Here is a 72,089-nt window from a genome sequence, read left to right as displayed (position 1 = left end):
CAATATTAAATGTCATAATTCAATAATAAAAATTAAGAAAACAAAAAAAATAAAAAATACATCAATTTTGCAATAAAAACATTTGGGCGCATCTCTAATATCGTATATTCATCATATTAAACAAACTAAGTGTGATAAATTATAATTATTTTGATACAAATGAAAATATAAAAATGGTCAAAAATGTAATTTGAATTTAGTAACTTTTTTAATTATAAGGGCAAAAAAATGTAATTTGAACTATTATTCTTCATTTCGTTCAAATCCTTCACATTAAGTTATATATTTGATGTGCTAACGTCCGTTCTATCTTATTAAATCCTAAATTTAAGTTATTTTTTCACTAATAAATTCTACTAATTAGGTATGTATCCAATACTTTTAAGAATATAAAACCATAATCCAAGTGATGACTAAGCAATTCAACCATCTAGTTAAAGTTGGTCAACCCATGAAGTCATAGTTGGGTAATAAAATTTGTAAATAGAAATAAATATAAAAAATTATAAAATGTAGAAAAAATAGACACATTTATGATATTTTTATTAATCAAATTAAAAAATAAGAGTAATAAACAATGTTTTTCTTTTATGATGAGAATGAATAGATAATCTAAAACTAGCCAAAAATTAAATTATTTTCCTATTGGATGGAGATCAACGGTTCAACTTTTTGGTCAAATGTGTTGACCTTTAATGTCATAATTAAATAATAAAATATAGAGAAATATAAAAAACATAAAAATAGATAACTTATAAAAAAAATAATATTTGGGCACATATGTAATATCATATATCTATCATATTAAATAAAGTTTGTGTACACACATAGAAATAAAAAAAAAAATTTGAACACATATATAATTCTATATTTATATTACTTCTAAAAACATGAATAAGGAATAAGATTGTAGAACTTTCTTTTAATTAAAACTACACAGTTTTTTGAATTTAATCTCCATTTAATTGTGAGGTTTAAAATGTAATTTCAATTATTAATTTTCACATCATTCAATTTCCTCTCTTTAAATATTACATTTTTTTTGATAAATATATACACTAATAAGATAAAACATTACAAAAAAATAGTACAACCAAGCAATTAGGCATAACAATGATATGTAAAACTTTGCAGCCCAATATGATGTGTTTATATAATTGGATTTGGATTTTGCAATCGGCATTCAATTAATAATGAAAAACAAAAAATACATGATTTTTATACAAACAAATTTGGATACATTATTTATCATTATGATCATCTAGAATTGCCACATGCAAAGCACGTGCATAATTAGTAGTCTTAAATATGTCTCCAATATGGTGGATCCTAGTACTGAATAAACATTCAAACATTGGGGAAAGCATTAAAATGAAGATTTTACCAATAGTTGGCATGCACATAAATCAAAACCAATTTTTGTGAATATCTATACATACGGATGAGCATGATGGGATAAATGCTGATTTAACAAGGACATGACACAATTTATCAAATTAATGGAAATCAACGCCTTTGATGTCTTGCCATGATCCCACAAGTGACGTCTTAATAGGGCCACTTCAACACATGAAAGGCCTTGGTTCTCGGTTTTAGCCATATGCATCATAACAAACTTTTGTATAGCCTTTTGGGGGTGTTTGGAACCAATGCCCTTTCATCAAAGTCATTTTCTCATGATTTGTTGCTATATAGGCATGTTGTTTTATGGGAAAAAACATTTTTCAAGTTTTTTTATGTGAGACCATTATTTTTCCTGCCACATAGGCATTTTTCAATGCCATGTCAACATAATGTTGATAGCAATAGTAGGAAAAAAACGAGAAAATGGTAAAAATGGGCATTTTTTAGACCATACCTTTATTGATTTTCCAAGGTGTGGTCCAAGAAAATGTTTTCCGGAAAAAAAAATGGTGAATCCATTTGAAAAAAAAAAAAAAAAACAGATTTCAGACATGGCATTGATGCCAAACATGAAACACCTACTTGGTTGTTAAAGGAAGTTATAAATTGAGGGTCCATTTGGCTCCATATAATAGTTGTCTATACGAGATTATTTTAATGGGTTGTCTAGTTGGAATGAGATTCTAATTCTTATTCTTGGCGGAATGGGTGTAGGGCTAAGTGTGTAAATGGACCAGTTTTGTGTTGGACCCCATCCAGTCCAAAATCAATATGGACAAATTGGACGAACCAATAAGACATATTGGATTTGACCAATCCGGTCCAAGATATTTATTAGATTGGATTGGACATGGTCCATCTGTAATAAATTTATATTGGAGATTGGGTTGGATTAAGTCAATATCTGGTTCGTTGATATAAGATAAGAATATAGGTGTCAATTGACCGAGTTTGGGTTGGAAACCAAGCTAAACCAAAACGAATTTGAGCAGATTGGATGGTCCAATCATTTAATTAGACCAGTTGAAAAATGGTCCAAAATATTCATTGGATTGGATTGGACCTGGTCCATTTATAATAGATTCACATTTGACTGGATCGGATTTGGCCAAATCCAGTCCAATTGACACCCCTAGTAGGGGAATGGCCATTATGTGCTCCCATTGGGAATGAAATTCCCATTTCATAGTATGTGCAGTAAAGAACTCCTAACAAAAAAAAAAAAAACTGACTTGGAGGTTGAACCATTTTTGTCACCGGTCGTGGGTCATTAGTTCAATCGGTTCAGACCGTGCTTTGTCATCATATATATGTGTGTGTGTGTAAATATATAATTTCGCAATAAATAATGTATAAATATATTTTACACATGTTATATGTATTATTTTATACTTGATTTAGTTTTAATTTCTAAAAAATGCAAAATTTGCAAATTGATGCCAAAAAGAGTTGTTTTCACGAAAATAGTGGGGCAAGGCGCCTATGGCTCATTGGGATGCATAGATTTTGAAAAGTTACCCAAAATAAAAAAAAAGAAAAAAAAAAACCCCAATCGGACATCAAAGTGTAAAATTATGGCATCTGAAAGTTTGCATGTATTGAGTGTGCAACCCATGACCCGGTCATCGGGTCGAGCGGGTCAATGGTTGAATTAGTCGGGTTGGACGGTTATTGACCAATTCAATAGTTTTTGACCATCTGACGGGTTTTTGATTGAATCGGACCTGAAATCCTGGTTGGGTGACAATTCGAACAGTTCGACCGACTGTATCAATGGCGGGTTGAAAACATTGCACCCCCTCCCAAATCGTAGTATTAATAAAACATTGTTTGACCATGATACTGGAAAAGCATACATCCAATTAACCAATGTCATAAAAGAGGTGACCAATCTGGTGGTGTTCATCGCAACTCACAAGGGTGCTTTGATTGGTCAAAGCTCTCTCAATGATATTGTACTTCAAATATCATAGATTTTCCTAATAAAATAGTAGTAAAACAACAATTTTCTAAACTAGTATTAAATTAATAACATATTAGTAATTAAACAATAAATGATTAATAAACTATTAACAAAATATTTGTAAAAAGAATAATAAAATAATAGTATTATAAATTAACAATAACAAATAAATATATTAATTATTAAATATAATAATAATAAGGAATAAGTAAAAGTTTGGTCAATAATAATTAAAGTAATAAAATAATAATAATACAATGGTAATAAACTATTTACGAAATAATAATAAAACATTGATAACTAAATAAAAAATATTATTAAAATGATAATAAGACAACAACAATAATAATAATATAACAAAATAACTATAAAACAAAAAATATTCAATAAAAATTAATATTAAAACAATAAAACAAAATTAATATAAAAAAATAAACTAATAATGAAATAGTAATAATGCCAATAATAAGAAGACTAATAGTAATTTAATAAACTATTAATATATTAATAAAACATTAATGATTTAATAATAAATACTAAGATATTAATCATTTAATACTAATATAATAATAATATACTAAAAATTAATAATAACATATTCATAAAATATTAGTAAAGCAGTGGTAACACAATAAATAAATTAATGCAGACTTGAAAAAATTTTGTTCATTTCGATTACAATCTTAAATGAACCAAACAGCTACAATTGGAACCAGATTCCAATTTTAATCCTAGCCACAAACCAAACAAACCCTGGGCTTTGATCAATATAGGTAAATTACCGATAGAATCCAAAAATTGATAAAAATTACTTGAAAACTCTTCATATTGGTTGACCTAGCAAGAACATTCCAATTAGCTGGTTGAGTATAAGTGTGAGAATAGTGAAATGTATTAAAATTGAAAGGAAAATTAATGGGGTGAAAAAAGGACCGTGAATTGATTGAATATGGCATATGTACGTATTTGCAAATTTGGTTCATTTAAATCAGATATTATCCACCAAATTTATATCAAACTTGAACTGAATTCATTTTGCATTGGGGTATTGAATAGTATCCATTACCATATATCAAAACAAGCCTTGACACGTCATATGTCGTCTCTTTTCTCCCCTTCCCTACCCCTACGTTTCTTTTCTCTCTTCCACCACCAAAACATGCAATTAAAATCAATCAAATCAAATCAGATTATCTCTTTTATTTTGGTTTTGGCAGTTACCTACTTCCACACGAAAATACATGCTTAATCAACTCAAATCAGATTATATCACATCGGCTAGGGTGAATGCTTTTTTGTTGGTGGAATAATTAACAAACTCGAAAAGAAAAAACAAACAAACAAATGAAAAGACACGACAATAAGTGAAGGAACCAGCCAATCAGGGGGACTCGACCAACTTCATTCAAAACCATGGGCTCCTTTGAGTCGATTTGTTAGCACACAAAACTGAAAAAGAAAAAGAAAAAAAAAATCTAACATTAGGGTGAATCATATTTGATCTAATTATAAATGAATCGAATTCAAATCAGGGTGTAAGTCCAGTTGGATTAAGTAAGGTTGAATTCAACCCAAATTCAATTATAATTTACGCTAATTTTTGGGAATTATCAATAATTTTGAATAATTGTCAATTTTTTTCCACTTAACTGCAATTTTCAATGATATTTTATGCAATTTTCAACTAACATCTATTTGCTATGGATTTTGAATAATTATTTTTAGTAATTTTCGACTATCACTAATAATATTCATTTTCAAATAATGACGATTTCAATTATTCTCAATAATCTTGAATTTTAAATAATGGAAATTAGTGATAACATAAATATTAAAGGTGATTAACAATGACAGTAATAAACGACAAAATAAATAACCTATTAAACCAGGGTCGAGTCAGGGTACCGGATCCGGAGCATACTATCCAATACCCGATTCGTTTAAACTATCTTTTTTAACCCGCTTTTAGCTACAATGGTTGCTTGATATAGTGGCCAAAGTAGCAAAACAAGGGGGATTTCTCTTTATTTTTGGGATGCCAAGGCCATGTTTGGTTCGCTGCTTAGGGCATCGTTTTTTTAATTCTTACTCATTCTTACCCAGAATGAACAAGAATGAATAACATTAGAGCGTTTGGTTACAAAATTCTTGCCATCGGCCTCATTCTTTTCAGAATGAAAAATCGGCCCATAGCACAAAAAATGGGGTAGCCTGTAGCATGAAAAATAATCATGCCCCATCTTACCCATTTTCATTCTTTAAAGAAACTCTATGCCAGTGGTTAGAAACCACCAGCATAAAAAAACACTTATGAAAACATTTTCTTGAAAGCACTTTTATAAAAGTAATTTTATGAAAGCAAAGTACTTTTACAAAAGTATTTTTATGGGAGAACTTTTATAAAAGTACTTTTTACATGAAAGTAGTTTTATAAAAGTACTTTTACAAAATCACTTATACATAAGTACTTTTATGAAAACACTTTTACAAAAGTACTTTTATGAAACCACTTTTAAAAAAGTACTTTTATGAAAGCACATTTACAAAAGTACTTTTATGAAAGTATTTTTATAGAAGTACTTTTACAACAACACTTTTATGAAAGTATTTTTTATCAAAGTACTTTTATGAAAGTACTACAAAAGTATTTTTACAATAACACTTTTACAAAAGTACTTTTATTCATTCACTTTGAATTGAATTGGACCCAATTTGGTCCATTTGCATTTTAATTGGATTGGATTGTAATAGGTGTTTGTAGTGTTTTTATATATTTTATGGATTTTTCATGTTATTTTGGTCTTTAATTCAATTTTGATTGGATTGGACCCAATATGGTCCATTTGCATTTTATTTGGACTAGATTTAGACTTGGTTTTTGTGAATTTGGTTCAGTTTATTTGTAAATGGACCAATATTGGATTGGGTCGGATTGGACCAAATCTAGTCCAATTGACAACCCTACTGGTAAACATCTATGCTGATGATTTTAGAGACCTAGGCTGGTGGTTTATGACTACTAACACAATCTTTTTAAGAATGAAAATGAGCAAACGTAAGGCACTTGTTGGTTTAAAAATAATTCATTTTTTTAGGAAAAGAGCGTTTGGTTCATAACAATATTTTATCATTTTACTCATTCTTGTCCGTTTTAAAATTCCATATCGGGCAAGAATAAGAAAAAATGAGAACTAAACCAAACATGGTCTAAATTGACCAAATCACACCGCTAGTCCATATTTGTAATAAAACTGACTCACATGAACTCCTTAGCTCAGTTCCAAGTTACTGCAAATTTATAATGGTTGATTTACATAGCTAACACGGTAAGTCTCTAGGATAAAAAAATTCCCTTGCGAAGTTGCGATGGTATGGATCTGGATCAAATTGTACACAAACGCCAAACTCATGCGGTTTGGGTCGGACACGCAAGTCCCAACGAGTAATACCTTTCTTCTTCACTCACAAATTACTACAGTGGTCACTGCGTTAGTGACCACAATAGCACATACAAGGGGCCAACTTCAATGGATTTTCACCCCTCCACATCGACACATCGTATTCACACCAGAATGACACCAACAAGGGAATAATACCTGAAACAATATTTTTTTAACCAGAAAATCATCGGAAGATGATATAAATATTCCACTGTTTTCATCCCTCTTTTGAGTTTTGGTGCATGGCTAAGACTACTCAAGTCAGAAAGACAACGGAAAATTTGTCGAAAGAGAATGTTGACATACCTGAGAGGCAATGAGGGAGGAAACATTCACGATAACCAAACTGCTGTTAATAGTTCTCGCCCTTGTTCCGGTCTCTAAGTCTCCACGAACTAACCTACGAATCTCTATGACATGCTAGAACTCGATGCTTGAAACTTGATTCATTTGGTAGGGGAAAAAGAAAATTTTTAGGTGAAATTGATCGAGAAAGAGTTCAGTGCATTTCAAATTATCAATGTTTCATCAATGAGTAACTTCCCCACTTCTCATGACTTTGAAGTTATTGGGGGGTGAGACGTGAATGTAACAGTAAGGACCGGAGACTTGGGAACAAGAGAGAGAGATTTTAGGGGGTGAAAAGTGTGAAATTTGATTGGTTTAAGGAGCCCAATTACGTGGTTTTAAAAATACAAAAAATCTGGAAAATTGAGAAAATTGCGTTGTATAGGGATTTTGGGGTGAGTTTTGAAGGAGAGACGGCAGTCCACATGGACTGAGTCGCTTTACATATATGGGAGACCGGATCTACTCATCACACAAGGCATCTCACACCGGCCTCAGAGGCACATCCCACCATGCATTGGAAACATCTCCTGTACTTATTTGTTATTACTAGCGGGGACCCGTGTGATGCACGAGATTTATTAAGCAAAAACTAAATAATAGAAAGAGCCATTTATTAAAATACCCCTTATAGTTTGGTGGATTTACTAACATCTATCATATAATTAGCATTTTACTAAAACACCACTTATAATTTGCAATTGATTTCATCAATCTTCCATTAGATGACAGTGTTGATCCTAATGTTCATTTAAATGAATTTAATCAAAAGAAAATAAAAATAAAAATACCTTTTTTGCCCTTAATAAGACACCAACAATCACTACATTGGTAATATTTGGTCAATTTTGTATTATGTAAAAAAAAAGTGTTAAGGGTATTTTTAAAATAAAAAATCATGGGACAAATGGCAAAACAAGCATTCCTTAACGAAAGGTTGATTAAGTAAATAAGTTGTAAAATGTATGGGATGTTTTAGTAAAATGAAAACTGTAAGGTAAGTTTAAGAATATATGTAAAACTATAAGGTGTTTTAGTGAATGACACTAATAGAAACACATAAGAGTATACAATTGTTTTATATTTTAAACTTTTTAAATAATTAATAATTATTCATATTTTCTATACTACTTTTATTCAATTTTTTTATAATACAAAAATAACAATAATTAATTTAAGTTAGGTTTATTCATCAAACTAATGAAATCGACCAATCCGATCAACTCGACCCGAGTTGGTCAGTTTTCTAGTATTTTAGGTTGGCTTTGGTTCAAAAATTTTCCAATTTGACCAAGTTGGATCAGTTCCACTTTGGCCATTTGTAAACCGACTAAAATCGAAAGACCTAACCATGGATATATATTAATATTTTATATTTTAAATATAAATCTTAATATAGAAAAGTGGGAAATTTCCCATATTTCTTAGTCTAAAATGTTTTATATCATAAATCTAAATTTTTAATTTATTTTTAATAATTATACTATAATTTTTAAGTTTAAATCTTTTGAACTGACTAAACAAACAAAAAATCTGACCCAAACCAATACAACTTGAGTGGATCGGTTTTTACAAAAGGTCAATTGGTTTCAACTAACCAACTCCCCAACCTGACTAGGTCATTTGGTTGGCCAAACAACAAAACCGAATCAACTCATGAACACTTGTAATTTCAACTAAATTGATAGTCTCATCTCTAATAAATAACAATAGTTTAATCTCCAATAATTATTGAAAATTTATAGCAAAAAATACACAATTATTGGAAATATATTGATAATGAATAAATACAAAAAGTACTAAAAATATATTAACTTAGTCAATAAATACTATAATCTGAAATCATAGTTTAATCTCTAATAAACATTAATCAATAAGTTATAACAAAAATACAATAAACATGGTTTTCAAAATTGAACTGGACTAGATGGTTGGGCTGGAAAAACCAAGAACCGATTGACCGGTTCCGTTTTACCCCAAAACCGTTAATTTGCCCAAAGCATTCATTTGGTCAACAAAACACTGACCCAAACGGTCGAACCATTCAACGGTTTTGACCATTTTTTTATTTTTTAATTTTGTATCAAAATGGGCTATCCATTCGGTTTGAATGGTCGGACCGTTTGACCTAAGAACTGAATCTCTAACCGGTTTGGTTTTAAAAACCTTGACAATAAGTACAATAAATTAAAATTACAAATTTCAATAATAGTAGTTTAATCTCCAATAATTATTGAAAGTTTTATATTAAATAACAAAACAAAATAAATTTATACATAATAATTAAAAATACATTTATCACAAAAAATAATAAATAATTACTGAAATACAATAAATATTAATTTTAGCATATATAATTATATAATAAATACAGATTAAGAGTTTAAAATTATTATTAATAAATATTAATTTTTTGAAAGTAATTTTCTCGAGTTATTAATTGATATAAGTGAAATTAGTTATTTAAAATATTATGTAAAAATATTAAATTGCTATTAATTTCAATATTATGTTATAATTATTTTTCTACTTTTCAAAATTTTAAAATTTATTACATAATTTCTTTATTTTAACTATTTAAAACCAATTAAGCAAACCGAAAATCAACCCAAACCAATACAACATGATTTAGTTGGTTTCCACTAATGGTCAGTGGATTGCGGGTAACCAATTCCAACATGACCATGTCGATTTGGTTGGCCAAATAGCATACAACTGAACTAAATCAGGCTATGATCAACACCCCTAATTTCATCGAAATTAATATTTTATAGCAAAATTACACGATTATTGAAAATAAAATAAATAACTAATAAAAATAAAATAATTACAATAACTACAAAAATACTAAAAATTCTAAAAAGTATATTAAGATAGTCAATAAATATTGCAATCTCAAATAATAGTTAATTCTCTAATAAATATCAATTAATAAAGTACAACAAAAATACAATAAATACAATACATATAATAAATTAAATTTAAAAAGTTAAACAATGGTAGTTTAATATCTAATAATTATTAAAAATGTTCTGTTAAATAACAAAACAAATATAGATTTATACGTAATTATTGAAAATATATTTATAATAAAAATATAAATAATTGCTGAAAATACAATAATTATTAATTTTAGTATATAAATATATAGTAAATATATATTAATATTTTAAAATCCTTATTAATGAATATTATTTTTTTGAAAGTTATTTTTCAAGAATTATTAATTTATGTAAGTGAAATTGGTTATTTATAATATTATTTAGTTATTTAAATTCTATAATTTTAATTATTTATTGAATTTAGCAATCTTTAAAAATTCTAATTTATTCTATTATTACATACGTTCATTATTAATTTTGTAAAAATATTAAATTATTTTAATTTAATATATTTAGTTATTAAAATAATTAATTATTTGTCTATATAATTATTTAGCTATTTTTAGTATTTTGTTATTTAAGATATGTAGTTTTTGAAATATTGAAATAGTATTTTGTTTTTTATTGTTAAATTTCTATTATTTGAATAATCTGGAAAATGGTAATTTATATTGTTAGTACATAATTTTGTGATGAATTTTGTACAAATATGAATATTATTAAATCTATTGTAATTATTTTTTGTGTTTTGTATAAATATTTTAAAGTTTATACTACTTCTATTATTATTATTAATTTTAATATTATGTTATGATTTTTTTTAGTTTAGGATTTTTTATTTTATTGCGTAATTTTGTTATTTTAACTAAAATATAGTTAAATTAAATATTTTGTTATTTAAAATATTTAGTTATTTAAATATTTAAATAATATATAAAATACTTGTTATTTGAATTTAAGATATTTAGTTATTGGAATATTTTTATATGTAATTATTCAGCTATTTCTAGTAATTTATTATTTAAGATATTTAGTTATTGGAATATTGATATAATATTTTATTTTTAATGTTAAATTTCTATTATTTGAATAAAATTGAATTTGAATAATCTGGAAAATCATTATTTATATTGTTAGTACATAATTTCGTGATGAATTTTGAAAGAATTTAAAACTATTAATAATATGTTATGATTTTGTAAAAAATATTAAGTATACTATTATTACATAATTTCATTATTAATTTTGTAAAAATATTAATTTATTTTTAATTTGAATATTATGCTATGATTTTATTGAAACTATTAACTATACTATTATTATATAATTTCATTATTAGTTTTGTAAAAATATTAAATTATTATTAATTTGATCATTATGTTATGATATTTTTATCTTATGTTTTTTTATTTTATTGATAATTTCGTTATTTTAACTATTTAAAATATAGTTATGTTAAATATTTTGTTGTTTAAAAATTTAGTATTTTAAATATTTAAATAATATATGAAATATTTAAAATACTCACTATTTTAATTTAAGGTATTTATTTATTAAAATATTAAAATAATTAAATACTTCTCTATATAATTATTTAGCTATTTTTTGTATTTTGTTATTTAAGATATTTAGTTATTGAAATATTGACTTAATCTTTTTATTTTCTAATTTTAATTTTCTATTATTTGAATAACTTTTAATTTGAATCATTTGGAAAATCATAATTATATTTTTAGTACATAATTTTGTGATGAATTTTATAGAAATATAAAACTATTAATAATATGAATATTATTAAATCTATTATAATTATTTTAAAGTTTATTAAAGATAATTTGGGGAGAAATTTTATAATTTAAACTTACTTTAGATAGATATAGATAAAAAGTGGCAAAGAGGATAAATAGGAATTAAAGATTTTTTGGAGATAAATGTTTTAGTAAATTATAGATAATTTAGGAGATAAATAGGAATTGGAGATGATTTAGAAGAAAGTGGGGGATGTAGTTTGGGATAAATTTTAGGAGAGGAGATTGTTGGAAACGTCTGGGTAAGAGAGATATCTTAGATTATTTTGATGAGGAATGAGAGTATCTCATTGGTTGTTTAAAAAATGACATGCAATTAAAAAAGTACAAATTTCAAGAAAATGAGAAAATTTCTTGACCGCTTTGTTTTAATATATATATATAGAGAGAGAGAGAGAGAGAGAGATTTGTGGGAGATGTTCCCAATGCACGGTGGGATGTGCTTGTGAGGTCATTGTGAGGCGCCCTCAGTGATAAGCAAATCCCAATTCCATATGATTGTGTGTGATCTATATGCTCTTAGCTGGAGGGTAGCTTGGACGTTGGTCCGCTTTTGTTGGCCGGTCGAACTACAAGAACAATACACTAAAAGGACATAGGGTGGTTTACCCAGTGTGGGTGCTCCAATGCTTAAGTTAGTTCTCTGGTATGCGAGCTTAAACCTTAAATGCTAGAAGGCTAGTGAGCAAATAATCACACGTACCTTGTGACGTTGGGGTTAGTGCCCTTATATAAGTGAGTTGCCATAGGTCTTACGAAACACCTTTGAGGTCATCAGTCTGTGCTGCTAGGGATCCATTATGCACTCGAAGGTGGACTTCATATGAGCTAATAAGGCTTATTGAGTTCATCCGATCTGGACGGGATAAGTAAGGATAAAGCTTGCATATGTGCAATGTGATCCCAGAGAGGTTGGAGACAGTTGACTAGCTTCTAGAAGTTGGTTACGTGTAACCTCGGCAAGTCGGGCCATCATGAACTACTCATACCTTGGTCTTGGTCGATGTGTTCGATGTACCCGAGCTGACCTGTCTTGCTGAGGTGGCAGGAAATGCGGAGTCATCATCCTGTCAGCAGATTGCTTTCCACGTGTCCGGGTGTCGATAGGTCAGGCCAAATTACCCCTCATCACCATATATAAATAGAACTAGCATAGGGGAAAATAATAGTTTAAGTAAAATCATAAAATAATGAAGTTGTTTTCACTTTAGTGCTACAGGTCTATATATATTTGCAAGGGTACACATATCAAATTACTTGGGTTTGTTTATTCATATTGTCAATCACATATGAAATATAAATAGCTATTCAGAATCATAACACAGTCTTCCAAAAAGGTATATCCCACCCTCTTAATAAATCATTAAGAGGTAAGACACAAAATTCTTTATAGATGATGGCCCAGGGCAGAGATCTTAAGATTACGAGTTTAATTAACTACTCAAACTGCATTTCTCTTCATTAAAATATACACTAGAAAATTCATCGCAATTGTCTCACACCATAGACCCCACAAAACTGATGTGTACACAATGCCACAAAATTCATCATCTCTGTTTTGAACAAATCAACTACTTCAAGAGGTGCTATCAATTATCTTCTAACCAATGAGAAAAAGTGTTACCACACGTGTGAAGCATAGGAGCAATGCAGAAAGAGATGATTAGTATTTTCCTCGTTCTTTAGGCTTGGTCTAAGATTTTGCACTCTTTACATGCAACAATCTTCTTCACTTAGTTTACCTACATGGTTTAAAGCCATAAGACAAACATTTTAGCCATATCATCAGACTCCATATTTTCATGTATTGCTTCATACATAAAAAATGTTCTTGAAACATGCATGGCTTATAATGAAGTATCCTTAGTAATTGACGCATTTGATCATTGCCCCCATGGACTTTTATGTAAAAAGACAAAGAAGAGATATAATTTGACCACCTACCTAGGTATTCACCAAATCCACTCAAGGGATCGTTCACCTAATGAACCTATTGTAGTTGCAGAATAAAGAATCTTAACTATCAAATAAACTTACTTGATAACTTCACAATACATGAACCAAAGCCCAACCTTAGACCTTTTGAATTCAAAATATAAAGAAAAGGAAAAAGGTAAAAATGGTATAAACAAGTATAATCAAGAAAAATCCCAAATTAAAAGAGAAATCCATAACTTTAGTAAGAATCTTGACCCCAAGGCCAACCCTTATATAAAGCCCAAAGCCCAATCTATACACAAAATGTCTTATTTTCGGTATACTTTTATAAACTATTATTATATTTCCTAATAGTAAATTCATATTTATTAATAAATTAACAAGCATATATATATATATATATATATATTTATTTATTATATATAACATAAGCAAGGTTCGAAGTATCGACACATATCGACCGATACGTATCATGCTGATGGCTTCCTGATACGCCCCTACAGGAGTTGTATCGGGTCAGACCATGGTTCAGATGGTAGCCGGGACTTAAACTGACCCGACCCCTTTAAGCCGGTTTTGAAAAAATAAAAAAATAACATAAAAAACACCGATACAACGTCTGTGTCAATACTTTGAACCTTGAACATAAGTATTTTTTTACATATGTAATAGTATTGGGTCGGGCTTATTTGAGAAAGCCTGAGCTCGAGCCAACGAGCCTGAAATTTTGTCAAAGCCTGAAAAATAATGGGTCAGGCTGGGCCGTCGGGTTACCTGGTCCATGAATAGGTCTAATTGAATATACAAAAAATCATATGAAATAAAAATTTAAACATCTTTTTCATTTAAAAAAAAAAAACGGACCACTCATAGCTTGGCCTAATTCGCAGCCTGGCTTGACATAAGGCCAGGGACCAGCCCGACCCATGGCATGGCACGTAACCATGCGGGCTTGGGCCATGTCGAACTGAGCCCCCAAATTATCCTAAGGAAGGGAGGCACGATCTAGGATGCCCTATGGGCCAACACGACATGACCCGCACTTTGTGTGGGCCGCATGGGGGTTGTGTTGTTCCGGCCCAACATGACCCGATTTACACCTCTACTTGAAGCTATGAGTGTCAATGGGCATATTTTACAAGCCGAACTAGTATCACCAGTTTTTGCATTAGTCTGAATCGAAACCGAACTGAACCAAGCAGTTAACCAGCTTTGGTTCGATTTTTTTCATTTTTATTAAAAAATGAATTTTATTTTCATTTTTTCATTTCAGTGGGTTGTAAAGGGATTTCATGGGGACTATGGGGAGGTTGTTTAGTAAATCAACCTTGGCCATTTGATGTTTCAATAAGTCTGTAACATACAGTTTAGTATACCATAAATTAGCCATTTGATGTTTCAAATACCTGGCCATTTACCTGTCCAAAAAAATAAATAAATAAACACCTGACCATTCAACAAATCACTATTTCTCCCCATAGTGAAAGCTATTCGGTTAACTTACAAACTGTTTAGTATACCAGGAACTGAAACATCAATTTCACAAGCAAATTGGAGTAAAATTTGGGCCCTTAAAGTCCCATATAGATGTTTAATCTTAGTCTAGAAATATTACTTAAGGGTTGTGAAAACAAAAACAACAAGTTGGAGTAGAAAGAAAGAAGGTGATCAATTGTACTATGTGCAATAACACACCTGAAACATAAGAACATCTGTTTTTTGAATGCAACTTTTCTAAAGCTGTATGGCTTCAATCTTAGGTGGGGCTGAACCCATTCAAATATTCAATAGGATATCTCATATCTCTACGAAAAGCATTCAATAACAAATGGACAAGCAATTTCTTTCAACAACACTTGGCCATTCTACAAGGTTCACAAATCACATTCAAGTCTTTTGCCATAGTGGATGGCTCATGGCACACAATCAAATATTCAATAAGATATTTAATATCTCTACAAAAAACATTCAATAAGATATTTCTTTCAATACTTGGCCATTCAACAAGGTTTACAAATCACAAGTCCACAATCATAAACATTAAACCAGATCCACAACCATGAAAGTTTAAATACAATGAGGTCCACAAGGCCACAACTATAAACATTCAAAACTACCTCAAAGGTTCACAAATCACAAGTTCACAACCATAAACATTAAACAAAGGTCCACAAACCACAACCATGGAAATTTAAATTGAATGAGCTCCATAAGACTACAACCATAAACATTCAATCATCAATAGCAATAAGAGGATGCTCCTCACTGATACATAATATATCTTCAAAAAAGACTAGGACAAACACAAATTAGAATTAACATAACAAAATCAAAATGAACAAGAAAAAATATAATAGAAAACAAAAAGCTTACCTGATTCCATACTCTAAATTTCTTCTAAACTCTCCTCTAAATGAATGTAGCCATGTTATCTTCGTAGCCAATCTTGTCCACAAATGATAGCTTTCACCATTATTGGAGTTAGAGAACTATGGAATGAATCGAGCACACGGCCTCCGGTGCTAAAAACTGACTCAGATGCAACTGTAGATACATGCATAGCTAATACATATTGAGCCATTATAGAAAGCACTTGATATTTAGACAAATTAACTTTCCACCAAGCCAATATGTCAAATGATTTATTTATTTATTTTTGGATATTCACATTCATCCCCTAAATATTTATCCAATTCTATTTTGGTATCTACACCTCATTGGCCTGCTTTTTGATTTTTATACAGTGCCATTCATAAAATCAACAACATCTTCTACACTATCAACTTCCATCTCATTTGTGTCTTGAATTTGATTGTTTGATTGAACATTATGAAATGACTTAGCTTAACTATAAAACTCAAACATGGAGACCAAAACATGTTTCACCCTCTCTCTCAACACTTGAGCATTATCAACATCATAGGATTTATTAATAACTCAATCCACATACTCCAATTTACACCGAGGGTCAAGAACCACTGCAATGAACAACATAATGTTGATATTCCTCACATTTTCCCAATACTTTTCAAACTTATTTTTCATCTTGGAAGCCATCAAACTAACACTAATATCATCACTGGTACACCTCCTAGAAATAACAAGCCCAATATCATAAATTTCTTTCATGTATTAATTTCCAGTTACATAAAGTGACACAAACAATTTCAATGTAGTTTCATAGAAAATTTTAGGAAAATGAAGTAAACACCAAGCATATTCCCAATCATCATCATTAGACAAACCCTTATTTTTTGAACTAGTAAGCTTTCTACATACTTACTATCAATAGCCTCTAACAAATCAAATGCCTTTTGAAATTTTAAAGTAGATTTCAACATCAAGTAAGTAGAGTTTTACCTAGTATCAACATCTAGGCAAATAAGACTCTTACTCTCTATCTTTCATTTCTCTACACAATCCTTAAACCTTTGCAATCGTGATGGAGAAGACCTTGCATACTTCACTGTAAAACGGATCTTAAAAATAGACTTATCTAAGTCTGACAACCCCTATTTGACAATTAAACTCAAAATATGTGCACCACATCACATATGTAAGAATTCACCATTTAAAACACTCATCTTCCAACTGTTGAGTATCTTTTTCAAGTATTGAATTCCCACATCATTTGATCTTGCATTGTCTACTGTTATATTGAAAATTCTTTCAATGCCCAAATCAAGCAAGCATCTCTCAATTGCCTTGCCAATCACTTATACTCAGTGATTGGAAATTGGATAAAAATTTTAAATTTTCTTATACAATCTTCAGTCATCATCTATGAAGTGAGCAGTGAGACACATATAACTAAGATTTTGACAATATGTCAATGTATCTGTAGTAAGGCAGATTCTCGATGGCAATTTCTTAAAATATTTCTTCAACTTCATATTCTCCTCCATAAAGAGATCATAACAATCTATATTATTGTTTGACGTGAATGAAATATAAATCGTAGTTGCATGGTATCACAAAAGTCACGGAACCCCTCTCGTTACACATGCTTCAAGGGCAATTCATCTACAATAATCATTATAGCAAGTGCCCTTTTACAATCTTATCGGCCAAACTTGTGAGTTACAAGTATTGGTGTGGTGCCCGTCCTCCCACTTTTGCATTTTGATATGAAGACTCCAAAGTTCTTTGTTTCTTGTCTGCATTTAAATGGTACTTTTTGCATCTAGTTAAGTGATTAATCAAGCAACTTGTACCACTTGTACTAGGACAAGCTAAGTCCTTACCACAATAGTTACATGATGCTCTTTGATCACTTTTAACTTGACAATCTATCTTAGTGAATTTCAAGAAAAAATGGGGAAATTTCAAGGCCCAAAAAAATTTAAAGAAAAATAACGAATAAGTATAAATAAACATGAAACATCCATAGTAAGCAGTTGTTTACTTGATTAAATAGGTATCTGTTAAAGTTAACAACTAGTAGGAATTGATCTTTCAACATAAATCATATTATGCAATAGAAGCCATCCATACAGAATCATCATAAATCTATAACTGAAGTTTGATTCATAATAAGAACTTTATCAGGAAAATATTAATTTTGTAGATTTATTTATCCTTTTCTCAAGTATAAGTGAAATCTATTAAAATAATACAAATATCAGGAAAACCACTAGCATAAGTTTGATTCCGTACATAAGTTAAAGGTGCTAACAACAATGCAAAACAAATCATCACAGTTTTCTCATATCTCCTTATGAGTTCATCTTAGTATATTAAGCAGTAGCAAAACCCCTATTCAAAGATTAGTAGATTGTAAAATATAGAAAGTGGTGGGACGACTCTAGTATAGCCTATCTATTCATTATTGTAAAATATATTAAGCAGTAAATTAATTACATAAATTTGAATTGGTCCCATCGGCTCTAGTATAATCTATCTATTCATTATTGTAAAATATATTAAGCAGTAGCAAAACCCTTGTTCATTCTTGAAAATTAATCACATAAATTTGAATTGGTCCCATTGCATTCCAAACATTCGGTATAGCCTATATGAACAAAGATTATTATATATGTATCATTTTCCAAAAGCAAAATATACCTAAATAAGAGTCCAGAACTCAAACCAAAAGAATGAACCTTTTAGTGGTATCATTCGGCACTCAGAGTTTCAGACATGGGACATTCATATTTTAAACAAATTTTATAACAAATATTTAAGTATTTTAACTAAAAATATAATTTATTTGCAAGTCTACCACTATTAAAGCAGAACCGGCGGCGGCGACTAGAGAGGAGAAGTGGGTCGGTATTCTGTGATTTTGTCTGATGAGAAGAAACCACAGATCACAGGCGACGACAACGGGGGAGAAATATAAAGAAAACCGGTGTATCGGATGACAGTGACGGCGACAACGATGTCAAAGGAGAAAGAAGAGGCGAAGGAAGAGGAGTGGCGACCGCGGCTTAGTTGCTAGGGTTTATGGTGACTTGCGAGTGACTTCTCTGTTCAAAGTTCAAACAAGAAGAAAGAAAGAGGGGTTTTGTTGTTTTGGCCTTTTGGGGTTTGAGTGAATGAAAAAAAAATCAGTTTTTTTGTGCTTGAGCCGAGAGAGAGGGTCAAAGGGGCGCCGGGGGCTGGGCTGTTGGGGCAAGGAAATATAAAAAATATATAATATATATAAAACCGGTCGGTTTGGTTAACTGTCGGTTTTTTGATAGGTTAACTAAACACTGAACCGATCCTTCGTTTTTTTTTAAAAACCGAACTGACTAGTTCGGTTAACTGGATTTTTCGGATCGATTTATTCGATTTGGATCGGTTTTTCGTTTTCTTGTGGACACTCCTACTTGAACCCACACAATACTAAACCCATCCCGTTGTCATTCCTATATAATTATTAATTAGCAGTGAAATTAATAAAAACGTTAGTTTTTGTAATTATGTTTATTTATTTAAAGTTAATCAAATTTTGATTTAAAAACAATAAAAATCATAACAGTTATTAAAGTTACTACAAATTATTAATAAAACTAAATTGATTAAAAAATATTTATTCATATTAAATTAACAATAATTATTTTTTGTAAATCAACATTAAATACAATTATTAAAATTTTAGATATTAATAATAACTTTGAATACTTTTAATTTATTAACAACAAATTTTGGTTATTAATTTAATATTAATTAATAATAAATAAAATTATTAAATCTTTCATATTTTTCCGTATATCACAGGGTCCCGCTAGTATATAGATATTGATAGATGCCACATCATCATCACGGTTCGACCGGGGTCGAACCTCTGACCCCTGAACCTTTCCTTTTCCGTTCTATGCCCAGTAGTTCTATGAACATTGTATTAGGCTTGTGTTCTGAGCGCAAATTCCGGTCTGTGCTGATATCACTGACGATGAGCATCACGCACTCGCTGCAGTCGTTATTTGCCTTCTACCCCAACTATCGTAACTCTCTCGAGGCGTCCAGGCGTCGCATACCGGAAGCCCCGCAGTTCAAAGCATCACGCACTCGTCGCATACCATTAGCCAATGATGATGGCGTGGAACGATCGAAGGAGAGCATCAATGCATTAGTGCTGTCAGATTCACTTTGTGCTTCCAGATTCTGTTGTTGTGGGAGAAGACGTTTCATCGGAGCATCTGGAGCGGCTCTGCTCCCGATTTTACCTTCAAACGCATCCGAATTAGAGCGTGATACGACTGTATATATGCTCCCTTTTCCCTTAAAACTCTTAAGTTTCACTTTTTGTTTTGTTTTGTTCACATGTCCTTTGCTGTGCTATGTATTATTTATAGAAAATCGAGTCGGCAGATGTGCCCAAAGGTTTGTTCCACTAGTTTAAATTCCCGACTTTGGTATTTGGTTAACCTGGTTATTGATTATTGAAGTTTTGAACCATTGAGAAAAACCACTGATAAAGAACTCAGTTAAATCGATTCCATTTCAATTATCTGCAGACACGAGATTAGAATAGAAGCTTTAGGTAATTTATAAATTATCTTTCTTTCCATCTCTCTCAAGCCAGGTTATCTCTAGGTTGTACAGTCAAGATATCTAATTGGAGCCAAGCTGTGAGAAATATTTGAATTTAAGGCTGCATTGGTTGCATCTGAATTCTGAAGCGAAGGAAAACAAGTTTTCCTATGCTCAGTTTGGAAGGAGTAGAAATACAAATACGTAGATTGCAAAATCCTGTGTTTTGTATGTATTTGCACTGTACATATTTGTATCTGTACTTTTTCCAAACTGAGCCTATAGGAAAAATAATCGTTTCCCATGTCTTCCTGCTCTTTGGCTTAACTTGAGAAAGAAACCTGAATGGTCAAGGCGCATACATGGGTATTGGGAAAATAGGTTCAGGTCCTTCAGGAGGATCAACCCTCCATTCAGAAAGGACTAAGAATGCCATTTTCTTAAAACTGCCACTTTTGTTTTTTTAGAAAACGTATGTTTTCTGTAGCCAAATATATGCAGCCAAACATTGTTAAATAATATATTCTGTGAAAATTGTTCATATTACATCATTAACAAAATGGCAGAATTCTCATTTTCCCGTACAAATTCATATTTCATATCCAAGCATGATTGGGCATGGGATTTATAGAAAAGTTCTACTATTCTGGATTACTAGATCTAACCAAACACAGAGCATCTGTTGGATCAAATTTAAGCATTTGCTTCAAAATTGTACTATTGTCTTGTAAGAAATTAGAACTTACAATCATGCTTCAAGTACCCAGACAATGTTATCAGGATTAATCATTGTTTAATGCATAATCTTAGTGGACGTGGCGTAACAGTAAAACCTCATTGCAGGCTGTGCTGAACAAATTTCACCCTCCCAGACCAGATTGGTATGAGGAATTATATGCATCTATCATGGACAAGAGCATAGCAGCTTATGAGGAAGAGGTTAGTCCATTATGATCTGTGAAACCATTTTGATCGTAGGTCTAGGGGTACTTTCTTTCCTTATGATTACATGAATATGGGGTTTACGTGCCAACTTGTTTATTGCACTTACAGGATCATATACTAAATGCATGCATTTTGAGTTTTGACACCATACAATCACCTTTTCATATGGAAGGTTGCAGGTTATAAAGCAGATTTATTTAAAAAATTGAGAGGAAAGAATAAGAAGGTGATGGAGCTTGGCATTGGGACTGGCCCTAACCTCAAATATTATGCTGATGAAGCCGGTGTCAGTGTTGTCAGTGTAGACCCAAACAAGAAAATGGAAAAATATGCCAAGGAAGCTGCAGTAGCTGCAGGTCTACCATTGTCATGCTTTAATTTTATCCAAACTGTATGGTTCCTTCCCTAACATATTTAACTACAATATTAATTGGAATATTGATCTTTTTTTTTTTTTGCATTGGTGAATCCTTAATTTTTTTGAGAAAAAGAGTAACTTTATAAAATAGAGAAGAGAGAGTACATGAAATGATGTACAAAAGGCTAGTCACACACATGTTACAAAGGCATTATACTATTACTATACAAGTTTTCCCTGTGAGCACCAGAGTTTTGTAATTTATCTGCCACCGAGTTTAAATTCCTAGGAATCTAGATTAAAGATGCATTCAAGGAGCATATCAGATCTCTAGCCTTGTCTAGGTAGTGAACCAGTGTCTAAGATCATCCTTCCATCTCCCCAAGCCACTTTATTTTTGCTTTAAACTTGGTTAATGATACAGAACTAGAGGTGTAAAATGGGCCATGCCACCCTTGGGTCGGCATGGTTTGGGCTGGGCATGGCATGGCCTGCCAACTAAAGTGACGGGCCGGGCTGGGCCAAGGGTTTATGGCCCGTGGGTCGTGCTGGCCCGCGGCCTATCTCAATTTTATTGTATTTTTTTTTTCAATTTCATTTTATTATTTCATATATAAATAATTGTGTATATCAACGTTCATATGGAATAAAATTTTAAGTTTTTTTTTTTCAATTTGTCAGTTTATTTTAATCTTTCATTTTTTTCCAATTTTTCTTAAAAAATTGTATTGGGCCTTGGGTGTGCCAGACTTCCCTCTTGGAGAATTCGTGTGAGGTAGGCATGGATTGCGTGCGGGCTGGCCCGACATGGCAAAAGTGGGCATTGTTGGCCCGACTAGACCCACATTACTTCTATACGGAACAATGTTATTGTATTGCATGGAAATTATCTAATCATATGTTAAGAGTTGAGCTTTTCTTATTTCGAACTCAGTAACCTCTTCCCCTCCCTTCTCCCTCTCTTTCCTCCCTCTTCTTTTAGAAACAATTTGGTTTATCTATGTAAGTGCATTTCATTTTTCAATGAGGTCCAAGACTTTGATACAAAATGGGCACATAGTATCTGGAAAGGAAGGGGAATAGGATGGAGTCAATCTCCTTCCTTGGGAGAATTTGGGGGGATAGTTACTCTATGGAGTGAAGAATCAGTGGAGTGTATAGAGGAATTGAATTGCAAATTCTTAGTTTCTATTAAGTTGAGAAGCGTAACTGATAATTTCGTGTGGGTGATAACAAATGTTTACAAACCAACTTCATACAGGGAGAGGAGTGAATTGTGGGAAGAATTGGCGGACATAAGAGGTCTCTGGCAAGGCCCATGGTGTTTGGGAGGGGACTTTAATGTCATTAGATATACTGGGGAATCTAACAACCCAAGACAACAAATCACTACAAGCATGAGGAATTTAATGATTTCATTGAAACATTTGATCTTAAAGAGGTTGGATTGGGGCAAATTAGATTTACCTGGTTGAATTTCCAAGAGAATTCCATTTGTTCAAGGTTGGATAGATTTCTAGTCACATCAGATTGGGAGGACCATTGGGAGGGGGTGAGGGGCAGAGTATTGCCTAGACTCACCTCAGATCACTGGCTAATTAGTATATGGAAGGGATAAATGGAAGGAGGTCCGACACCCTTTAGATTTGAGAATATGTGGCTAACATCTCCAGAGCAGTGTTTTACAAGGCGTGGGAGGTGTATGCCTGGAGGCGCTCCCAAAACGCCCTGAGGCGTATGCTAGAGGTGCTGACACCTCTAAGGCGTACGCCTCTTGTGCTTTTTTCATGAGGCGTGCTAGAGGCATACGCCTCATGCACATCTGATATAAAAAGATAGAAAAAAAAGAAAAAAGAAAAAAAAAGGAAAGGAAAGTGTTGAGTTGGTCCGGTTTGTTTTATTTAGTTAGGAAGTTGTTGGGCTTTAGGCCCATTAGTTTATGTTTTTTAAGTTGTGACTGTTCAGCTTTAGTAGCCGCCCTACTAAGGGCATCATTGTAATATCTCATCTTTTTATGTTAAGTATAAATATAATGAGAGGGGGGCGGCTAGGGTTGATTTTCACAATCCTGGTTGACTTCCTACTCTCTTCTTCTTCTTCTTTCTTCTCTACTGCTGAAATCTTCATCTTCCCCTTCTTTCCTTCACAAGAAACTCGACTAAATCTGCAATTAGTGATCTCTACTTGGTATCAGAGCAGGCCGAAGGTTCCTTGAAGTTGTTCTCTCATGCAGCCCTAGATCGGCCGACTGCATGGTGATTTAAGAGGCTGATCAAAGCTCTCAGGTAAGCCAAGTTTTTGGTGGATCTGTGTGCCCTGTAGCTGGTCTAGGGTTTCTCATCAAAATCAGGAAAAACTGGAGAAAGGGGAAAAGTCCTGTTTTTGTTGGACTCTTCAATTTTGACCTAGAAAGTGGTGCCCTAATTTTTTAGGGTTCCTTGGTGTTTTTTGTATGGGGCGATTTAAGTCCTACCTGATTTGGAGGCTTCTAGAGAGGGCGGCTGCCTCTTCTCTCTCTTCTCCCGTCCCACAGAAAAGGAATCTTTTATGAAAAGAAAGTCTAGGACACCAGAAAGGTGTTGTTGGTTCCAAAAGGTGTTTTGTTTGATCTTACTGCAAATTTCAGTTATTTTCTTTACATTTTTTGAGAAGCATGGAGGGCCACGGAGTTGAAAATAAGCTCGGGAGTGAAATGGTACCAATGGGAGGAGGTGCTGGAGACCCTTTCGGGGCTGGGACCATTACTACAGTTAGGTTGGATGGTGCAAATTACTTAGAATGGTCACAATCTGCAAAGATGGCCATTGGTGCTCGTGGGAAATTAGAGTATATCACTGGTGAAGAGGTGAAACCCGAAACTAGCAATTCCCGGTGGGTATAGGAGAATTATATGGTAATGACTTGGTTGTGTAATTCTATGTTGCCACATATAAGTAAAAATTTTTTATGGGCAAATACAACTAAGGAAATATGGGATGGGGTTGCATAAACCTATTCATAGAGGGAGAATGTTGCTAGGGCTTATCAATTGAGAAATCAGATTATTGTTACAAGGCAGGGAGATAGATCTGTTGCAGCCTATTTTTCAGTCCTTAAAACCCTGTGGCAGGAGATTGACCATTTAGAGACTTTTGCTTGGGAAACCACTAAGGATGCATCTACCTATCAGAAACATCTAGAGAAGTATAGGGTGTTTGAATTCCTTGCTGGCCTTAATCCTGAGTATGATATTCCACGACAACACCTTCTTTCTAGGGACAGTGTTACTCTCTCCCAAGCATATGCCTTTGTGTCAGGGGAGGAGTGCAGGAAAGTGGCAGTGACATCAAGAAGGAAGATAAAAGAGATCTGATCTGTGACTACTGTAAGAAGCCTAAACATACAAGAGATACTTGCTGGAAGCTTCACCCACATCTTGTGCCGACTAGATTGAAAAATAAGAAGGGAAATGCGCACATGGCAGTTACTGGTGACATTTCGGCCCCTCCTACTACAACTGCTGCAGTAAGGGCCGAACTTGAGAGGTATGGGCTACTTCTGAACTAGCGGGATACAACCAGTTCCAGTTCAGCCGCAAGCGGACAACAAGGTACAGGTGGCACTGGTGGAGTCCACCCTACTTCCTTTGCTCACACAGGTAGTTCACACGTCACTGCAAATTATGTTTCCACTTCAGGTAAGGAGGGACCTCCTTGGATTATAGATTCTGGAGCCTCAGAGCACATGACCTAAAGCTCTATTATTTTTTCAACTTACCAGCTCTGTTCTAGCAGAGATAGGGTCTCCACAGCTGATGGATCCCATGTTCCTATTGCTGGGAAGGGATCTGTTAAGATTAGTGATTCTATTTCTCTACCCTCTGTCCTTCATGTTCATAGATTGAACACTAATTTGTTATCTGTTAGTAGTTTGACTAAGAACCTGAACTTTCCAGTAATTTTTTTTCCTGGTTGTTGTATTTTGCAGGATCTGGATTCAAAGAGGATGATTGGGAGTGGTCGTGAAGTGAATGGAATCTACCTCCTAGATGTACTTCCTTCTCATTAGAGTCATCATGTCAGCAGGGATAGTGAGTCAGGGTCTGTGAGTCAAATTATGCTTTGGCATAATCGTTTGGGTCATTTACTGTTTTTTTCTTTGAGTTTTTTGTTTCCAAAACTTTTTGAGTCTGTTAGTTTGTCAAGTCTGGAGTGTGAAGGTTGTCAACTTGGAAAGCATTGTAGACATTCATTTAAACCTAGTAATAAAATATGTTATTCTTCTTTTGATGTTATTCATTCGGATGTGTGGGGCCCTTACCATGTTCCTTCTATGGGAGGCTATCGCTATTTTCTCTTATTTGTGGATGATTTCTTACGATACTCTTGGATTTACTTGATGAGATCCCGCGATGAGGTACCATCCTTGGTGAGGCAATTTCATCAGATGGTACTAACACAGTTTGGAACAAGAATAAAGGTGTTCAGATCTAACAATGCCAGAGAATATTTTGAAAGACATCTTGCCTCATATCTGTTAGAATATGGTGTTGTCCATCAGAGCAGTTGCTCCTACAGTCCACAGCAGAATGGTGTTGCAGAAAGGAAGAACAGATACATTGTTGAGATTGCAAGAAGCATGATGATCACATCTATAGTTCCAGTTCAGTTTTGGGGTGATGCAGTTCTCACAACAGTATATCTGATTAACAGGGTGCCCTCTCGTATACTTGGATTCAGCACCCCATTCAGTCTTCTTTTTCCTCAGAGGGAGATGCTTCATATTCCTCTCAAGGTGTTTGGGTGTGTCTGCTTTGCACATATCCTTGGTCCTCACCGCTTGAAGCTTGATCCCAAGGCAAAGAAGTGTGTATTCCTTGGATATGTAGAGAATCAAAAAGGGTACTGCTGCTGTGATCCAGTCTCTGGGAGCTAGTATGTTACCATGGATGTCACCTTTTTTGAATCCACGTACTTCTTCTCAAAGAGTCCTTCTCAGGGGGAGTGTTTTGGGGAAGTGAGTCAGCAATCTATTCCTCTCCCAGTTCCAGTTCCTGTGTGTACTCCTGTGCTTGACCACCACCCTGTGGCACCTACCTTGCCACCTCCTTTGCGTTATGCTTCTCAGCATTACTTACGATAGAGACTTCACAAGGAGGTTAATTCCACTACAACAGAACTCACATCACTTCCTGTCGATTCTTTGGAGACTCCAGATTCGGCTGCCATGGACTCAGGTATTCCTCTTGGTCCCGCTACTGTTTCAGTTCCCATTTATCCTACTAACTCTGTTACAGATAACCTTGATCTCCCTATTGCTCTTAGAAAAGGGAAGAGAAAGTGTACTGCTCATTGTATTTCACAGTACTTATCCTACAGTGGACTTTCTCCTTCCTACCGTGCTTTTCTCTCCTCTCTTGATTCAGTGTCTATACCCAAGGGTGTTAGTGAGACTCTCTCCAAACCTGAGTGGAAGACAACTATGCAGGAAGAGATGGCAGTTTTGATTAAGAATCAGACATGAGACATTGTGGATCTACCAGAAGGCAAGGAGACAGTTGGATGTAGATGGGTTTACACAATAAAATATAAGGCAAATGGAAGTATAGAAAGGTACAAGGCAAGACTTGTTGCAAAATGGTACACATAGACCTATGGCATTGATTACTTAGAGACCTTTGCGCCAGTTGCAAAGATGACCTCCGTTCGGATACTTCTTTCTCTTGCTGCTTCATACTCTTGGCCCTTGTTTCAACTTGATGTGAAGAATGCTTTCTTAAATGGGGATCTGCAAGAAGAAGTGTATATAGATCTTCTTGCTGGCTTTTACAATGATACTGAAAAGGAAAAGGTATGCAGGCTTAAGAAGTCACTTTATGGCTTGAAACAATCTCCCAGAGCATGGTTTGACAGATTCAGACAAGCCTTGATTACTTTTGGCTACACTCAGTTTCAATCCGATCACACCTTGTTTGTGAAGCGAAGGGGATCTTTGGTGTCAGTCCTAATTGTTTATGTGGATGATATTGTTGTCACCGTGAATGATCTGAGTGGGATTGATGGTCTGAAAAAGAACCTACATAAAGAATTTGAAATTAAGGATCTTGGAGAACTGAGATACTTCTTAGGCATTGAAGTTGCAAGATCAAAAATGGAATTTTTATCTCACAAAGGAAGTATGTCTTGGATCTTCTTCAAGAGACAGGGAAGCTTGGAACAAAGGCAATCAACACCCCTATTGATCAGAACCATAAAATCAATGCATCAGAAGGTGAACCAGTAAAGGACATTGGGAGATATCAGAGATTTGTGGGTCGGCTGCTATACTTGTGTATGACAAGACCAGACATCTCCTATGCAGTAAGTGTAGTAAGTTAATACATGCATGCACCACGAGTCCAGCATTGGGAGGCAGTTGACAGGATTCTTGCTTATCTGAAGGGACACCCGAGCAGAGGCATATTGTTTATTGATCATGGACAGTTGAAACTAGAGGCTTATACAGATGCTGATTGGGCAGGATGCCTTGATGACAGGAGATCAACTTCAGGAGTGTGCACCCTAGTTGGGGGTAACCTTGTCTCATGGAAGAGTAAGAAACAAACAGTGGTGGCAAGATCAAGTGCTGAAGCCGAATACAGGGCCATGGCACATGGAGTTTCAGAACTTCTATGGATCCGTTCCCTGTTAGAAGAAATTGGTGTACAGGCAGAAGAACCTATGATGCTATACTGTGATAACTAGGCATCAATTAACATTGCCCATAACCCAGTCCAGCATGACCGAACTAAGCACATTGAAGTGGATAAACATTTTATCAGAGAAATGGTAACTTCTGGAGAAGTTTGTCTTCCATACATTGCTTCTGATCTGCAACTCGCTGATGTTCTCACAAAAGGTGTTGCAAGGAACAAGCTGGAGCATGATCTACCCAAGTTGGGAATGTGTGACATTTACTCCCAACTTGAGGGGGAGTGTTGAGTTGGTCCGGTTTGTTTTATTTAGTTAGGAAGTTGTTGGGCTTTAGGCCCATTAATTTATGTTTTTTAAGTTGTGACTGTTCAGCTTTAGTAGCTGCCCTACTAAGGGCATCCTTGTAATATCTCATCTTTTTAAGTTAAGTATAAATATAATGAGAGGGGGGCGGCTAGGGTTGATTTTCACAATCCTGGTTGACTTCCTTCTCTCTTCTTCTTCTCCTTTCTTCTCTACTACTGAAATCTTCATCTTCCCCCTCTTTCCTTCACAAGAAACTCGACTAAATCTACAATTAGTGATCTCTACTGAAGGGAAAGGAAAAGAAAGGGAAGGAAAAGAAAAAGAAAGAGGAGAAAAAAGAGAAAAGGATAGGAAAGAGAAGGGAAGAAAAGATAAGGGGAAAGAAAGTGGTTTCCCCTTGCCCCTTCGACAAGACCCCCCCTTTCAACTAATGTTATGCATCTTTATTCTTCTTAATATAAAATCTTTTTATTAAAAATAAAGAAAAAAATGAGATCCCCCCTTCCTCTTCATCCTCCTCCTAACCCCCTCCTCTTAAGGAGGCTTACGCCTCCTTGTGTTCGGGAGGCTTATGCCTCTTGCGTTCTGAACTACGCCTTATGCCTCTAGGTAGTGGAATGCCTCGTGTCACGCCTCCGGTTTTAAAACATTGCTCCAGAGTTTCTGCAAAAAGCAAAAGAGTGGTGGGAAAGGGACAATCTAGATGATATTTGGGAAGGGTTAAAATTCCACAGAAACCTAAAAAATCTGAAAGCGAAGATCAAAGACTAGAGTCTCAGGCATTTTGGAAGAATTGAAGAGAAGAAGTTGAATTTGATAAGCCAAATTGAGGAGATTGATGAAAAGGAGGGGTTAGGCATTTTGGAAGAGAGGGATAAGGAGAATAGGTTTAAACTGAAAAAAAGAATTGGAGATTGTTGACAGTTGTTTGTGTATTCAGGTTTAGTACCATAAGGGTACTGTTGTAATTTCTCTTCTGTTTATATTGTTCGACTGGACTAGTATAAATAATAAATTCATTCATTCGCCCCCTAAGTTCTAGAGGGCTTTCAGTCACTCGACTCACCTCTCCTCTCCTCCTCTCCTCTCTTCACTTGCTCTTGCTCAACATGGTATCAGAGCAAGTCGTCCAGGCCTGAAGGGTGATGTCAAGCTAACTACTGTTGCATCCAGTGCTGTCTCCAATCGAACTCCTAATCTGGTGAAATCAGTTCGACCCAGAAGTTACAGAGTCTTTTCGTCTTCCAGCCCAGAAGTTGCTCCTCTTGTCTGCTCGACTGTAGAGAGACTATTGTTTGAGGTTTGTAGAGGGTGTTCTGTCTTCAGAAAGACTATCATCTGAAACTAAAAGAAGTATTAGTCATCTTCTGTTCGGCTGCCTATTGTTTGAGGATTCGTAGGAGTTCTGGTTTACAGGGAAACTATCATCTGAAACTAAAAGAGGTACTATCATCCCTGTCTGTTTGGCTGCCTATTGTTTGATGAACTGTTCGGCTACCCTACTGTTGTCTGCTCGACTGCCTATTGTTTGATGAACTGTTCGGCTGCCCTACTGTTAAGTAACTGTATTCTTTAACACAGTAACCGTATTCAAAATTTTTTTTGTTGGTATTGTGGACTGTTGATTGTCTGTTCAACTGGTTGATTGTCTGCTCAATATTAATGTTATTGATTGACTGTTCGGCTACCCTGTTGATCTCCTTGATTGGTTAGCTATCAGGCCTACTAATTAGGTCATTCAGACCTGTTCTTGTACTGCAACAGTAGTGTGCAGACTTGTTTTAGTGAAACCGTAGGTCAGAAGGACCTGTTTCAGTACTGCAACAGCAGTGTTCAGTTTGTTGTTTGTTCTCAGTGAAACTGTAGGTCAGAAGGACCTATTTCAGTACTGCAACAGCAGTGTTCAGTTTGTTGTTTTGTTCTCAGTGAAACTGTAGGTCAGAAGGACCTGTTTCAGTACTGCAACAGCAATGTTCAGTTTGTTGTTTTCTTCTCAGTGAAACTGTAGGTCAGAAGGACCTGTTCTTGTACTGCAACAACAGTGTTCTTTTTTTGCTCTCAGTGAAACCGGTGGTCAGAAGGATCTATCTCTGAAATAGCCTTGTACGGCTGTACTCTTTTGGTTGCTGTTTCAATTTTTTATTCTGATATCATGGGCAGTGAAGATTCAGCCACATCTGGAGTTTCCTCAATGCTGAATGGAATGGGTGGGGGTGACCTATCCTTTCCTATGGCTGTTGTCCCTCTTGATGGTTTAAATTTCCTGGAGTGGTCAAGAGGGATCAAATTATACATCACTGCAAGGGGGAAGATAGGCTATATTAATGGGAGGATAAAAGAACCATCATCTGGGAGTGCTGAATATGATAGATGGCATCAGGAGAACAATATTGTTATGTCCTGGCTCTTGGTTTCCATGCAACCTCAAATCAAGAAGAATTTCATGTGGGCTGAAACTGCAAATGAAATTTGGGAACAAACAAAGTCTACATATTCAGAATTGCGACACTATGCCAAAATTTATCAACTGCAGGCAGCATCTTCTACTTGTAGACAGGGGGAGAGGTGTTTATCAGTTTATTACTTTGACTTAACATCTGTCTGGAAGGAGTTGGATCACCACCAGAGTGTGGATTGGAAGTGTGATGATGATGCTAAGAAGTACAAGCAGCTTGTCTCCCAGCAAAGGGTGTTTGCATTCTTACATGGTCTGAATCTATCAGGGTTCAGATTCTCAGCTCTAAGGATCTCCCATCTGTTCAGGAAGTCTATGCTCTTGTACAGTCTGAAGAAAGCAGGAGAAATTTGATGAACAACCCTGGTGGGGATGCTGTTGTGTTGGTTGCAAAAGGGGGTGTCTCTACTGGTCTGGGATCTTCTTCCCGGAAAGGAGATCTCAAAAAAAAAACAGAAAATAACGAAACATTGTGGTGCACTCATTGCCAGAAACCCCGACACACCAAAGATACCTGTTGGGATCTTCATGGGAAACCAAAATGGGCCCAAGATCTGACTAAGAAGCAAGGTTCACAGGTGAATAAGAAGTACGGACAGCAAAATACAAAGAAACATCACATGGCCAACATGGCTACTCGGGAGAATCAACCCCCCATTTCTACTGTGACTCAGACACATCTCACTGGACCTGACCCGAGGGAGGACATTATGAATTCCTTCCGTGACCATTTAGAGCTCTATGGTAGAGCAATTCGTCAGATGGATGCTCCTCCCTCAACCTCATTTGCATCCACGTCAGGTAACCCTGCCACTGCTTTCCATGTTGCTTCTCACACCTCTGACTCTCCATGGATCATTGATTCTGGAGCATCAAAATATATGACTGGTACGTCTTCTTACTTTCAAACCTATCACCCTATTTTTGGAAGAGACAAGGTGAGACTAGTCGATGGATCATAATCTTCCATAGCTGGTCAAGGAACTCTCTCTCTTCCTCTTGGTCTTACCCTTACTGATGTCCTTCATGTTCCAAATTTTCCCATTAATTTGTTCTCTGTTAGTAGTGTTACTAATTCCTTGAATTGCTCAGTGACTTTTTTCCCTTTTCATTGTGTGATTCAGGATCTGGCTGATGGACGATTGGTAGGGGTCGTATGGCTGATGGACTTTACATGCTGGAGAATAAGGCTGGTCTTCATGTTACAGAGTCTATGAGTCAGTCCTGTAAGAAAAAAGTTTATTTATGGCATTGTCGTCTTGGTCATTTGTCTTTTGAGTCTTTGAAAGTTGTATTCCCAGAACTGTTTAAGCCAGTGTCTGTTTCTGATTTTTCTTATCAAACGTGTCAGTTGAGTAAGCATTGTAGAACTCATTTTCTTCAAAGAAATAGTAAATCTGAATCTCCGTTTCACATTGTTCATTCTGATGTGTGGGGCCCTGTTACTTTACCATCTGAGAGTGGCTACAAGTATTTCATTACTCTCATTGATGATTATTCTAGATATACTTGGGTATACCCGATGCGAACCAGGGAAGAAGTACCAAAAATCATTCAAGATTTCCAGCGGATGGTCTTCACTCAATTTCAAACTGAAATCCAAATTTTTCAATCAGACAATGCAAAAGAATTTTTTCATAGCGACCTCACGGAATTTTTTGCTTCGCATGGTTCCCTTCACCGTAGCTCTTGTGCCCGCACACCACAACAAAATGGTGTGGCCGAACGGAAGAACCGACAACTCCTTGAAGTGGCTCGGGGTTTACTACTTCATATGAATGTTCCCAAACGGTTTTGGCTTGAAGCTGTTCTTTGTTCCACTTACCTTATAAACCGTATGCCCTCTCGTCGGTTAGAGTACAAAGCCCCACATCAACTTCTCTTTCCTAAGTCTCCTCTTCTTTCTATTCCTCCTCGTGTCTTTGGTTGCCGGTGTTTTGTCCAAAATCTGTCTCCCACTCGTGGGAAATTGGATTCTCGTGCTATTCCTTGCATATTTCTTGGTTACTCCTTCACTCAAAAGGGATACCGTTGTTTTGATCATGTTTCTCGTAAAGTCTATGTCTCCATGGATGTTTCTTTCTTTGAAGATGAGCCTTTCTATCCTGTTTCTCCTCAGGGGGAGTGTAGGCATGAGGAGAAACTGGTTCAACTTCCCTCTCTCCTTGACCCTCCGCCTTTTCGTGTTTTTTCTCGGCGTTGCAAAGGCCAACCAAATTCAAGAGCTGTAGAGAATCCGGAAGCTGTACCTCCAGTGCCATCAGACTCCTCGGGGGAGGATCATACTCACTCAGGTATTTTGGCTCCCAATGATATTCTTGAATCTATTGAAAATGATTCCTCTACTGCTAATGATCTTGACCGTCCTATTGCTCACAAGAAGGGTGTTAGATTGTGCACCACTAAACATCTCATTTCCAACTTTGTCTCCTATGAGAACATTTCACCCTCATTCCGTGCTTTCCTTACCTCTATTGATAATGTCCCTATCCCTAAGAATGTGGCAGAAGCTCATTCAGTTCCTGAATGGACAAATGCCATGAGGGAAGAAATTAATGCCCTTCACAAAAATGGCACATGGGAACTTGTTGATCTTCCTAAGGGAAAGGTTCCAGTTGGATGTAAATGGGTGTTCACAGTCAAGCATAAGGCTGATGGAACAGTGGAAAGGTATAAAGCTCGTTTAGTGGCAAAGGGATTTACTCAAGTGTATGGAGTTGATTATGCAGAAACTTTTGCCCTCGTTGCCAAGATGAATTCCATTAGAGTCCTTTTCTCTCTTGCGGCTAATCTGGATTGGGTTTTACACCAGCTTGACATCAAGAATGCATTTTTGAATGGTGACCTTGAAGAGGAGGTGTACATGATTCAACCTCCTGGTTTTCTAGCTCAAGGCAATAAATAGAAAGTGTGCAAGTTGAAGAAGTCCTTATACGGGCTGAAACAATCACCACGAGCTTGGTTCAGCAGATTCCATGTGGCAGTTCAGCAGAAAGGATACAGGCAATGTCAATCAGATCACACACTGTTTGTGAAAAAAGGAGAAGGTAAGATTGCTGCTCTAATTGTATATGTGGATGACATAATTGTTACTGGTGACTGGGAGGATGAAATTCAGAAATTGAAACTTTTTCTTGCCACTCAGTTTGAAGTGAAGGATCTAGGACCTGCCAGATACTTCCTTGGAATTGAAGTCGCCCGATCAAAGAAGGGTATCTTCATTTTTCAAAGGAAATATGTCCTAGATTTACTTCAGGACACTGGGAAGATGGGGGTGAAGCCAGTTGACTCTCCTATTGACCCCAACCATAAATTAGGTGATAGCTGTGGTGAATCTCTCAAGGATGTGAAACAGTTTCAGAGGCTTGTAGGGAGATTGTTATACCTTTCTATGACTCGCCCAGACATTGCATATGTTGTTGGTGTCCTCAGTCAGTTCATGCATGCTCCTAGGTCTTTTCATCTTGAAGCAGCAGAGAGAATCCTCTGATATCTAAAGAAGTATCCGGGTACTGGTTTGTTATTTCAAAAGCACGAACATTGGAAAGTTGAAGTTTATACAGATGCAAATTGGGCTGGATCCCAAAGTGACAGAAAGTCTACCAGTGGCTACTGTACCTTTATAGGAGGGAACCTTGTTACATGGAGGAGTAAAAAGCAAAATGTGGTGGCTAGATCCAGTGCTGAAGCTGAATATCGTGCTATGGCCCACGGGGTTGCTGAAGGCATGTGGATAAAGAATTTGTTGGGGGAGTTGGGTTTCCTAGTGGCCAAACCTATAACTCTTTTTTGTGCTGTTATGGACACACCACCCGGCAGCACGCTGCGGCGCAATCATAGGCAGCAGCACACACAGCGGGCCGCCCAGCAGCACGCACCGCCCGGCAGCGCCGCACAGCAGGCGGGCAGCGCGTGGCACATACCGCCCGGCAGAGCGCTGCACGCACATGCTCGATACCGCACGGCAGCGGCACCATGGCGCGCAGCATGCACCGTCAGGCAGCAGCGCGCACTGCATGGCAACACGCACCGAGCACACCGCACGGCAGCGGCACCATGAGCCGCGCGCACGCACCGCGCGGCAGCTGCACCATGAGCCACGCGCACGCACCCGGCAGCGGCAGCAGAGTGGGGCCCACACGACAACTCATAGGGGTGGGCCCACCCTTATCTGGACACATCAACTCGTCGCCAGCTTAATCCTATCCCTTATCCCTTATCCCATATCCCTTATCCCTTATCTTATCCTTATCTTATTTTATCTTCTTAAGTAAGAGTTATGAGTTTTAGTTTAAGTAGGAAATTATGAGTTTTAGTTTGAGTTGGATTACCCTAGCCTAGCTGAATCCAACAAGGAATTCCCTTCTGTAATCTCCTATTTAAGGAGCTACGAATTGAAATAAAGTATTCAGTTTTCCAGTCAAGAAACGAGTGAGGAGAGTTTGGGTGGTCTCTTGGACAAATCACCCCAAGGGAGAGTTCGGGTGGTCTCTTGAACAAATCACCCACTAGATAGGCAAAATAGGGTCTGTGCGCAAGGCCAAAGGCAAGGGAAGATCAGGGGTTCCTGCCGTGGAATGACCCGTGACGCGATTCTACGCTCGGGCCCATAACATTTTGGTATCAGAGCCTACCGTCATGGGGGAACAGGAGCCGCTGTCTTCCAGGGTCCACGAGCTAGAGCATAGGCTTGCCGAAACCTGCTTGGAAGTTCGTGAGGTCAAGGATGATGTCCGGGAGCTACGACGCCTTCTGGAAGCGTTTCTCTCCAACAACGAAAGAAGCTCGGAGGGAACCGCCACCACCAACAGCCGTCGTCTAGACATGGCGGAGACGTCCAGCGAACAGCAGACCGCTGCCCCAACAGCCGCTGTTATTCCCAAGTACAGCCGGCTGGAATTTCCATCCTACAACGGCGCTAGAGACCCACTAGGATGGTTACACCGCTGTGAACAGTTCTTCCGCAACCAGCGCACCGATGACAAGGACAAGGTCAGCTTGGCCGCGTTCCACCTGGCCGAAGAAGCGCAGCTCTGGTTCTACCGAGTGGAGCAGGAGGAACCAGGTCTTAGTTGGGGGTAGTTCAAGTCGTACTGCCTCCTTCGGTTCGGACCCCCACTAACAAACAACCCTTTGGGGGAACTCATTAATCTCAAGCAGACCGGTACCGTAGCAGAGTATCAGCGGCAGTTCCAGACCCTTCTCGCCAGGGCCTCTTCAGTACGCCCAGACCAGCAGGTTGATATGTTCACAGCTAGTCTAGCTGAACCCCTGAGAGTTGATGTAGAGATGCAAAGCCCGCCTAATCTGGTCACGACAATGAATTTAGCCCGAGCCTTCGAATGCAAACTGCAGATTAGCCGAGGGCCGTTCAGCATGGGATGCCCAGCAGCGGCTTGGACAAACCCGAAGCCTACTGGAGGAGGGTCTTCTCTGAAAGACAACAGGGAACCACTTGGAATGGCTCCATATCCAGCAGCCAGCCCAGAACGGAAGCCACAAACGAGCACCAATTCCAGATCAACATCCATTGTGGGGAGCAACGACGGTACACCCCCTATCAAGCACTTGTCAAGGGCTGAGATGGCAGAACGCAGGGCGAGGGGGCAATGTTTTAATTGCGATGAACTCTACTCGGCAGGGCACAGGTGCAAGGGACTTTTTTGCCTCCTGGTGAAACAAGCGGGAGATGAGGATGAGCCCCCTCCATGGGAACCCGATCCAGGAGGGCAAAGCCACCCAGGATTCCCTTGAGGGTGTTTCGACACCCAATTCGAGCTTGGGGACAAGCTCGTAGTTCGGGAGGGGTGTGATGTTATGGACACACCACCTGGCAGCACGCTGCGGCGCAATCATAGGCAGCAGCACACACAGCGGGCCGCCCAGCAGCACGCACCGCCCGGCAGCGCCGCACAGCAGGCGGGCAGCGCGCGGCACATATCGCCCGACAGAGCGTTGCACGCACACGCCCGACACCATGGCGCGCAGCATGCATCGCCAGGCAGCAGCGCGCACTGCACGACAGCACGCACCGCGCACACTGCACGACAGCACGCACCGCGCACACTGCACGGCAGCGACACCATGAGCCGCGTGCACGCACTGCGCGGCAGCGGCACTATGAGCCGCGTGCACGCACCCGACAGCGGCAGCAGAGCGGGGCCCACACGATAACTCATAGGGGTGGGCCCACCCTTATCTGGACACGTCAACTCGCCGCCAGCTTAATCCTATCCCTTATCCCTTATCCCTTATCTTATCCTTATCTTATTTTATCTTCTTAAGTAAGAGTTATGAGTTTTATTTTAAGTAGGAAATTTGGAGTTTTAGTTTGAGTTGGATTACCCTAGCCTAGCCGAATCCAACAAGGAATTCCCTTCTGTAATCTCCTATTTAAGGAGCTACGAATTGAAATAAAGTATAAAGTTTTCCAGTCAAGAAACGAGTGAGGAGAGTTTGGGTGGTCTCTTGGACAAATCACCCCAAGGGAGAGTTCAGGTGGTCTCTTGAACAAATCACCCACTAGATAGGCAAAATAGGGTCTGTGCGCAAGGCCAAAGGCAAGGGAAGATCAGGGGTTCCTGCCGTGGAACGACCCGTGACGTGATCCTACGCTCGGGCCCATAACAAAGCAGCTATAAGCATTGCTGCCAATCCGGTGCTACATGATAGAACAAAGCACATCGAAGTTGACAAGCATTTTATCAGAGAGAAAGTTATCACAGGTGAAGTGTGTACCCCCTATGTCACTTCTGAGAACCAGCTTGTAGACATCTTTACAAAGGGTTTAAATCTTTCCAGACATCATGATCTTTGTGACAAGTTGGGCATGATTGATATCTATGCTCCAACTTGAGGGGGAGCGTTGACAGTTGTTTGTGTATTCAGGTTTAGTACCATAAGGGTACTGTTGTAATTTCTCTTCTGTTTATATTGTTCGACTGGACTAGTATAAATAATAAATTCATTCATTCGCTCCCTAAGTTCTGGAGGGCTTTCAGTCACTCGACTCACCTCTCTTCTCTCTTCTCCTCTCCTCTCTTCACTTGCTCTTGCTCAACATAGACTACTTTGTTAAGGGAGGAGATTTCTTGGAGGCAAAAATCTAGAGTGAAATGGATTAAGGAAGGTGATTGGAACACAAGCTATTTCCATAATGTAGCAAATGGAAGGAAGAAGAAGAACCTCATCTCAATGTTGGAACTGGAGGGTGAAAGAATCACTAACCAAGAAAATATTGCAAAGGCCTTTGTGGACTATTTTAAATCAATCTATAGGAGGCCAGACTCGAGGAATTGGAGATTAGATGGCCTAAATTGGCCTTTGGTGGGGAATGAATTATGCAGGGAATTAGAGAGAAAGTTTGAAGTGGAAGAAATTAAGGAAGATATATTCTCTATGGACTGTTCTAAGGCTCTAGACCTAGATGTTTTTACTATGGCCTTCTACCAAGATTGTTGGGAGTGGTTTAAAAAAGACCTCTTACAAGTTTTTTAGGAATTCTTCATTAGAGGGGAGATCGGTAGGGGAGTAAATGCAACTTTCATTGCTTTGATTCCGAAGAAATCAATGTCATCCTAGGGATTCCAGGCCAATTAGTTTGGTGACGAGCCAATATAAGATTTTAGCCAAGGTCCTGCCCCTCCGTTTGGAAAAGGCCCTTCCATCGATCATTTCCCAATTCCAATGCGCTTTCATTCAAGAAAGACAATTTTCGGATCATATACTAATTGCTAATGAATGTGTGGAGGATTTTAAAAAGTCTAGAAAAAAGGGATTGTGTGCAAATTGGACTTGGAAAAAGCCTATGGTTTCGTGGAGTGGGAGACATTGATTGAAGTGATGAAGAAATGTGGATTTGGATCAAGGTGGTGCAAGTGGATAAAAAGATGCCTGCCATCATGTCACTTCTCCGTTTTGGTTAATGGGGTGGTTAGAGATTTCTTTGGGGCTTTTAGGGGTATAAGGTAGGGAGATCCTTTGTCACCTTTTCTGCTTACCTTTCTAGTGGAAGTTCTTTGCAAGTTGATTTCAAAAGTTGATGAGATGGGAGCAATCAAAGGATGGAGGATAGGAAGAGAGGAAGTGGTAGTAACCCACTTATAGTTTGTAGATGACATCATCATTTTTTGTGAAACTGAGGGAGTACAGAGTGCCGGAGACCTAAAGCTATTAGTGAGGCTTTTTGAGAAGGTAACAGGGCTAAGGGTGAATTTAAGCAAAAGTGTGGTGGCAGGGATTGACATGAATCAAGAGGAGATAGACATTTGGGCTAGGGAATTGAGGTGTTTTCAAGTGATTGGCCTTTGAAATATTTAGGACTTCCTCTAGGTGCCAACCCTAGGTTGTTGAACTTTTGGGATTCGGTAGTGGAAAGATTTGAGAAGAAACAATCTACTTGGAAGAGAAAATACATCTCTTTAGGGGGTAGGATAACTCTTATCAAATCCACTTTAGCAAATCTCCCGCTTTACTTGCTTTCAGTCTTCAATATGCATAGTCATTATTAAAAGATTAGAGAAGATTATGAGGGATTTTTTGTGGGAACCAGGGGAGGAGAAGACAGATCACCTAATTAGATGGTATATTGTGTGTAGAGGAAAGAAGGATAGGGGCTTGGGATTGGGAAGGATAAAAATGTGGCTTTATTAGGAAAATGGCTTTGGAGATTCTCGCGGGAAACAAAAAAGTTATGGTCCAAAGTGGTGGCTAGCATTCATGGGCTCTCTAAGAATGGTTGGGATGCTGGGGTCTCTAGCAGGGCTTCCAGAGCTTCTCCATGGAAAGCAATTCACAAAGTCCTCCCACTTTTACTTAATTACATCAGGTATAATCTCAATGCAGGGAATAAAGTGAGGTTTTGGGAAGATCTCTGGGTGGGTGAAAATCCTTCGAAGATTTCTTGTGCCACATTGTTTGCCTTGTCTTCCTTCAAAGGTAAACCTGTTTTTGATTTCTTACTTCCTTCTCCTTCATTCTCGGGATTTGGGTGGAATCTGGGTTTCCAGAGAAATGTTAGAGATACTGATTTGGATCAGGTCTCCAGTCTCTTTCACTTGCTGGATGGGGTGAACCTTGATTCTAATAGAGGAGACAATCGGGTTTGGACTGGTCATTCATCAGGGGTATTCAATGTTTCCTCTTTTTTCAATGCTTTGTTTGCCTCCTCACATCCCCCTTTAGTCTATTTCCCAGTTAAAGAAGTTTGGAGCCATCATATCCCCCCCCCGAAGTGGGTGCCTTTTGTTGGGAAGTTTTCCATGGTGCGATTAATACATGCAATATGTTGCAAAGCAAGCGACTTGGCTGGTGCTTCTCTCCAAACAGGTGCCTTTTGTTGGGAAGTTTTCCATGGTATGATTAAGACATGCGATATGCTGCAAAGGAAGCGACCTGGCTGGTGCTTCTCTCCAAACAGGTTCCTTTTGTGGGTGCCTTTTGTTGGGAAGTTTTCCATGGTGCGATTAATACATGTGATATACTGATAAAAAAATTAGTACATGTGATATGCTGCAAAAGAAGTGACCTGGCTGGTGCCTCTCCAAACAGGTGTATCATGCGCAATTCAAATTGGTGAAACTGCTCATCATCTTTTCATTTCTTGTCCCTTTGCAGGCTAAATTTGGGATAGGATCTTTGTACTTTTTGGTTGCAAGTGGACTATCCTGAGCAGTTTGGATAGGCTTTTTGAATCATCTACTTTTAGGTGGCCAAGAAAAAGGGCGGGGGGGTTGCTTTGGACATGCACAAGGGTTGCAGTGATATGGATGATATGGGAGGAAAGAAATCTAAGAATATTCAAGGAAAAGAAAAGAATGGTGGTAAATTTTTTTGAAGGCATTGTGGTTAAAGTAGTGCATTGGGCAAAAACAATGAAGCTGTTCTCTGAATTTCTTTGATTGGGTTGCTGAACTAGAAGAATATTTTGATTAGCATGATATGTTTGATAAACAAAGGATTAGATTTGTGTGCATGAAGCTGATGGGTCATGCTAAATTATGGTGGAGAACTCTTAAGCAATGACTAGAAAAGAGGCGATGATCCAATTAGTACATGGGCAGAGATGAAGAGGTGTTTGCAAGAAAAGTACATCCCACTAGACTTCCATGATGATCTATATATGGAGTTGACTAATTTCGAGCAAAAGAAGAAGCAACAGGTTACAACAAAGAACTTGAAGTCAATGGGAAGAAGGTACAAAGTTGAAATGAAAGTAGATGACTCCTTGCAAGTTGATGCCTATCCTAGAGCTGAAGTTGAGGATGAATCTAAAGAAGAAGAATTTCAAGCTATATAAGTTGTAGATATTAAAAATCAAGAGGGTGCAAGCCAAGAAAAAATAGAAATTGTTGGAGTTTCCAACACTTACGATCAAATTGAGGTTAATGATCAAGAAGAAATAGAAATGGAGCAAGTTAAATAAATTCAGGTGCAAGATAAAAATGTGCTGATTGTGGTAGATCCTAGTAAGGAAATAAATGACTTTACCTTACAATTTCAATTAGAACTAATTCAAGAACTACAACCTGGCATAGCACAAGTTCCACCAACGCCAACAATGGAAGGAGTCCTAGGTTTGTTGAAGAACCAAGGATAGCAGAGCACATGGAGATGGTGATTCCTAAGCTAGAGGTTGAAGGAAAAGTTCCAAATGTTGCAGTTGGTGGATAAGCGAGGGGAAGAGTTTTTTTTTTTGTAATTAGGGCATATCAACTTTTCATCCTCAAATTCTTTAAAACTCGAGGACGAGGTTTTTTGAACCGGGGGAGTATGATGCAGGAGCTGAAGAGTCAAAATTGGAATTTTATGAAAATTTATGTATTTCTATATTTTTGGACAGTAGGGGTATTTTTATCATTTTGCATTTTTCTGTGGGGTCCAATGATAGGGTTTAATTTGTCTTGTTATAGTTGGTTCATGTTTAAAATTTCAGAGTCATTGCATAAGTAGGACTAGAGTTATTGAGTCTTCTTTGACTTGAAATAGGATATGACAGTTTAGTTTGAGTCCTACTAGGATTATGGTGTCTAACAGTTTGACTCCTAGGATTATTATGAGTTTAGTGTCTATAAATATGTATGGACGTTTTACACAAAGGCAATGAATTATATTGAATTTTCTTCTGCTTATGCTAGCTATGGTGAGTGATTCCCATGCCCTAGAGTGATTCTAGGCACCCTGTGAGTGATTCCAGGTATTTTCTCTCCTTTATATCCCTATTTTCTCTATCTTCCTTCAAGAAGCCATTACAGCCATTAACAGCCATAAAATTCTGATCAAAGAAGACCATTCAACATTCTCTAAGGACTAGAATTCAGCTGGTCCTACATGATTAAGACATTGTGACTCAACTCCATCATGTACTGGGTCTTTTCTTACACAAGAACATCCCTGCTGTTTTTAGGTAAGTTTTCACTATTCTTGCTTTATCAGCAAATACTTTAGGGTTTGCTTGGCTGGATGACACATTAGTGAAATCTCCCAACATAGGTGTCATGTGCACTTAACTTTCATCGGAAGACTGACCATCAGGTCTAATAGCAAGTAATACAAGACTTTCTCTTGAAAAGTCATCTTCCTTCCTAGATGTTATTGAAAAACTATTTTCATATAAATATGATGAAATTCTATAGAAAAAGAAAGTTTGGAGAACACCAAATATTACAATTAAATTCATTAAGTATCAAAGTTATCAATTATTTAGTAAAAACCACACAACTGTCTAGGGTATTGGTGTTATTCTCTCTTATATTTCAATTTCACTTAATTACATGTTTAATTAGGGAATAGTAGTAAAATTGCAAAATCTGTTCCAAAATGCTAACAACCTTCAAACAATGTAAGACAGGATGAATCACAATATTAACTCCAGCTCAAACAAATCCATGGCATACTGAGATTGTTCTTGTAGGGGAAAAGCAGAAGTCTAGCTGGTGGAATATGTTGAAATGATTCATTTAGAAGTAGATGGTTGTGGGGTCACTGTTCTTCATTATCATTTAGTGATGTCATGATCAGTTGTCAGTGTGTCCATAGCTCAGTCTTAACATTTGATTTGTAAAACTACTTGATTGCAGAAACTTTGGCATCTTTAGTGTAAAAAAAAGTCTTTACAGCGCATCTATATGTGCTTTATGTCCATTCTTCATGTGTGTATTTGTTTCCTTGTATACTTTACAGTCTGGAGTTTCAGGTCTTGTGGTACTGTGGAGGTACATTTGTGCCTGTGTTATGAGAGTTGTTTGGGATTCCCACTACAGTCCTTCCAAAGTTAAAGAGCTTATTGTTGGAGAGGTTCAAGTATTATCTCTACTTATGTCTGATGGCAGCTATTTGTTGATCAGATTGAACAAAAATACAAAATATCTTAGATTTGAATGATTGCAACTACTCCATACACCACTGGAGAAATAATTCATGCTTCAATAACTGCTGAAATAGGAGATAGAAGCTGATGCTGGAACTATTCTAAAATTAAAAACGTGCAATTCAACATTGCAGCAACTTAATGCCTACTTAATTGCTTAATGATGAAAAATATACATTTGGAGTGATTATTTCACTTTCACACCTAAAAATTTTATCATTGTTAAAAGTTGGTTATTCTTTAAGTATAGTACTGCAGGGGTACTATTCTACTTTCCTTCTTTTATTTTTTTATGTCTTGTCGCCCTAGTATAAATACTAAAAGCTGGCGCCGCCAGCATAATCTTTTGACTCTCAAATCTCTCTTCTCTCTTCTTTCCTCTCTCTTCTCTCTTCTCTCTTGTATAACATGGTATCAGAGCGGGACTATCAGATCTGAAAGGAGAGATTGAGTGAACCTTTTTCGCATCAGACTATCAGATCTTCCTTCGCCAACTACTGTTTGGGTTATTGAAGATCCAGTTTTTTTTTTTTTTTACAACGCACTGAAGTAACTTCTCTCCCTTCCTCTTTTTTTTTTTTCTGGTGATCAACACCTCTTTCTTTCCTTATTTATGGGATCGGCTGATCCCTGTGTAGGCTGTAGGTCTGTGATGACCTTTGTATGCTGCGACAGCAGCCTTTATGATGAACTTGTAGGTCAGGGAATGACCTGTACATGCTATGGCAACAACTATGTTTGATGTGTAGGTCAAGAGATGACCTGTATGTGCTGTGACATCAGCCATATTTGATTCTGTAGGTCAAGAGATTACCTGTTAGTGCTATACAGCAGCTATATGTGATTCTGTAGTTCAAGGGATGACCTGTTAGTGCTGTAACAACACCTTTTGACTAAAAAGTTGAGTTTCAGAAGGAAAAAGGAGGTGTTTTTTCTTCCTTGGTGTTAGACTGCCTTTTTTTTTTTTTTAAGGTTTTGTGCCCACATTAAGAGTGATTTGAAATTGTAATCATGAGTGGTGAAGATTCTGCCACATCTGGTTTTTCCTCAATGCAGAGTGGAATGAGTGGGGGTGTGGACCTATCCTTTCCCATGGCTGTTATCTCCCTGGATGGCTTAAATTATTTAGAATGGTCGAGAGGGATCAAGTTATACATTATTGCAAGGGGAAAGATATGATGTATAAATGGGAGAATTAAAGAACCTAATTCTGGGAGTGTTGAGTATGACAGATGGAACCAGGAAAACAACATGGTCATGTCCTGGCTTTTAGTGTCTATGCAATCTCAAGTGAGAAGGAACTATATGTGGGCTGAAACGGCTTATGAGATTTGGGAACATGCAAAATCAACCTATTTCGAGCTGCGTCACTATGCAAAAATCTACCAGTTATAGGCAGAATCATCCACTTGTAAACAGGGGAAGAGGAGTCTTTTTGTGTACTATTCAAACTTGACCTCCACTTGGAAGGAGTTGGATCATTATCAGAATGTGGACTGGAAGTGTGATGAAGATGCAAAAGCGTACAAGAAACTTGTTTCCCAGCAAAGAGTGTTTGCTTTTCTCCATGGCTTGAATCCCGCATATGAATCTATAAGAGTCCAGATCCTAGGCTGCAAGGGTCTTCCATCTGTCCAGGAAGTTTATGCATTAGTACAGTCAAAGGAAAGTAGAAGGAATTTGAGGGGATGCAGTTGTGTTGGCAGCAAAAGGGAATGTTACTACAAGTGGGGGAAATATCTTTAAGAAGGGGGACTTTGATAAAAGGATGGCTGACAAAGACAAACTGTGGTGCACTCATTGCCAGAAACCCCGACACACCCATGATACATGCTGGGATCTTCATGGGAAGCCAAAATGGGCTCAGGATTTGAGTAAGAAGCAATGTTCAGATTTGAATAAGAAGTTAGGACAGCAAGGTACAAGAAAACACACTATGGCAAATATGGCTACTCAAGAGAATCAGCCCCCCTATTACTACTGTGACTCAGACACACACTTTGGTTCTGACCCAAGGGAGGATATTATTAATTCCTTCCGTGACCATTTAGAGCTTTATGGTAGGGCAATTCGTCAGATGGGTTCTCCTCCTTCCTCAACTTCATTTGCGTCTACATCAAGTAACTTTACCACAACTTTCCATGTATTGTCTCATTCCCCTGACTATCCTTGGATAATTGATTCTAGAGCGTCTAGACATATGACTGGTAAGTCCTCTTATTTTCAGACCTATCACCTCCTCTTTGGAAGAGATAAGGTGAGACTAGCTGATGGATTATACTCTACCATAGCTGGCCAAGGAACCATTTCTCTTCCCTTTGTCTTCACCTTGTCTAACGTTTTACATGTTCCGAAATTTCCTATTAATTTGTTCTCTGTTAGTAGTATCACTAATTCTTTAAACTGCTTAGTGACCTTTTTCCCTTCTTACTGTGTGATCCAGGATCTGGCCTCGGGGAAGACAATTGGTAGAGGACGTATGGTGGATGGGCTCTACATGTTGGAGAATAAGGCTGGTCTTATTGTCACAGAGTCTAAGAGTTAGTCTAGTAAGAGTCGAGTCTATTTATGGCACAGTCGTCTTGGTCATTTATCTTTTAAGTCTTTAAAAATGGTGTTTCCAGAGTTGTTTAAGTCAGTGTCGGTGTCAAAACTTACTTGTCAAACTTGTCAATTGAGTAAGCATTGTAGAACTCATTTTTCTTCAAGGAATAATAAATCTGAATTTCCTTTCCATATTGTTCATTCTGATGTTTGGGGCCCTCTTACTTTACCTTTGAGAGTGGCTACAAGTATTTTATTACCTTTATTGATGATTACTCCAGATATACATGGGTGTATCCCATGCGAATCAGGGATGAAGTACAAAAAATTATCCAAGATTTTCAGCGAACGATCTTCACCCAATTTCAAATTGAAATCCAAGTTTTTCAATCCGATAATGCCAAAGAATATTTTCATAATGATCTCATAGAGTTCTTTGCTTTGCGTGGATCACTTCACCGTAGCTCTTGTGCCCGAACACCACAACAAAATGGTGTTGTTGAAAGAAAGAACCGACACTTTCTTGAACTGGCCTAGGGGTTACTAATTCATATGAATGTCTCGAAACGTTTTTGTCTTGAGGCTGTCCTTTGTGCTACCTATCTCATTAATCATATGCCCTCTTGCTGGTTAGAGTGCAAAGCCCCACATCAACTTCTTTTTCCTAAAGCTCCTATTTTTTCTATTCCTCCTCGTGTGTTTGGTTGTCGTTTTTGTTCAAATCTGTCACCCACCCGTGGAAAATTGGATCCTCGTGCTATTCCTTGCATCTTCTTGGGGTACTCTCTCACTCAGAAGGGATACCAATGCTTTGATCTCGTCTCTCAGAGGTATTATGTTTCTATGAATGTCTCTTTCTTTAAGAGTGAGTCTTTCTTCCCTATTTCTCCTCAGGGGGAGTGTAGGAATGAGGAGAAACTGGTTCAACTCCCTCTTCTTCCTGGTCCTCCTCCCTTTCGTGTTTTCTTTTTTTGTCACAAAGGCCAACCATGTTTAAGAGCTATAGAGCACCTAGAAGCTGTACCACCAATGCCATCAAACTCTTCGGGGGCGGATCCTACCCAACCAGGTACCTTGGTTCCCATTGATGTTCCTGACCCTATTGCTATTGATACTTCTATTGCTAATGACATTAACCTTCCTATTGCTCACTGGAAGGGTGTTAGGTCTTGCACCACTAAACACCCCATTTCCTACTTTGTTTCCTATGAGAACATTTCACCTTCCTTTTGGGCCTTCCTCTCTTCCATTGACAATGTTCCTATTCCTAGGAATGTGGCAGAAGCTCTTTTGGTGCCTGAATGGACAGACGCTATGAAGGAAGAGATTAATGCTTTACATAAAAATGGCCCATGGGAACTAGTAGATCTTCCTGAGGTGAAGGAATCAGTTGGATGTAAATGGGTTTTTACAGTAAAATATAGGGTTGATGGCATGGTGGAGCGGTATAAAGCTCGTTTAGTGGCAAAGGGGTTTGCACAAGTGTATGGAGTGGATTATGCAGAAACTTTTGCACCTATTGCTAAGATGAACTCCATTAGAGTCATTTTCTCCTTAGTTGCTAATCTTGATTGAGACCTTCATCAACTAGATATCAAGAATGCCTTTCTGAATGGTGACCTTGAAGAGGAAGTATACATGGTACAACCCCCTGGTTTTCAGGCTCAAGGTAATGAACAGAAAGTGTGATAAGATTGGGAGGGGATTTTAATGTGATAAGATTTTCTGAAGAAACTAATAACTCCCAACAAACCATCACAACTAGCATGAGAAAGTTTAATAGCTTTATTGCTGATTGTGAGTTAAAGGAGATCCCACTAGTGCAAGCTCGATTTACTTGGTCTAACTTACAAGAAGTGCCCTTGTGGTCGAAGTTGGATAGATTTATCTTTAATGTTGACTGGGAGAACTATTGGGGAAATTTGGTGTCTAGAGCTTTGCCTAGGGTGACCTCGGATCATTGTCCTATAAGAATAGGTGTGGAAGATTTTATCAGTGGACCTAGACCCTTTAGGTTTGAAAACATGTGGCTTACCCACCCGGATTTTGTGAATAAAGTAAAATTTTGGTGGAATGAGGAATTGAGGGGGACAAAATGGAAAGGGGTAAAATTTCACAAGAAACTACAGAGGATAAGAGCCAAAATAAAAGTTTGGAATAAGGAACATTTTGGAAGACTTAAGGAGCAAAAAGTGAATCTAATCTCTAGGATAGAAGAGTTGGATGAAAGAGAGGCTCAATCTAGAATGGAGGAGGGGGGGAGAGTTTTGAGGGGACAGTTGAAGAAGGACCTAGAAGAGGTCCTATTGAGGGAAGAAATAAGCTGGAGGCAGAAATCGAGGCATAGATGGATTAAGGAAGGTGATGGGAATACTATGTTTTTTCATGATGTAGCAAATGGGAGGAGGAAAAATTTTGTGTCTAAGTTAGAAGTAGGGGGGAGGAATTCACTAACCAGGATGATATTGCTAGGAAGTTTGTGGAACATTTCAAATCGATTTACAGAAGACCCTTGGAAGAGAGGAGGGAAATCAAAGGGATTGATTGGTCAAGCTTGGAGGAAGATCAGGTTAGGTGATTGGAAAGAAACTTTGAGGAAGAAGAGATTAGGAAGGCGGTGTTTTTGATGGACAGGTCCAAAGCTCCAGGACCAGATGGTTTTACAATTGCTTTTTACCAGGATTGTTGGGAGGTGATAAAATATGATCTTTGTGAGGTTTTTAATGAGTTTGTAGAGAAGCATATAGTCAGTCGAGGCATTAATTCCACATTAGTTTGGTGACTAGTATTTATAAAATTCTGGCCAAGGTCTTGTCTTTAAGGATTAAAGAAATCCTCCCCTCCATTATTAGTCAGGCTTAAGGGGCTTTCATCCAAGGGCATCAGATAATTGATCAGATTCTGATTGCCAATGAATGTGTGGAAGAGATGAAGAGGTCCAAGCAGAGAGGCTTTGTTTGTAAGCTTGATCTGGAGAAAGCCTATGATTTGGTGGACTGGCAGTTCCTACTAGAGGTTTTGAGGAAGTGCGAGTTTGGGGAAAGATGGTGTAGTTGGATGACTGGTTATGTTAGCTCTTGTCACTATTCCATCCTAGTAAACGGGGTGGTGAGGGATTTTTTTCCAGCTAGTAGGGGAATCAGACAAGGGGACCCACTTTCACCCTTCCTCTTTACCTTGGTAGCTGATGTGTTTAGTCGAATTATCACTAGGGCGGATAGGGAAAATGTGATAAGGGGTTGGAGAGTAGGCACAAACCGAATTCCAGTCACTCACCTTCAGTTTGCAGATGACTTGATGATCTTCTATGAGGGAGGTTTCGGTGAGAAGGTGGAAAATTTGAAAGAATTGATTACAATTTTTGAAGGAGTCTCTAATTTGAAAATTGTAGAGAAGATGGGCCGAATGGCCCATAGGCTGTTTATCTTTTATGTTCTTTGCTGTAATGGGCCTTAATCTGGGCCTATATCTTTTATCTTTTATGTTCTGCTCAACCAAGGGCTTCTCTGTAAATTACCAAAGTTTAACTTAATAAAATAGAACTAAGGGTGTAAGAGAAGTGATTATGTTCGAAAATCTCTCTTTGAACCCTAGTTGCCGTCATCTTCTTCTTCATCTTCTCCCTTCTAGAATTCTGATTTCTGCTATTTTCTTTTGACTTTTTGCATCTTTCTAAACAGTCCTTTTCTCTCAAAGGCTGTTTTTCTTCTTGGTATCAGAGCAGGCTCGTTTTTCTTTCTTTTTCACCTTTTTTTTCCCATACACAGTGTGTATGGAGAACTGAATCGTATGAATAGTTAAAGACACCTTTTTCAGCCCAGTTATTAGTGGTTTCTGGAGAGAAGAGGACTGACTTTGTCGCCCCTTTGACAGATTTAGGGGTGTTGCCCGAAACCCTAATTTTCTGGAGAAATCTGATTGCAGGCCCCTCAGGGAGTTTGACCTGGGTGCTTAGTGACTGAAGGCTTTATTATTCTCCTTCTTGAAGATCGAATCAAGTGGTTTGGTGTTCTGTGAAGTCTACAAGGAGCGGCTGAATTTTCTCTGTTTCTCCCAGCTTCTGGGTGTGACACAGATTTCTGGTACGACTGCATAGAGGTTGGCTCATAACACAGTTTTTGTTCTGTCTTCATTTGGTGTTTTTCGAAGTTATTTGAAATCTTTTTTGAGGTGTTTAAAAGATGAACCCATCAGACATTGAAAACAAACATGTTGCTGAATCCAGACAGGTTCCGGGAGCCTCAGTAGACTCTCTACTGGTTGTGACCACAGGCAAGCTGGATGGAACTAATTATCTGGCTTGGTCACAATCAGTAAAAATTCATATTTGTAGTAGAGGCAAATGGGGTTTTATCTCCGAGAGCAAAAAGGCTCCTTCGGAAGATGATCCATCATATGAAAAGTGGATGCAAGAAAATTATATTGTTATTGGATGGATTGTGAACTGAATGCAACAACAGATTAGTCAGCACTATTTGTGAATAAATTCAGCAAAGGAAATTTGGGATAGTGTTGCTGAAACATATTCCCAAAAATTAAATGTGGCTAGGGTTTACAAGTTGAGAAGTGATGTGAAGAATTTGAGACAGGGGGAAGAAATAGATTTGATAGAAGCTGTAGCCTGGGACACTACTAAGGATGCTGAGACATACAGAAAACTGGTTGAGAGAAACAGGGTGTTTGAGTTCTTGACGGGGCTAAATCCAGAGTACGACATTACAAAGCAAAATATTTTATCCAAGGATAGTGTCTCACTGTCTCAAGCATATGCTTTGGTAAGTAGTGAAGAAAGCAGAAGACTTGTCCAGGTCCAAGGGGCTGGTCCAAATGATCACTTTGCTAATATGGGAGTGAAACTCAAGGGGGTTGCAGGGACTCCAAGTAGCTCAGGGAAGATAGAGATTATCTGTGAGTACTGTAAAAAGCCAAAACACACTAAAGACAAGTGTTGGAAATTGCATCCTGAGCTCCTACCACCTTGGTTTCAGAAGAAGTCTGATAATATAAAGGCAGGGAGTGCCAATGTTGTTGTTGGTCCAGATAGTGACAGAAACCAAACTGAAGAGATGTCGGCTAGTGTGCAGTTAGCTGCTATGAAGGCTGAATGTGAGAAGTTTGGGAGGATGATTAGTCACCTAGAGGGTGTGACCTCTTCTTCCAACCCTTCAGAGAACTCAACCTCTTCTGCATTTGCTCATTCAGGTATACGGGCTTCTGCCAATCATGCAACCATTTCAGGTAATCGTAGGATCCCTTAGATTATTGATTTTGGTGTTTCTGATCATATGACCAGCCTTTCTACTTTGTTTGTTTCATATGATTTACTTCCTGGACGTGACAAAATCACCCTAGCCGATGGCTCTCTTGCCCCTATCTCCAACAAGGGAACCATCAAGGTTACAGACTCGGTTCTTCCTTCTGCTCTTCATGTACGTAGACTAAATACAAATCTGTTATCTGTAAGTAGCCTAACTAAGTCATTAAACTGTTGTGTAACCTTCTTTCCTTCCTATTGTGTTTTTCAGGATCTGGAGTCTCAAAAGGTGATTGGGAGTGGATGTGAGGTGAATGGAATATACCTGCTAGATACTCCTGGACAGTGCCATGAACAACCCGGAAAAGCTGCTTTTGGGTCTACATCTACGGAGTCTATTAGTCGAGTCATGTGATATCATTTTCGTTGGGGTCATCTTTCTTTTTCTGCGTTGAGTCATTTATTCCCAGAACTGTTTAAGGGAATTAGTTTGTCCAGTCTTCATTGTGAGTCTTGTGAACTATCAAAACATTGTAGAAACAATTATCCTTTGAGTAATAAAAGATCTTCTTCTCCTTTTAATATTGTGCACTCTGATGTGTGGGGGCCTTACCATTTACCCTCTATGGGTGGATACAAATATTTTATCTTGTTCATTGATGATTTTTCCCAGTTCACTTGGATATTTTTTATGAAATCCCGTGATGAAGTTCTCAGACTTGTGAGACAATTCCATGAATTTGTCCTAACCCAGTTTGATACCAGGATTAAAATTTTCAGATCCGACAATGCAAAAGAATATTTTGAGAAAAACTTGTCCTACTATCTCACTGATTTAGGGGTTATTCATCAAAGCTCCTGTGTTGGGACCGCAGAACAGAATGGAGTTGCTGAAAGGAAAAATAAACATCGTGTTGAAGTTGCAAGCAGTATCCTATTTGCCTCACATGTCCCTACAAAGTTTTGGGGTGATGTTGTTCTCACTGTTACCTACCTTATAAACTGTATGCCATCCAGGGTTTTAGGTTTTAAGTCTCCCTTCAGCCTCCTTCATCCGGACAAGGATCTTTTCCCTATTCCTCTTCGTGTCTTTGGCTGCACCTGTTATGTATAAATTCCAAGTGTCCAAAGACATAAATTTGAACCAAAAGCCCACATGTGTGTCTTCCTTGGTTATTCCCCCACACAGAAGGGTTACTGTTATTTTGATCCGAAAACTAGCACTCGGTATGTCTCAATGGATGTCACCTTTTATGAGCTTTCTTCCTTTTATGGTTCCTCTCTAGAGAGACATTGTCCAGAGGGGGAGGATTTGTCACAGGTGTTTGCTCTTCCTCTTCCTGTCCCAGTTGAGTCTTTTGATGAGTCTATTCCTCCTTCAAATGAATCAAGGGAGGATCAGTCACTTCACTTTGATTCCAGTGTTCCTATTCCTCCCCCTTTACCTCCTTGCCCTTTTTTTAATCCTAGGATGTATCAAAGGCAAAGAACTAGAAATGAGCAGGTTGTTTCCCCTACCACACATGAGCCTCATGCACTTCCAATCACAGATGAGACAATAGGTACTGTTACAGCTCCTTTGGTGCCATCCTTCCCAGACCTTGATATCCCCATTGCTATTAGGAAAGGAAAAATGAAGTGTACTGCACATTGCATTTCCAAACACCTTTCTTATAGTTTGCTCTCTCCTTCATATTTTGCCTACCTTTCTTCTATTGCCTCTAACCCAATTCCCAGATCTGTGTCAGAAGCTCTTAATATTCCGGAATGGAGGGATGCTATGAGAACAGAAGTTGATGCCTTGTACAAGAATGACACTTGGGAAGTGGTTGATTTGCCTAAAGGGAAGGATCCAGTAGGATGTAAGTGGGTTTTTACTATAAAATATCATGCTGATGGTGAAGTGTGATGTTATACTGTGATAATCAGGCCGCCATCAACATTGCTCACAACCTAGTGCAACATGACAGAACTAAGCATATTGAAGTTGACAGACACTTCATCCAAGAAAGAGTGGCTTCTGGTGAAGTGTGTCTACCTTTCATCACCTCTGAAGGACAGTTAGCAGATTTTCTCACCAAGGGCATTCCCAAGGCTAAACTTCAGCATGATACTGGCAAGCTTGGCATGATTGACATCTATGCTTAGCTTGAGGGGGAGTGTAGAGAAGATGGGCCGAATGGCCCATAGGCTGTTTATCTTTTATGTTCTTTGCTGTAATGGGCCTTAATCTGGGCCTATCCTTTCTTATGTTATGTCTTTTTAATTTTCTGCCCAACTAAGGGCTTCTCTGTAAATTACCAAAGTTTAACTTAATAAAATAGAATTAAGGGTGTAAGAGAAGTGATTATGTTCGAAAATCTCTCTCTCTAAACCCTAGTTGCCGCCATCTTCTTCTTCATCTTCTCCCTTCTAGGAAAAAGCTGCATAACCGGAGTAAATTTAGTTTTTGAGGAGGTTGAGGCGATTGTAGGCTGTCTTGAGTGCTCCATTTCCTCCTGGCCTTTGTCTTACTTAGGGCTTCCATTGGGAGCAAACCCTAGGGAGAGTAGGTTCTGAACCCAAGTCTTGGAGAAGTTAGAAAAGAGACTAGCTGTTTGGAAGAAAAATTATATCTCTTTGGGTGGGAGGATTACTTTGATAAAAGCTACCCTCATGAATCTACCTACCTATTATCTCTCTGTCTTTAGGATACCGTCTAGGGAAGCGAAGAAGTTGGAAAAATTGATGAGAGATTTTCTGTGGGAACCGGGAGAAGGTAAAAAAGACCATTTAATTAAGTGGGGGGTTGTGGGTAGAAGCAAAGAGGAGGGAGGATTAGGGCTCGGGAATGTGCTTAAAAAGAACTCAACTTTATTAGGGAAGTGGTTGTGGAGATGGCCTTTGGAGCGGGATAGACTCTGGCACGAAGTAGTGAAGAGTATTCATGGATGTTCAGAGAGTGGTTGGGATGCTGGTGCATCAAGGAGGGCTAACCTAGCCACACCTTGGAAAGCAATTCACAAAATTCTTCCGTAGTTCCTTAGCTGTGTTAGGTATGATGCTTGTTCAGGTAATTCTATTCAGTTTTGGGAGGACATTTGGGTTGGAGATCTCCCTTTGAAAGACTTTTTTCCTTCATTGTACTCAGTTTCCTTGTATAAAAATGAGGTGATCTCAAAATTCTTTCCGTCGAATTTATCCTTACCAACTTTGTCTTGGGATTTTGGTTTCCGTAGAGGATTAAGGGATGAGGAAATTGAGTGTTTATCTACTCTTCTATGTCTCCTTTATAAGGTTTGGTTGGATCCCTCGAAACTTGATAAAAGGATTTGGGCCATTCACCCCAAATGGTCTTTTTCTTGTGGTTCCTTTTTCAAGTTCCTCTGCCAATCTCCTTTTCATCAGAGTTTCCCTTTCAAAGAAGGCTGGTGTAGGCCGGTCCCCCCAAAGGTTATGGCTTTGTGTTGGGAAGTGTGGCATGGTAAAGTAAACACGATGGACAACCTACAAAAGAGAAGGCCCATCCTTTGTATTTCACCAAACTGGTGCATTCTTTGCAGATCTCATGGTGAGGATTGTAATCATCTATTTTTATCTTGTAGTATCACTGCAGAGCTCTGGGCTTGGCTTCTATCTTTGTTTGGGTCTAGTTGGGATATGCCAGCAGAAGTAAGCACAATCTTTAACCCTTCTTTCTTCTCTTGGCCCCATAAAAGAGGAAGGAAAATGTGGAGATGCTCACGAGCAGCATTGTTATGGACAGTATGGGAAGAAAGGAAAGCCAAAATTTTCCAAGAAAAAGGAAGAAGCAATCAAACCTTAAAGGACTGCATTTTGTCCAAGTCTTTACATTGGTTAAAGACTCTAGAATTATTTAACCATTTTACTTTTGCTGATTGTTGGAAGGATTGGAGGTTGGTAGCAAGCTGTTCCTCCTACAAGGGAAGGGCAGTGACTAGCTGGGTCCCCCCTCCTCTTGGTTCTTTGAAGCTGAATTTTGATGGGACTAGGCAGGGTAACCTAGGTCCCTCTGGGATGGGAGGTGTACTGAGGAATGAGGCTGGAGAGGTTGTCTTAATCTACTCTGGCCCTTTAGGAGTTGGAACTCTATCCAGGCAGAACTGCTAGCTGCAATACAATGAATACTTCTTGCAAAAGAAGTGGGCATGGAGCAGCCTCTGATTGAAGGAGACTCTAAGACAGTGGTGGACTGGTTAAATAATCCGGAGGGTGTCACTTGGGGCTACAAAAATGAGTTAAAGAAATTCAAATGGCTGACAAGAAATATGTCTATAACAGTACAATGGGTTGGGAGATCAGCTAATGCTTTTGCTGATGTCTTGGCAAAACAAGGGATAAATAGGGAAACATTGTTCTGGGCACAATTGTAACTATTGTTTTAATTTCAACATTCATGTTTTCTCTGTTGTAGTTTGTGTATTTGCTGTTTGGAGAGGCTGCTCCTCACTTCTAAGGGGATCTTCTTGTATCTATTCATTATTTTAATGGAATTGATGTTATTTATCAAAAAAAAACAATCACCGAAAGGGCTTGGTTCAGCAGGTTTCATGTAGCAGTTCAGCAAAGAGGATACAAGCAGTATCAATCTTGGGATTGAAGTGGCCCGCTCACAAAAGGGTATCTTCATTTCCCAAAGAAAGTATGTCCTAGATCTACTCCAGGATACAGGAAAATTGGGAGTGAATCCTATTGATCATAATCACAAATTAGGTGACTGCCAAGGTGAACCCATCGAGAATGTGAAACAGTTTTAGAGACTTGTAGGAAGATTATTATATCTTTCTATGACTCAACCAGACATTGTTTATGTAGTGGGTGTTCTTAGCCAATTCATGCATGCCCCTAAGACTACCGACCTTGAAGCAGCAAAAAGAGTTCTCATATATCTTAAGAAGTTTCCAGGTGCAGGCTTATTATTTCAAAAGTACAGGCATTTGAAAGTTGAAGTGTATACCAATGTAGATTGGGTAGGATCCCTGAATGATAGGAAGTCGACCAACGACTACTGTACCTTTGTGGGAGGGAACCTAGTTACCCGGAGAAGGAAAAAGCAGAATGTGGTAACTAGGTCTAGTGCTGAAGCCGGATATAGAGCAATGTCTCATGGAGTGGCTGAAATTATGTGGCTAAAAAAATTGTTGAGTGAGTTGGGTTTTTCAGTTGATGGACCTATGATTCTATTTTGTGATAACAAAGCAGCCATAAACATTGCTGCTACTCCAGTGCTGCATGATAGAACTAAATACATCGAAGTCGACAAACATTTTATCAGAGAAAAGGTCGTCACAAGGGAAGTGTGTAACCCTTATGTGAGCTCTAAAGACCAACTTGCAGACATCTTTACAAAAGGGTTACATCACTCACGACATCATGATTTATGTGACAAGTTGGGCATGATTGACATCTATGTTCCAAGTCCCAACTTGAGGGGGAGCCAGGGAGTGTTAAAAGTTGGTTATTCTTTAAGTATAGTACTGTAGGGGTACTATTGTACTTTCCTTTTTTTTATGTCTTGTCGCCCTAGTATAAATACTAAAAGCTGGCGCCGCCAGCATAATCTTTTGACTCTCAAATCTCTCTTCTCTCTTCTCTCTTCTTTCCTCTCTCTTCTCTCTTCCTCTCTTCTTTTCTCCTGTATAACAATCATATACTAATGATGCCCCTGGATTTAAGCCATTCTTAAGTTAGGAATCTTCTCAGCATTCCACTTTCAGCGTCTATTTCAGAAGTTATCAAATGACCCCTTAGAATGACAATGGGAATGGTTAAACTAAAAGGATTCTTTCCTGTCAACACATCATCAGCATCTGAAGCTCAGTTGAGAAGATGGACATGATCTATTATTTTGAATTTGGATAGGCCTTGACATATCTCTCTCTATGTTTTTTACTTGTGTGTTTAAACTTAAAACAATCATAAGATCCAACACTCATACTGAATCGTTGAAATTGATGTTTCTGTTTTGATGACTAAACTGGTGAATTTGGCTTTTGCAATTTCTAATACAGACCTTAGCCTGTAACATTTGATTTTCTACTTAGAAAAGCAAATGTACCTAGTCTTCAAAAATAATTATATAAGGATTTTCTTATAAAGAAGAAAAAATGATTTACTTGGTTATGTCTTTTAGGCAATAGAATGCAACATTTTTGGAGTTAATTTGTTATTTTCCACTGTGAAAGTGAGACCTGGAATAATTGGATAATGGACTATCATACATTTGATTTTTGAGAGCCAAATCCTTTTTCCTCTTGGATGTAAATTGGATTTTATTGTATTTTCTGGTGATTATATATTTATGTTACCTTGTTTTTGTTTTGAGAATTGTTTACAGATTTCAAAAATTATAAAATATGATCCATAAAGCTGCTGATCCAGAAGAAAAAAAAGTGAGCCATTAAGCTGGTTTCTTGGGGGACTAGCATACTGATAATATTTACTGCAGGTTGGAGAGGCGTTGCCAGTAAGTGATGCTTCCATGGATGCAGTTGTTGGGACACTTGTATTATGTTCTGTCAAAGATGTTAAACTAACGCTTGAAGGTATTTAAGTTTCTGTTCTGTCATTGGGGCATTTGTATTAGTTTCTGTTCTGTCGAATGATAATGTTGTGTTTCTTACAGCCCTACCCCCCCTCCCCTCTCCAAAAAGAAACAAAAAATCACTTTTGAAGGTATTTAAGTTTGTTGGATCTCTATTAATCCTTTTTTTTCCTCCTTGTGGTCGGTTTACCAGCTTGAAACATATCTTGGAAACTTTCATTTAGTTAGGGCCTTTTTATCTCACTGGACTTGCACTTCATTATCAAATACAAGTTTTAGGTTTTGAAAATTTTGCAGACAAACTTATACTCTTATTCTACCACTTGGTGTTGTCAAATTTTTGGTCAGATTTTTGCTGAGTCATTAAGTTGGCTTCTCTCGTTATAAAGGAACCCTAGTTAGTTCTTTATCGCAAAGAGTGCCATGATCAAGACTATAATGTATTTTGATCGCTGTATGTATCAATGCAACTTAATATTTATGGAAGTGCCTAATTTACAGAAAGGAATCTTATGCAACCAAGGACTCAGATAAAACATACTGCTGCAATATACCTGAAGTGAACTCATTTGCAAGATGAATTCTTTTCATTAAGAATGTAGAGGCTTTAAGATTCAAAGCTCAATAATGCTTTCTTGTATTATTGCAACTAGAGATTAAAAGGGTACTGAAACCGGGTGGTCTCTATGTATTTATGGAGCACGTGGCTGCACAAGGTATTATTTAAACTGATACAGATTTCTTTCTTTCTTTCTCTTTTTTTTTAAATTTTGCAGTAGGATGATGTAGTTGATCTTGGTATATATGGGTTTGTTTTGGTTGTGCAGATGGAACATTGCTAAGATTCGCACAAGGTCTTCTGGATCCTTTGCAACAGATAGTAGCTGATGGGTGTCATCTCACGAGGGACACAGGAAAACTTATTTCTGAAGCTGGGTTTTCAGATGTTAACATTAACACGACACTATTATCTACCTTCTCCATCATACGCCCACACATATATGGAATAGCAAGTAAATAACATCAAATAATGATTGTGATGCCTCGTGCAATTCATTTCTGTACCCTTTTTTGTTGAAGATTGATTTGCCAATTAATAGTTCCAGACTTCCAGTGAAATCTGTAATTAAAGGGAAAATCTATGATGCGGAAAAGATATGGTATGGAAAGAGTTTTTGACCAATTAAAATTCACCCGTGAATTTTGATAAATAACACCTTATTTGTTACCACACTTATGATTCCAATTTATTGGTCAGTTGTTTTTCGGATATCATATCTTTTCCATATCATAATTGAACCTGTAATTAAAATTTTCATTCTTGATAAATAACAATCTTTCTCTTCTACAATTGGGCTTTGCTTATTTTAGAGCTCGTTCTGAGGAAGTATATGCTGGACTCGTATTTCTGGAATATGATGTGATGCATCTTGGTCTTTTTTTTTGGCCTCATGGGGCTAAGCAACTCTGCCAACCCTGGTGGAAGCGGGATTTGATCCCAGGCCTATGCCATAAGGAAGCAGAGATCCTACCAATTAAGCCACCATCTTGGTCTTTAAACTTAGATTTTCAAGATTCCTTGCTTGGAAGAACGTTTTGCTTTTTTATTTGGAAGGGTGCAAATCGGGTGGGTTGGATCGAGTTTAAGCTCAATTGAGGCCCAACCCCTAACTGTTCAATTCGAGCCCAGTCCACATAAATTTGATGCATTCGAATTGGGCTCAGGTTAGTCGATCAGCCTACACTTAGAACCCATTTGTGAGGGCTTCTGAGTTAGAGGTGAGATGCTGGTTGAGCACCTGTGCTTCGAAGAAGCTATCTGGAATAGCTTCCTATTTTAGACGAGTTTTTAGTGTCCAAAACACAGTGATCAGTTTCTCGGATTTTCACCAAACATAGCATTCCCGTGTGGGACTCTAGCTTGGAATGCCAGAAGTCGCATCCCTTGAGCCCTCTCAAACGGGCACATAAATGTGTTTATATATATATATATATATATATATATATACATGTATGTTTATCAAAAATATGCAAATATGAATGTATGCATTGCAAATATGTGTCTATATATGTATACATGCATGTGCATGCATATAGTTGGGCCAAGTTTAAATTGGGATAATGTTGGACTAGGTTGTTATGAGGTTGAACCGTGTTTTGCTAGTTTGAGGATACACAATCCAAATCCATCCTATGTAAAATTACAGCTTGGGGTTGGATCCATGCAAGTTGCACCCCTAGTATTTGCAATTGTTGGTGGAATGCGTTGAGAACAATGGTTTTTCTCAATTCTATTTGATTAAAGTATTTTTTGTTCTCGGGTTCGTTGCAATGTAGTTATTTATTTTGATGCATATTATCATGATATCCAGACCCGTCCGGATCTCCTTCCTACAATCCTTACTTACAAAACATTACAACTGCACATGGGGAACATTTCCCATGAATGACAGAGTTGAGATCTTCTACCAAGGAAACTACCAACTTCATCTAACACCACACATCTCATTATGTAACGGAGACCCACCATAAAAGTGGGACCTGCCACGTATGAGATCTGCGGTGTGAGATTATGTTAGTAGAGGGTTGGAACTATGGTAGTAGTTTTTATTGGGATGAGATCCAAATTCAAGAATTTGTGCTCTAGATCTGCTTCTCACAAAATGTTCCCACATCCTTACCCACATAACACGACATCACATCAGCGCCCTACATGCACATCTTGGCATGCATTAGAAACATCTCCTGTACTTGTCATTGGGAGATGTTCCCAAGACAAGGTGGAGATGTGCATACTTCTACTTTTTCATAGTGGATGTTTAAGCCACCTCATTTAACACTCGAAGAATTTCAACAAAACAAGAGGTGTGGTTGAATCATCCATCATGAAAAAAACAGAAGTATCTTGGACAGAGCAATTTTTTCCCATTGTGAACTCACACAAAAGAGATATTCCCAATGCACTATTGTAATGTCCTATGTCTTGTGGAAAGACATGTGGGAATGGGGTGATGCAAGCCCAAGAGTTTGTGAGTTTGGGGATAGGAGATTTGTGCATCCAAAAATATACACCGAAACCTAATGGTGCGCGATCTGGATGCTCCTAGCTGTAGGGCAGCTCGAACGTCTGTTGACAAATAGATCGCTCGAATTGCAAAGAGAAAAGGGGATCAGAGAACTCGGGGTGGCTAACCCGGCGAGGTTGCTTCGATGCTTAAGTCAGTAACTGTGAGCTGAGAGCTAGAATGCACTTAATCGCGCGTCCTATTGTGTCATTGGGGCTGGTGCCTTTATATAGGCATTGTTTGGTGTGGGCTTCACGCACCGCATCCGAGATTTCCGGGAGATCGCCTAACCGGTCCGAGATCCGTGGAGGTAACCACCATGCATGTTGACCACTCTCCGGAACGTTTGATACCTAGGCCAACTTCCGAGAAACGTGGGAGTGTTGGGATATGCATGCCGAATTTGTCGACGAGCACGTCTCGCAGGTCGCCACCGGGACCTAAGTCAAGCCGACACGCCCTCGAGGGAGGTTGCTCCGTGCGTCGAGGTCACTTCGGCTAGTGACGAGGTGCTTCTAGCCGACCTGAGTTGTGGTCGAGGTCGCCAGGTTGGCAATGAAGGCAGGTCGCTAGGTCGGGGCGAAGAGAAACCGCGATCTAGGACTCCAAGTCATCGATCAGGTGGTGTCCATTTGTCATCTAGTTGTTCCAAGATGCCATGTGTCACAATGTCATTAGAGGGCCAAATCCACCCTCATCAACTGCCCCCACTCCCGAGCTAAAAGTAGCTCGGCAAAGGGAGTAGATCGCTCCTTTTGGCCTGGAATGACTGATTCGATAAGCTCATAGTCGTAAGCGACGGTCCAATTTGCTTCTTAGGTTGGAAGAGTCCAAGTGTTTGCAACCTTATGCAGGACCTCGCCATCTTGATTATCAGGGCACGGGAGCGAATTCATCTGCTCGACGAGAGGTGAAGCAAGCATCCCAAGGAGATCTACCTTATTAGGGATGTGACCATCAAGGGGTTCTGCAATCCGGCTAAGTACCTCAAGAGCGAAGCTCATCATACCGTCCTCAAGAAGTGGTTCTAACTGCGTGATTGCTTTATTAGGTCACTACACCTAGGTAGACTTCGACGCAGTGTCACTCGAGTTGGTTCTCAAAAGAGTAGCCAGTGAGTTCGACGCGGAGCCTGAAACCGAAGTGAAGAAATCGAGCAAGTTTGCATCCGTCATGGTGTTGAGAGCGAGCTAGTCTTTCCTTTGTTCTCTTTCTTGTGCTGAATGCGAATTACTTTTTATTTCACCCATGCAAAAGAGGCGACTAGGTCTTATGTGGTGCCGAGGTCTTTTATCAGCTCGACACCCTAGCCCTCAGGCTCTGGGAGTGACTAGCGGTCCACTCTACTTATCCTTGATTTTGCCAATGCCGAAAAGGTGACTGGGTCTCATGTGGTGCCAAGGTCTTTTACCAGCTCGACACCTTAGCCCTTAGGCTCTAGGAGCGATTCATAGTCCACTCCCCATAATATTATTTAGCCGACGTGCGGCCTGACCTCTCCGCCTAAGCGGGTGGTCATTCTGTAGTAACTTCTCATATGGCAGATTCTACGTCATCCCGTGGGATTATTTTCTTGGGTGAGTGGTTCCGAGACCACAACGTACATGTTTTGCCCCCCTTGTGAGGGTTGTTGATACATAAAGTTGTTATCAGTGTGAGTCGGCAGTTCGGGGCCACGGATGCACTGCATCAGCCTCGTAGTGATGCCAGTCATCCACTCCTACAAGAAGTCACTGGGAGCTTGACTTGCGGGGGTAGAACTATTGACTTTAGGTCACCATTTTTCACGGGAGCCTTGGAAGGCTTGACCTACAAGGGCGTCCATGCAGCCCGTTGGTCGCCGGCTCCCGTGGGAGCTACGAAGAGCTCAACTTGTAGAGGCAACCTCGTGAAATGGGGCTGTGAGACCTCGTCCTAGTTGACTGCTGTTGAGGATGAGTTGAGATCGTTCTGTTGCTGTCTACATCGGGCTCCTCCCATGCTCGGATCTAGAAATTCATGCTTCATCTCATAGAACTGCCATGCTTCAATCCTGGCGAGAACCGCTGATGGCTCTACCGTGGGGAGAGGGGCGTTCATGCATGGTGCGGTGTATTTATTTGGGGCACTGGGAATGCTGGGTTCGGCCTGAACTTGTCTGATTGTGACATGAGAGTTCTCGAGGTTCATCACAGATGTTCTTGCCCCCTAGTAATTGATATTCGCTCTAGACGTTGGTGTTGCTCAAAAATGCTTTTTAGTTCATAAAAAAATTGAAATTAGAGAGTGAGAACTTAAATTTTTAAAAGGCGAGATCTTAGCTTTCTGGAAGATGAGGACTTAGCTTTTTAGAAGGTGAGAACTTAACTTCTTGTAGCGTTTCCCACGGACGACGCCAATTGATGGTGCATGATTTGGATGCTCCTAGCAGTAAGGTAGCTCGGATGTCTGTTGAGAAATAGATTGCTCGAACTACAAAGAAAAAAGGGGATCAAAGAACCTGGGGTGACTAACCCAGCGAGGTCACTCCGATGCTTAAGTCAGTAACTGTGAGTTGAGAGCTTAAGAAATGGGAGAGCTATAATGCACTTAATCGTGTGTCCTTCTGTGTCATTGGTGTTGGTTCCTTTATATAGGCATTGTTTGGTGTGGGCTTCATGCACCGCATCGAAGATTTCCAGGAGATCGCCTAACCGGTCTGAGATCCCCGGAGGTAACCACCATGCACGTTGACCACCCTCCGAAATGTTCGGTACGTGGGCCAACTTTTGAGAAATGTGGGAGTGTCAAGATATGCATGTTGAATTTGTCGACGAGCACGTTTTGTAGGTCGCCACTATGACCTCAGTCAGGCTGGCACGCCCTCGAGGGAGGTCGCTCCTTGCATCGAGGTCACTTCGGCCAGTGATGAGGTGCTACAGGTCGGCCCTAGACGAGGTGCTTCTAGCTGACCTGAGTTGTGGTCGAGGTCGCCAAGTTGGCGATGAAGGTAGGTCGCCAAGTCAGGGCGAAGAGAAACCGTGATATGGGACTCAAAGTCATCGATTAGGTGGTGTCCATGTGTCATCCAGCTGTTCCAAGATGCCATATGTTACAATGTCATTGGAGGGCCAAATCCGCCCTCATCAAAACCCAAAGACAAAAATATTCTAATTACCAGATTTAGGGTCTATTTGATTTTTAGGAATAGATGCCTATTATGATTCATATCGTTTGATTGGCATGGATGGGATTTTCATTCAAGATTTTGTCAAGAAGTAAAGAGCTCATGATAAAAAGCCCCAAACCCTAATTACAATAAAATAATATATTATTAATTAAAATATTAATAAATAATAAAAAAAAATATTATTAATGTAACAATAAAATAATAATGTATTAATGGAATATTCATAAATTAATGATAAATACTAATAAAATAATAATTATATATTCCCAAAATATTAATAAAATAATAAATAGACTAATATAAAGTAAAAAAATTTTTAGTCTATTCCATTTTCAATTTCAAATGAACCAAACAACAACAATAAGAATCCGGTTCTGATTATTGGAAATTCCAATTATGATTTCAATCCTGTCCGCAAACCAAATAAACCCTTTAATCACACAACATAAGGTCCCAACAACCGGTTCCAATAGCCATTGCAGCTGTCCAGGGCGGGGACTCTAAAGATGACTCTAAACATAAGTTAATATCAGTTCTAATAATGACATCATCATTTTTTATATTATCATCGAAAGATATTCTCAATACACGGCAAGAATATGCTGTGGGACGGTATGAGGGCAGATTTGATCTCTTCTCTTACGGCCTCATATGTCTTCATCAAGAGATGTTCCTAATACACGGCGGGATGTGCTGTGGGGCGTTGTAGGGCGGCCTCTTGTGGGGCGGAGATGTGTGTGATCTATCATAACATCGGCCTACGTGTACGGCAGGCATGGGGCGATACATCTCGGCCTATGTGTACAATAGACAGGTGGTTCCATCACAGAACGCACCATGCTAAGAACAGCCTTCGCTCTGCCAGCTCGGATCTGCTACGTCTTACGTACTGAAGCTCCGTGCATCGGGAACAACTTCCCACGTTCATTGCTAGATGTTCCCGATGTGCGACTGTAATGCCACGTAGGAAGATAGCGTTTAGTAGAAACCGGATCCGCTCACAATTAATAAGTACGGAAGATGTTTATGTGCGTGTGAGGCGCCTATCGTAAGGAGCAGATCCCATCACCGATTGTGGGTAGCAGTTCCGGTCCCTCGCTTTGCATATACACGAAAAAGAAAATAAAGCATTTGAGTCGTGTAGCATCTAACAATTTCTCTCCGGATAGACGCACCCAAGCTATCTTTCTTTCTTGCTTTAACAGTAACTCTCGTCTCCTCTCGCTCTCCCTCAAGTCGCAAGCCCTAAAATCCTGAAAAAACAGGGCAGAACCCCAAGTTCAGTAATTCCGTAGTTTTATCGTACTCTCTCTCTCTCTCTCTCTATCTCTCTCTCTCTCTCTCTCTCCTACTCCTCATCCTTTTCAAAATCCTAATCCTAACTCCAAAACCTTTTGAATTAGATGTCTTCTTCGTCGGGGCAGCCTCAGTTCCGGTACACGCAGACGCCGTCGAAGGTTCTGCACCTACGTAACCTTCCTTGGGAATGCACAGAAGAAGAGCTTGTTGAACTCTGCAAGCCCTTTGGCAAGATAGTCAACACCAAATGCAACGTTGGTGCCAATCGGAATCAAGCCTTTGTCGAATTCGTAAGTACTTCCATCCTGTGCATAGACTTTATATTTGCCTTTCAATTTCACCCTTGTGCATTGGATTTTAATGCGCATTTAGTTTTTGTTATTTGTTCGGTCTATTGTACATGAGTTTATTCGATCTGAACTGCCGTCCATCCGGTGGATTTTGCTAATAGAAGTATAGAAATTTCCGAACACGGGGAATTCTTATTTTGGATCTTTGTTATGATATGTTTCTATGTGCTATTGCCAGCCGTGGCAATTGCTGAATTGATGCCTTCGCTTCCATAGCTGCACTCTACGACGTCCAAATAGAAATAAGGCTAATGGCTATGCCAGAATATAGTAGGGTTATTATTCAAACTAATACACGCAAGGCTGAAATGGATTAATGGTGGAAGCAAGGGAAGAGTGGAGCATTGGCAATAAAAAAGGTTGTGAGAATGGCGTTAGATTGTTCGTCCAGGCATCACAGTGATGCATTTTAGTAGATTCTGCTCTTAATTGGATGTTTTTGGTTCATATTTGATAGTTCTCTCATTCTGAAGGATGCTGATCTCCTTTGTTTACCAATTAATTTAATTTTCCTAGAAGTTACAATTTTCTATTCCTCTGCTTTAATAAAAGATGGCTACCCAACATTAACTTTGCATGGTTGAATAGGTTTAACATGAGAAAGCTAATGTTGTTGTGAGGATAAAATGTCAGATGATAAAGAACTAGCAAGAGGTTGATCCTACCCATTTAGAATCAATAATGAAGAGAAATACCGTCTTCCAACTCAAGCAATCTAGTGTCATGCTTTAATATGTTAGTTAATTACGAGCTTCAAATCATTTTACTTGTTTTCTGTAACCTTGTAGAACACGATGTAATGTTGAATAAATACATGAGATTCAGAGCAATCTTGATCTGGAAACGGTGATGAACAGGGAGGTAGAAGTGAGTAAAACTTTAGGTTTGTTTTTTTTTTTTTTTTGGGGGGGGGGGTGGTATTTTGCAAGGAGGCTAAAAAAGAACAAAGGAAGGATGAAAAGAAAAGAATTGACAATTCGGATTCTTTTGGCATCAATGTAAGGAATGCAGTTTCTGAGGATGGTTTGAGGTCATTTGGAGCCACAGTGCATGGCCTTAATAAAGATGATGTTATAGTCGCAGGTCAGCTCTTTGAGAAGAATGTGGTTGTGGAGTTAGAAAGGATCGATAATAAGACTGGATCCAAAGGCTCATGTGCAGATTACTAATGCAGTAAGAATGTTCAAGATCCAAAGCAATCATTGAACAGTTAAGGTGTCAAATGTTTTCTCAAGGTTGAAGGGGGGATTATTTGGAGTTCGACCCATTAAGAAGGTGATCAAAACAAGCAAAGTAAGCAAGAGAGGTAAAGAGTTTCCGGTTCAAGCCACTGGAAAAGATGAGTGGTCTGGCAACACTTCTAGGCAGGATTAAACTGAAGCATAGTGTCATAAGTAGTGGGGAGTTGTCAGCTACTTGAGGGTATGTGTTTTGTTGTTGGGTTGAGTGAGTGTTTTGTTTGGTGAGTTGGATGTTTATTATGGCTTTGGGAGCTTTATCTGTTTTGGACGGGGAAAGTGAGTACCATAAGAGTCAGGGAGGATAATTTTGGTTTTTTTTTTTTCCTTTTAGGAGGGTGTTCCTTATCCCCTTGCTTGTACTCTTTCTCTTACCTCTTAATTAATTTTCTTTTTTATTGACTGCCAAAAAAGATTATGCACTACAACATGGGTCTTTTAATTATATTGCTCAGATTTGAAGCAATTTTGATATTTACTATTTCTGTTTTCTGGGTGAGATATTTCCTGACCAAAGGTGCAATCTGGAACCTGTCAAGACAACCCAAAGTCCAGAAAGTTTAACATGGAACGGAACCTTCTCCCATCTTTCAGATAAAATAACCTTGCTGGAGTGGAGGGGGCAGGAATGTTTTTGATATGTTGAGATGATTTTCTACCACGAGATATTTCAGTTAAGTGTCTGCCTGTCTAGTTTGATGAGTGATCCATGTTCAGTTATCATGATTGCATAATTGTCAATGGATATTCCTTCCCTCTTTTTCTTCTTCCATCTCTAATGAATATGTATTCCCTCAGTTTTCTTTCCTTTCTTTTTTTTTTTGGTAAAATTTTGTACAGTAGAGTGTAAATTTTAGCTTTCCTTAAGGCAATATTCATGGATTCTCCTAAATGGATCAAGTGCCCATCTTGGATACACAATATTTTTTTTGAAGAATACTTCTATGTGACATTTTCCTTTTCTAATTTACTTACTCAAGCACTCCACATAAATGAACAGCAAATGCAAAAAATGAATGTCATCTTCCCAATAAAGTGTTATCAAGTAACAAAGATGATCTTTTGACCATTTCCCATAGGGTTCAACAAAATATGGACAATTATAATAGTTTAAACTTTTCTATGGATGCATCCACGAGTCCTTGTTTCTTTGTCTTGCTTTGTCAGACTCCTGAATATGCATCTGATTCTGATTCATGTGTTCGTCTCCATGTAGAAACAACTCAAAGCTGTATATGGAGCCTTGAAATACTAACAATGTTATTTTTGCTTTACTGATTAGAAGTATTTTTGTCTCCTCCAAAGTCCAACCACATTTAATTCTTATTTCTTTTTGTAACATTTTGTTCAAGCAGGAAAATATGTAAATAATTTCTTCAGTTTGATTGTCCAATGCTATGGTGTCATGTAAACTCGCCTTGTAATTTGAATCTTGTTGCTTGTATTGTTTTTTTTTTTGATAGATAATGATAATGGAAATTTTATTAATTTAAGAACTAAGTATACATCATACAATTCCCCACTAAGAGGCGCCTACATCATAAAGCTTACATCATACTTTCTAACACACATGTTTGATCCCTCTCCTTGTCATTAAAGATTCTAGCATTTTGTTCCTCCCACACAGTCCACACCAAAGCAGCTCTAACACACCTCCACAAAACTCTTCCTCTTTTCTTTGGCCACTTGAAAGTTGTAGGATAAAAAAGATTGCAAATATGCACCGGTTTTGACCACCTGCACCCAAAAAGATCAAAAAGCTTTTCCTAAAGGCCTACAACAAATGGTCAAGTGATTAGTATACGGTAGCAACTTTCCTTGTTTGCTTTGCATAGGGTGCACCAGTTAGGAGAGATACAAAGACTAGGTCTTCTTTTTTGCAAAACATCCAAAGTGTTGATTTTCCCGAGGGAGACGTCCCAACAAAGGGCTCCAACTTTAGGAGGGACAGGTTTGGACCAAACTTCCTTGCTATGAAAAGGCTGAGGGCCTTGAGGCAATGGAGAGGAACACAAGGAAGCAAAAGAAAAGGATCCTGAAGGTAAAGGCTTCCAAATACGGGAATCTGCATAAGGAGGGTCCAAGCAAACGGGATCAATAGTTTTAAGGAGCAAGGCAACTTGGTTAAGCTCAGAATCTCTCAAATCTCTTCTAAAACTCAGATTCCAGTTTATGCCAGAAGAAAAGGATGAGGATACAAACCTTTGAATTGGCTCATTTTTAAAACACGAGATGTAATACAAGGAGGGAAAGAGGTCCTTGAGGGCACAACACAATCACCAATTCAAACATCCTCCCAAAACAAAACCCTATCTCTAGTACTAACATCATACCTGATCAGGTTCAGGAAAATGGGAAGAATACTATGAATAGCCTTCCATGGGGATTTCAGCATAGACGCCGTGATACACCAGCATCCCATCCATTGTCTACAACACCATGCACACTCCTTACCACTTTATGCCGAAGTCTATCCCTTTCTAGAGGCCACCTCCACAGCAATTTACCTAGTAATGCTGTATTTTTCTTCCTTAGATTGCCTAATCCCAAACCCCTCTGCTCCTTCCTCCTACACACTATTTCCCACCTAACCACATGATCCTTCCTCCCTTCCCCCAACTCCCACAAGAAATCCCTCATGACTTTCTCTACATTCAAAATCACCTTTTGTGGCATTCTAAAGACGGACAGAAGGTAAGTTGGCAAGTTCGCAAGAGTAGCTCTAATTAAAGTGATCCGACCCCCGAGGGAAATATAGTTTCTCTTCCAAACTACCAGCTTCTTTGTGCATTTTTCTATGATCGAATTCCAAAATCTTTCTTCTCTTGGATTATCTCCTAGAGGCATACCCAAGTACTTCAAGGGCCAACTAGATGTAAGGCAACCTAAGGACTCTGCTACCTCACTTAATTCCTCAGTCTCCAAATTTACTCCCACTACACAACTCTTTTCAAAATTGACCTTCATCTTTGACACACATTCAAACAACTTTATTACTCCTTTCAAGTTTCTAGCCTTTGAGGGATCTCCAAACTCACAAAAAATGATTGTATCATCCGCAAGTTGCAGGTGTGACACCACAATACCCTCTCTTCCTACCCTCCATCCTCTAAACATATCCAACCCATCAGCTGTTGAAATGAGCCTACTAAACACACTGGCTACCAAGGTGAAAATGAAAGGAGAAAGAGGATCCCCTTGTCTCAACCCTCTAGAGGCTGGAAAGAAGTCTCTAACTAAAACTGAAAAATGGCAAGTTTTTAAACAAGCCTCAATCCAGCCACACCATTTCTATCCAAACCCAAAGTTCCTCAGGGCTTCCAACAGAAAAGACCAATCGACCATGTCATACGCTTTCTCCAAGTCTAGTTTACATACTAAACCTTACATGTCCCGTGATTTTAGCCACACATGTCTCAAAATAGGAATATTGCCTTTCGTTCTTGTAAATAATTATATTCCTACATGTAACGTCATGTTTACTTTTCCTTGTCTAATTTTGAAGAAAATTGTTTCTTTTCTTCACTTTGTCATTCATCATATAAGCTTATACCATGTGGTAACTTGATTCTTGAAGTGATTGAAATGCCTTGTACTTTATTTAGATGTGGGTGTGTGTGCATTCATGTTCATTTATGTTTCTCAAGTAGCAACTGTATTTTGAAACGAGTCTTCCTTTTGCAGGCAGACCTGAATCAGGCAATATCAATGGTTTCCTATTATGCTTCTTCTTCTGAACCTGCACAAGTTCGTGGTAAGACTGTGTACATCCAATATTCAAATAGGCAAGAAATTGTCAACAACAAAAGCTCTGGTGATGTTGCTGGGAATGTCTTGCTTGTGACCATCGAGGGTGTTGAAGCTGGTGATGTCAGCATTGATGTTATACATTTGGTTGGTTCTCAATTCACTATAAATCCATGACATGTCTTTGGGGCTTATTGATTTTACCAACTATAGTAAACACTTCTTTTGCCTGGTTGATCCAAGTGTAGAAAAGGATGGATTAGTTAAAAATGCTTTTTTTTAATATACTCTTTCTGTAAGGAAAAGGTGGTTTTGCACTTTACCTTTTTTTTAAAAAACTTCTAGTTGACACGCTCTGCATGGATCAGCAGGTCCATGTTAACACGGAGAAATCTTCATTGTCAGCGTACTGCATTGGTGGAAATATCACGTGTGTTTTGCTTATCTCTTTCTTTTGATCTTTCTGTCCTATGCATTATGCACATAATATCATACTGATGATATTTCTTCTAAGTTCTAACTTCTCTTGATGTGTCATGCTTAAGCATGTAGAGACATAGAGAATCCTTTTAAGTTTCCAATCTCCAAAAACTTCCATTGTTTATAGTCAGAGTTCAGATAAAGATGGTTGGTTCTCGAACCTATGTTGTCATACAATCTTCAATTCAGTAATTTCACTGCAATGTCTTATTGTGGACTGATTTTTTCTTTTTATTATTTTTATTTCGTTTGGAGATGGCTTCCTGATTACGTTATGTGCAGTTGTTTATTGAAGTTGGTTGCCTCACTTACGGTGATGTTCACTGCCATTTAATTTCTTTCATTGAGGCATTTAAAAATATATTAATGTCCATATATTCCTTTTTAAAGTACATTGGAATGATTTTACAGTAGATTCCCTCCGGCACTTAATTTGAGATCCATTAACATCCACATTACAATCCATTGTACCATGGCTGGAATGGTTTCTGACTTCCTTTGAATTTTGGTATGTAAATGTCCAATCCTTCTATATTTCAGGTTTTCTCTGCTTTTGGATTTGTGCATAAAATTGC

At 38.2% G+C, this 72,089-nt stretch overlaps 2 protein-coding genes across 9 annotated transcripts in view; both read left to right on the top strand.

Annotated features, from left to right (window-relative positions):
* The first annotated feature begins 20,101 nt into the window (after nt 1-20,101).
* On the top strand, nt 20,102-59,306 carry LOC104597867 (uncharacterized). 3 transcript variants are annotated; one of them, XM_010259622.3, is made up of 6 exons: nt 20,105-20,471; nt 21,587-21,682; nt 21,861-22,079; nt 58,092-58,188; nt 58,841-58,903; nt 59,015-59,306. In XM_010259622.3, the coding sequence occupies exons 1-6, from the start codon at nt 20,163-20,165 to the stop codon at nt 59,206-59,208; spliced, it is 978 nt and encodes a 325-aa protein (XP_010257924.1). In that variant the 5' UTR covers nt 20,105-20,162; the 3' UTR covers nt 59,209-59,306. The 3 variants fall into 3 exon arrangements, with proteins under 3 accessions (XP_010257937.1, XP_088757416.1, XP_010257924.1); XM_010259635.3 differs by lacking the exon at nt 21,861-22,079 and having other exon boundaries at nt 20,102-20,471; XM_088901290.1 differs by lacking the exon at nt 59,015-59,306 and having other exon boundaries at nt 20,104-20,471; nt 58,689-58,896.
* A 6,217-nt stretch (nt 59,307-65,523) lies between these two features.
* The window catches only part of LOC104597819 (polypyrimidine tract-binding protein homolog 1-like), an 11,014-nt gene continuing 4,448 nt past the window's right edge, over nt 65,524-72,089 (top strand). Inside the window, exons 1-5 of one of the 6 annotated variants that reach the window (XM_010259568.3) lie at nt 65,539-65,989; nt 70,972-71,181; nt 71,403-71,464; nt 71,797-71,827; nt 72,055-72,089. The exon at nt 72,055-72,089 is cut by the window's right edge and continues 28 nt beyond it. In XM_010259568.3, the coding sequence (XP_010257870.1) occupies nt 65,804-65,989; nt 70,972-71,181; nt 71,403-71,464; nt 71,797-71,827; nt 72,055-72,089 (524 nt within the window). In that variant the 5' untranslated portion in view covers nt 65,539-65,803. Of the gene's footprint in view, nt 65,990-67,881; nt 67,961-70,971; nt 71,182-71,402; nt 71,828-72,054 lie in introns of those variants that run through there. The other 5 variants (XM_088900877.1, XM_088900878.1, XM_088900879.1 and 2 more) reach the window with 5 other exon arrangements.

This window comes from Nelumbo nucifera, chromosome 3 (assembly GCF_055504915.1).
Source record: "Nelumbo nucifera cultivar China Antique chromosome 3, China Antique-T2T, whole genome shotgun sequence".
NCBI classification, from domain to species: Eukaryota; Viridiplantae; Streptophyta; class Magnoliopsida; order Proteales; family Nelumbonaceae; genus Nelumbo; species Nelumbo nucifera.
This window is presented reverse-complemented; position numbering and strand designations above follow the sequence as displayed.

What these genes read in the sequence shown, in the direction of transcription:
- LOC104597867 (XM_010259622.3), top strand. Translation starts at nt 20,163, where the DNA reads ATGAGCATCACGCACTCGCTGCAGTCGTTATTTGCCTTCTACCCCAAC. An exon ending in AATTAGAGCGTGATACGACT is followed by an intron (nt 20,472 to 21,586) that starts GTATATATGCTC and finishes ACCTCATTGCAG; the next exon opens with GCTGTGCTGAACAAATTTCA. An exon ending in TGTTAAACTAACGCTTGAAG is followed by an intron (nt 58,189 to 58,840) that starts GTATTTAAGTTT and finishes TATTGCAACTAG; the next exon opens with AGATTAAAAGGGTACTGAAA.